Below are 72,089 nucleotides of genomic sequence, written 5' to 3' on the forward strand. Positions count from 1 at the left end.
AGGCCCATTGTGATGTATTTGGGGCCCATGGGTTGAGGCCCATTGTGATGTATTAGGGCTCGTGGGTTGAGGCCCACTGTGATGTATTCGAGGCCCATGGTTGAGGCTCAGTGCAATGTATGTATGGCCCATTAAGTTATGTATGAATTCCTTGTATGGGCCACTTCTTGGGAGCAATGTTGGTTAAATGGCCACATTGTTGAGCAATGATGGTTTAATGTTCACATTGTGACCTTCCCTTAGGCCTTGTTCGGCCAATTCTGATTGTCGAGGCCAATTATCAGTGCCGGTTATCAATACCAATTATCGATACCGATTATGAGTATGTGACAGCATAGCATCATGATACCTACACCTTGCAGCCACCTTGTGTATATATTGGGCCCATAAGAAAGTCTAGTTTATTGCATGATAGAGAGGGTAAGGAAGCCCACTTATTGCATTTAAACTCAGATCTGCCCTTGGTGGGAGATATTGTGACGCTCCATCACTGTGATCATATGTGGGCGGGCGCACGTGGGCGGACACTGATGTAGGCGGGGCCTGAGGAGCCTGGCCGAGCTACCAATGATTGGCAGGCTATTGTGCATACAGTGAAGGTAGAACTTTGTCCCACATTGGTTATATCATCCGATGTTGTGGTGGCTATAAGTTGGATTATTTTCTTAACTATCGTGACGCGTTTTAAATCAGTGAGCTTATCTTAATATTTGGACTAGATCCGCCATCCTTCTGTGGACTCCCATCATTCATATGCATGTTGTGATGGATGATTGATTAAAGCAGATGTCATTGGGTTGAGATGTTTATGGGACTCCTTATGAGACGGAGTTATCCCCACATGATCGCACGATATGTGAAGTTTTAATGTATGGCCTAGATGAGGTTGATGGTATTCGTGGCTCGTCAGGATTTGCATATTGCATGGCATCCTCGGCATCTGTTATTATCTTACTATGTTGTGCATTACATAACCTTGATATGGCCGTTAACATTATTCATGCCTTGCATCGCATAGCCTTGGTACGGCTAATAACACTCATGGACTTACCAGTATATTTCCGCTTACTCTGATATCATACGATTCATGATCTTGTTAGTATTTCTACTTATTCTGATATTGTATGATTTATGGCGTTGTATTTGTGTGCTTGGCACTTATCTTACGCACACACTTTCACCACCCTCTAAGCTTTTTATAAGCTTATGCATGATAGATGTGTGCAGGTGATGTTAGGATGTAGCCGATTTGAGGCAGGAGTGTGCGGTGGAGCTTTTGGAGTTTTCTTTAATATCTTCATATTGTATTTCCATTTCAGCACTGTATTCAAATGTTAATATTAGTGGATATGTGATGATGATGTTGCCTTTATGATTTAGGTATAGTGGTGGTTATGCTTCTTATGAGACAAATGTACGTTGGAAAATCCTCCTTGTAGGATCCCAGGATCAAAACCTGGCGTTTGGATGCTGGGAGCCAAGAATGGGGTACTACAGAGGCTGTTGGCTGTGGACTTGGCGATCGAGAATTTTGTGAGCCCGTTTTCTGAGTTTGGGGCATGACGAAGGGGAACCAAGGCCCAAAGCCAAGTCTCATTGGCCACAAGACCCATACATTTAGGTGAACTTAAGGGGCAGCTCATGGGCACAAATACATGGCCCAAAAATTAGTCTAAGTTAGGTGGAATGGGCTCCTTTACATCATCCCCAAAACTAACACATTTAAGTGGGCAACCAAAGGCCCAAAACCACCTTTATCTTACCCACAAGTCCATCTAAATGGTGGAAATCAGCCCAACATATGGTTGGGCCAAGGTGGGATGTTCTAGCCCACTCTAGGCCCACTAGGAAGTCCTAAAAATCTGGTCATACTTGGGTCCACAAGAACCATAAAAAGGGGTAGCCAAACTATGCACTAATCAAGCTCAAAAAGGGCACTAATCAAGGCCAAAATATTACCAAAATAGGTGTGCATCATGCACCCCAGCTTTCTCAATAAGGTGGGCCCCACATCTCATACAATTAAGTCCAAAACAATATTCATTTGGGCCCTTATTGAATTTTCAGTCCATCAACAATTTGGGCCTACTGAAGCCCAGATACTTGTAAAAACATGTGAAAAATATTTCCATAAGGGCTAGTAATATTTACAAGGGTGGTACACATAAAACAGGTAGGCCTGCTGCTGGGCTGCAGGCCAAGGCACAACCCATGGCTTGGGCATCCCAAAGCCTGGGTGTCCTAGCCCATACACACATCAAAGTGGGCTCCACACATCCCTGAGGTGGCCCCACAAGGGACGTCCACCTGGGGTGGTCCCACACTCCACGTGGGCCACCACAGAGGGGGGAAATGGCGTAGACACAAAACATACATCATGGTGGGCCAGCCCATGGACGGTCCACCATGCTGGACGTCTAGTAAGGGATGCTAGTCCAGCTGGTTAGCCCCACATATATGGTCCACATGGACCTCAAATACATCAGAGGTGGGCCCTAGTAAACATATACAAGTCCAGCTGGGCTGGGGCCCAAAATTAGCTACAACTCAAGAGGACAGCAAGGTAGTAGAGAATTCCAGCAATGTATGTTGTTATACCAACTTTGGGCACTCCAATGGAGTGGGTCTAGGGCCTCTAAAAATATGAAAATTTAGGGCCAAGGTCCCTCATCATTTATACAACAAGAGAAAGTCCATAAAGATGGCCCACCATCAGATAAAATATTTTTAAATTATGGCTTTATGTGAGACAATGTTGCTGAAATTTACAGCAAAAAAAATCCAGCAACATACCCATATTGGCCCACTCTTTTGGAGACCCAAATGAGATCAGTTGAGGATGAAATTTGGCATGCTTATAAGTGGGACATACACCTTCAAAAGTCATATATTACTTGGTACAAAACTTGAAAAGGCCGAGCTACAAGTCCTAAAGGGGGAGGGGGGGGGGGGTGAATAGTACTATGCCAAATTAAAAATTAAATGCAGAATTTAAACCAATATAAATAAAGATAGCACATAAACAATCCCACAATGCAGAAATGTAAAACAACCTCAAATGTACAAGTATTGAGAGGTTGATACAAATGTTGTTCTAAGGACAACCTTACACCAAAAACCAATGGCTTATGGTAGGACAACCTGATTCCTAGAACGGTCTATGTATCAAAATCTTAAACCGATATAGAGGAATAAAGAAAAGAATAGCAAAGAAAGTAACTAAGTTATTACAACATTTTCACACTTGCATAAAAAGAATTATAACTTTCTCCACAATTACACAAAGGGAAATTACAACATCCACATAATGAAATAATCAATCAATCACCATAAGACCAGAAATTATAGTTGTTCGCTTGTGTGTACACAACTGTTTAGAAAAATAGCCACACAACTACTCCTCTCCTAATATCCTCACACAGTGGATATTAGCGTTCACTATGAAATAGGTTTTTCAAGGTTTACCTAAAACCCTCACAATTGTGTCTTTCAAGTGGGCTTACACAATTCAAAAACCCCACACTCTGAGTTTTCTAGATCACCTCAGACAAACCGAAAGAAAGATTTTTTTGGCACAATCTCAAAGAAACTAAAAGAATAGATTTACAAAACTGTAAAATACTTATCTAGATATCCTCCTTTATTGTAGCCTAGTAGAACCAATTCGGAGTAGAAGTTCAACGTAGATGTTCAATGTTCACACTCAATTATGAAATGGTTCTAAGTTCTAAATTAATTTTAGATTAAATCACTTTGGGCCAGCTTGATTTGATTTTGATTCCAAGAAATAGAAAACTTCAATCCCTTCTTCAAATAAGATTAGAATGTAGAATACCAAATCAAATATAAAAAGTTAATTAAAGAGAATATAAAATGAGCACTAAATAGCTTAAGAATATCACTAACTTATCTCTTAGAGCGGTGTCTTGATTTTGCTTGAATTGGATATCAAACTCTAAAAAGTGTGCTCTATTTATAAGTGCAAAAATTGTTCCTTTGACTGGCCCAAAAGATAGCTTGACTAGTCGAAGGACCAATAAACTTTTAAAAATTTGGGCGCAATAAGATCAGGCCATTCCACGATTGGTCGAAGGGCGTGCTAGACCGGTCGAGTGGCCTCTACGACTAGTCAAGTCCTATTCACGACTGGTCGTGTGGAACCCAATTTAGTTGCTGGACTTTGAGTCAAGCCTGCTGGACTGGTCGAGCACTGTTAACTCGACTAGATCAGCAGTCTCCAAGACTGGTCGAGGCTATAACAAAAAATTCCAAAAATTAGTAACAAACTTAGGACTGATCGAGGAATTTCTTGGAGTGGTCGAGCCAATACTAGGACTAGTCGAACATAGTCTAAGACTAGTCAAAAAATAGACTATGCACTTATAAAATGACCTAATTAAATTATGTATTCAAAATGACCTATCCTATGGTCAATATAGGGTCATTTATACCTTATAAGCGATATATGAACATTGAATCTTCTTTTGCTTCAGTTGATAGTTGTTCTTTGAAGTTCACGAAGCTTGAGATCTTGACATATGATGAAGCTTAAACTTTAGACATTTTGAAGCTCGAATTTGAAATACATTGAAGCTTGAGCTTGAGGTACTTGAGTTGTACTTCACCTTGAGCTTTGAGTACCAAAGTAAAGACACTTGTCTTGCCTTAGATGAAGCTTTAAAACCTTGAACTTTGAAGCTTGAAGGAGTAAACTATCCCATGGTATTATACTTGAGCATGTATATCTCTTGATCTTGCATTTGAAATTCTTGAGGTGAAGACCTTTGTTCTTGTACATGAGATGCACAGTCTTGAATATGTAGATGAGCTACACAAGACAGATTCCAAGGAGTTTTGGCACTACAAAATTTGATAATCATAGGAGCTAGAAGACATAGCACTTACAAAACTTCCCACCAAAAGCTCCAAAATTTGGCCTCAAGTTGACCCAAAAATCTGTCTAGATAGTTCTGGACAGCAACATATAACTAAAAAGAATTAAATATAAACATTATTTGAAATGAGATTTAATCCCAGAAAATCATAGGATGGACCACCCCAGTGGGCCCCACAAACATCCAGACTTTCCCCAAAAATAAAAACCCCTTACATATGCCCCATGTAGGTGGATTTTTGGGGCCACATGTCCAAGGTGGACTATCATGAATGTCCAACCTCCATGGACGATTTGGATTTTGTTGGTCCACAAGGTAGGCTACACACACATGATCAGAGGTTATCTACAAGGGAAAAACAAAGATCCGGCCACAAGAGAAGGGTCTCTACCACATTGAGGCCCTTCCCTTCATCACATATGCATATACATTCCATTATACAAGATACACAAGATATAAATGGATCATATGATTCCTACTTAGGATCTATGGTGGAGATCCAATCTCCATTAAGGATCAAGGGTCTAGATGACCCAAGAATCCTTGATCAAAGGAAGAAAATACCATGAAGGGGTCCATGAAGAATGGCCCCTTGCACGTAACATACATGCAATGTATGATGGGCTTCAAGCCACATCCATGGAGTCTTGGGACCACCACCATCTCTTGATGGGTCCCACATTCTCCAATCATGAAAAGAAAAGATGGGGAATATCCAAAATACAAAGAAATCTAAAATTAAAAAATACATGCACCCACCTCTAAAGATCCAATCTCTAAATCTACATCAACATGATCTCCATGCTCCAAGGAAGGGGTTCCTAAGGTTGAGATGAGTTGTTGAAGGCTAGATTAGAGGGGATTTGAGGAGAGGGGGCTGGAGAAATGGAGAGGGTGGGAACGTCCATGGGTTTGCTAGGAGGAGAGAAGAGATAGTGAAAGAGAAAATGAGAGGGAAAGGAGGGCTTGCTAGAAAAGAGAGAGAAATGATTACTTCTCTCTCCTTGGATAGACAAAACCATGATGAGGCTATGGTGATACCAACAATGTTGTAGGCTCATAGGTTTTCTAGGTGTAGGGTGTAGGCTTGCTAGAGAGCCTAAGCCTAGGGATGACATCATCACATGGGGAAGTGTGTGGTGCTAGGGTGGGGTCCACCATCACACACAATCAACAGTCCAAATCGAGTGTGGCCCATAACTTGCGATATACACGTCAGTTTCACGCATGAGACACGGTGTTAGAGCCGCGGCACCAATGCGAATACAATGACATAGGTTTCGGGCCGATCCGAGTTGGCTCAACGAGACCGGACTTAAGGATTACTGCAAACACTATCCATAAGTCACGGGTCGCCGGAATTCAACCAGTAGGACCGCATGACCTAAAGAAATGGTGTGCACACTTGGGTTAGTGTCTTACATGGGTTATAGAAAAATATGGGTGATTTACCTACTTCTAGAGTGGCGATTTTGACTCTTGACCGAATTTGAAATAATTCTTGCCTCAGTGAGTCGAGGTTCAGTTTATAAGTCCAATTTGCTCACGTCCTCCCTATCTGGTTTCCTCTCTCTCAAGATGTTCACGTTATGGGTGATCTCCTCACTGATCCTAGCATTTTATATAACACTTGCAAGGCACAAGCGTCTCACAATCATTCAGACTTTGAGTTGCATCGTGTAACAATGTGGGAAGACACCTTCTTATGCAGTTCCTAGTTGGCTTGCAATTCCAACTCTCTATCATTTAGCTAATATGCGTCATATGATCACAGTTAGAATTTGGTAATAACTCATCAGTTGTGTGGCCCTTCTAACGGTTATATTAGGTCACATGATCAAGGTCTATCCAATGGGTTCTTTTAGCCAGTTAATCAGAGAAGATTGCCCAGCCTTTAATGGTAGATTCACTCTCAGTGGATTTTTCTTCAAGTTGTTTCTTCTAGATGGTCTAGATTGACCAAATGATGCTCCAGGGGGCCATAATTTTAAAGGTTCTGATCACTTTACTAGGTGGTTCGCACAGGAGAAGTTTCGGTTTGCGAGGAGAGAGTTTCCGCATAGTGTGGCTTAGTTTCGGGAAAAATGATAAAGGCACCATGTTTATCCCATTTTTCTAGACTCTATTATCATTTAGAGGAGTTGAAATCCTCCCAGGATTATTTAGAAGGCTGTGATTTGTCGTAAAGGTGTTGTCTTTGTGTGGAGGTTTCAGATTATGTTGCTGCTTACGGACGTGGAAGGCACAGTTTTCAATGTCGTGTGTTGCATGGTTTGTAGTGGATGGAGGGTACCCAGAGGGACAACTTTGATCATCTTATTATAGGTCTAAATGGATGGATTTCATTAAAAATTTCAAGTTCGTTTCGGTTGAAAGAGTGGAAATCAGATATTTCTCATTTGAACACGTTGTTATCGCGTGCGGAAGACTTTAGCTTTCGGTTAGATTGTGAAGGATAGGTGGGGTCCACTAGGTTGAGTTATGGGCTAATCTACTCCCTTCATCATCTTTGGTACATTGTGTTGGCCTATGGGGCCAAAACTGGGGTCAATCAGAGTATTAGATTAGCATATCTCGAAGCTCTCCTAAGGGTTACCAAAAATGGACTTGATCTAGATTAATAGTTCACACTCAATGATTAGGTCCCAATTTTGGAGGAAGTGTGTAGTTAGGATAGGCAAACAGTTAGACAAAAGTTAGTGGTTGATCAATTGTGGAAAAAGTTTATATCTAAAATTTTGCCGTTCGCATTAAAAGTAAGGAATTGACTTCCACATTAAACAGTGTAAGATCATAGATGGGGGCCTAATTTTTGTATGATATGATAGTCATATGAGACCAAGGTGTGGTCCCAATTTGATTTGCGATAGACGGAAGGGAGTGGTTAAATCTGAAGATATAGGTTTATACAGAGTTAGTAAGCCCTAAAAAGATAACTTCGCGAATAAGTAAAAGCCTATAAAAGTGGGTGTAAGACCCAGCCCATTCCATACGACTTTCTATGCTTATGTACCCGATGATCGATGCCCTTGGCTAAACCTAGACTAGCTGAGCATAGTGCACACCCGACTAACCAGAACCTCAAGACCTCGAAACTTATTTCATATCGACCGCCCCGTCGCTGCGAACGCGTAGGTACCACCCGTGCATTTGTGTGATACTCCGTTAGTGAGATACGCCCTGAAGAATCATTAGTGTATCATATGCGTAAGGCGCCATGTATTCCATTCCACCATGTGCACAACACATGCCATGCACACATGTACATGCCACACATGGGTGAGAGAATCTCTACCCATGTGTGTGATGTCACACACCCATACCTCCCCTCTCTCATGTGCTTCCCAAAGTCAACTTCTCTCCATTTCATACCCTATGTATGACATCATCACACCATGCCATCCCATGCTCCTTTAATCCACCATTAATTACAAATCATGAATTAATTGCCATAATCTTAGTCTAAGCTAACCAAGATCACAGTAATTGAATCTAATTATATTTTAACAATTTCTCTACAAATAGTCCTTCATCCCTTAGCATTTGACCATTTTCTACACAGGAGAGAGAGAGAGAGAGAGAGAGAGAGAGAGAGAGGAGTGATCTTGGTGGGCCATCAACTCCATCAATCCCATCCCTTCCATCCATCTCAACCATCCATCTAGTCCATTAAGGTGAGTACACCCTCTCCACTCTCATGGTTTGTTCTCTTTTTGATTATTTGGATGATTAATGGTGGTGATGACTTGATGATAATGATGTGATCAACGGTGTGGATGTATAGGAGAATTCATATAAAAAGATGATTAATAGTTGTGATGATATGATGATAATGATGTGATTAATGGTGTGGATGCATAAGAGGATTCATACAAAAAAATAATAGAATAATAATTCATTATAGACTTTATGTGGGACCCATTGATAGTGGGCCCCACCAGAACCTTTATATGCCATCCAAACCATCCAAAGTGTGGCCCATTGGGCTGGCCAAACACACACACTCACACCCATGCACACATGCACACCACATCATAATATATATATATATATATAAACAAAGAGAACTGGACGCTGTAGCTGCCAGCGTCCAAAGGACGCTGCTTGCTGCTGCTTAAAAGAAAAGAAGGAAGAGGTGTGGGTCCATAACAGGCCCCACCCATGATGTATATGTTTAATCCATGCCGTCCATCTGATTCCCCAACTCATTTTAGGCGTTGAGCCGAAAAATGAAGCTAATCCAAATCTCTGGTAGGCCACACCATCAAAAAAACTATTTTAATAGTGATAAACTATTAGGGCCCACTGTGATGTTTCTATACATTAAAAAAATGCTGAATATTAGGCTTGTTAGATCCATATCGGACCATAGAATCTAACAGATGGGGTGGATCATCCTGATGTGCGCCCCACCTATGAAAAACCACACTAAAACCAAAAACCAAAAAAACCAAAAACATGTATGGGCCAGGGGCATTAGCCCCTTGCTGTTGCTGACGTCTAGCGTCCTCTGGACGCTGCAGCGTTTGTTGCTTATGGTAGGCAGGGACAGTGGGTCCCAGCCATAGGCCCCACCATGATGTATGACGAACATCAACACTGTGTATTTGATGGGTCCCCTTTACATGATGGGATCCCCCAAAAATCGGCCATACACTGTGAAAAATGGAAAAAAAGGATGGATTTTGAGACGGTTCTGGACCGTCTCTAAAATTGCTTGGTTTAAAGACGCTTTAGAGACGGTCACAAACGATCTTTAAAATTTTAGATGGCTCCTGACCGTCCTTAATATTGTCTTAAAAATTTGAACGTCCATAAATCGTTTAGGACGGTCGTTGATCGTCTTATATGCGGTCATTTGAGACGGTCATTGGCCATCCGTATTAGAGACGGTCTTTAACCGTCTTATATGTGATCATCTGAGACGGTCATTGGCCGTCTGAATTAGAGACAGTCATTGGCCATCCGTATTAGAGACGGTCTTTAACCGTCTTATATGTGATCATCTGAGACGGTCATTGGCCGTCTGAATTAGAGACAGTCATTGGCCGTCCTGTACTTGTAATCTAAGATTGTCAAAGACCGTCTCTATTAGAGATGGTCCTTAGCCGTCTCATAGTCCTACCAAAGACCGTCTTTATTAGAGACTGTCAATAACTATCTCTATTAGAGACGGTTTAGGACTGTCTCTATTACAGACCGTCAATGACCGTCTCTATTAGAGACGGTCTAGCTAATAGAGATGGTCTTAAACCGTCTTTATTAGAGACTGTCGAAGACCGTCTCTATTAGAGACGGCCCTAAACCGTCTTATATCCCTGCCATGGACAATGCTAATGTCAAAAATTAAGAAACTCAAAAAATTTATGAATTACGAAAAAAAAAAAGTTGAGAAGCTTAGAAAAATAATTAACAATGTTTATGAAAAATTTTAATTTGGAAAAAAGAAAACTGTAATTTTATAAAAATCTAGATTTTGAAAAACAAAATTAAGAACTTTGAATAATGTTGATAATTTTGAAAAAAAAAAATTTGATAAAAAATGATATTTTGAAAAAGAAAATTTAAAAAATTAAACAAAATTGTGAAAAAATTGACAAATTGTAAAAAATATATTTTTTAAAAAAGAAAAGTAGATTTTGTTTTTTGACAAGAAAAATTAAAAAGTTCTATAACAAAAGTGAGATTTAAAAAATGATATTTTGAAAAAGAAAATTTAAAAAATTAAACAAATTTGTGAAAAAAATTGACAAATTGTAAAAAAATATATTTTTTAAAAAAGAAAACTAGATTTTGTATTTTGACAAGAAAAATTAAAAAGTTATATAACAAAAGTGAGATTAAAAAATGATATTTTGAAAAAAAAAAATTTAATTAAACAAAATTGTGAAAAAATTGACAAATTGTAAAAAAATATATATTTTAAAAAAGAGAACTAAATTTTGTAAAAAAAAATGTTAAATTTATTTATAATAAAAATGATATTTAGTTAAAAGAGTAAAAAAAATATACATTTTGAAAAAAAAATGTTAAATTTATTTGTGAAAAATAAAATTACTAAATTATTAGGCACATCCACTAATTGAACCTTTAATTGTTTTTGGACAATCTAATCAGTTCAGATTGAAGAGTAAATAACTTCAGATGTTTAAATCAAATTTCACTGAAATTGTTGATCAATCTTGTATGCTCAATATCTTTCTCATATGTAGCCTGATTGAGGCGAGTAACTAGTCAAATTGAGAGTATTGATCAGTAAAATAGAGTGAATGGACCAGACATGTAAAATGGGCCAAATATTCTGGTCAAAATTGTGATCCAACTTACTGACCTCGTGAGAACCTAAGAATTGATGTTAGTAAGTTTTGTGGGCCCCATCATGATGTGTGTCGAACATCAACACTGTGGATTTGATGTGTCCCCTTTAGGTTATGAGATATCTCAAAAATCATCTGTATACGAAACTCAAGTGGGCCAACCATCTAAAACTATGTGAAGACATCTTAAAAATATAAAAACACTTGGTGGGGCCCACATGAGTTTTGGATGTGGTTGAAACTTGGTCTGACCCCTCATCCAAGTGGGACACACATAATGAGTGGGATGGATATGTGAATCACATTTAGGTAGGCCCAATATATGATTATGAATGTTTTAAGGAAACCCTTCTCTACTACATTTATGTGAGTTACTTGTTGCCCTTACCAGAGTAAACTCTGTGGGGTCCACTATTATTTATTTATTTTATCCACTCCATTGATCCATGTTAACAGATAATTTGAGGTCTAAAGAACAAAAAGGAAGCATATCCAAAGCTCAAGTGGACCACACCACAGGAAATAGTGTGATTGAACCTATACATGAAACTCAAGTGGGCCATACCATCTAAAACTATGTGAAGACAACCAAACAAAATTTAAAAGTATGAGTTTTGGATGCGGCTGAAAATTGGTCTGACCCCTCATCCAAGTGGGACACACATAATGAGTCGGTTGGATATGTGAATCACATTTAGGCAGACCCAATATATGATTATGAATGTTTTAAGGAAACCCCTCTCCATTACATTATGTGGTGTGGCCCACCCAAGTCATAGATTGACTTTACTTTTAAGCTCTTGCACCTAAGTCATGGATTGACTTTCTCCATACCGTTCAATGCTTTTCTCAGATCATTTTAAGATATTAACCAAAAAATGGGGCAGGTCCAAAGCTTAAGTGGACTACAAAGTAGGGACTAAACGTCCACCATTAAAAATAACATGTTTTTTGTCCATCTGGATTTGGGTGTTTGAGTATCACATTCCTTTTTTTTTTCCCAGCTTTGATGTTAAAATCCCTTTTATAATTCGGATTTCTCCCTTTGTTTGTGAAATTTTAAGGAATCCTGTTCCTATAAAAATAAATAAATAAATAAAAATAGAAATATTTACTCATTCTTCATGGTTATGAAGTATCTGCCCTTATTGTAGCAATAGTTGAACTTGTTGAACATTGTCTCTTGAAGAAGAATTATAGTCTCCATGTAAAAAAAAAAAAAAAAAAAAACAGTACAGTTGGCCTTACGACGATTTAAATGATGGATAACCAATCACTATTGTTTTCATGTGGTGTGGTCCACCTGATATTTGAATATGATTCATTTTTGGGCTCATATCCTATAATGAGTTGGCAAAACAAATGGATCATATGGATATACAATATATAAATCAAAGTGGGCCCACATCTACCCCATCAATTAGATGCACCATTCCATGGTGGACCTAGGGCTTAAAAATCAAGTCAATCCGTGACTTTTTTAGGCCACACCACATGCAAAAGTTGAGAGGGGTTACCCTCCATTAAAATATTCATAATCATTTTTTAGGCCCACCGAGATGTCGTTCACAAATCTAGCCTATCCATTATGTGTGTCCCACTTGGATGAGGAGTCAAACCAAGTTTCAAATGCATAAAAATTTCAGGTGGGGCCCACCAAGTGCTTTTATATGTTTTAGGCATTTCTTCACATGATTTTAGATGGTATGGCCCACCTAAGTTCTGTATATGGCTGATTTTTGGGATATCCCATAATTTAAAGGGGACCCATCAAATGCACGGTGTTGATGTTTGACACATGTCATGGTGGGGCCCACATAGATTGACCTTTGTGTTTAATCCATGCTGTCCCCATGAGGTCAATCTGTGTGGGCCCCACCATGATATGTGTCAAACATCAACACTGTGCATTTGATGGGTCCCCTTTAAATTATGGGATATCCCAAAAATTAGCCGTATACGGAACTCCGATGGGCCATACCATCTAAAATCATGTGAAGACATGCCTAAAACATATAAAAGCACTTGGTGGGCCCCACCTGAAATTTGGATGTGTCTGAAACTTGGTATGACCCCTCATCTAAGTGGCGCACACATAATGGATGGGTTGGATTTGTGGACCACATCTCAGTGGGCCCAAAAAATAATTATGAATGTTTTAATGGAGGGTAACCCCTCTCAACTTTTATATGTGGTGTGGCTCACAAAAGTCATAAATTGATTTAATTTTTAAACCCTGGGCCCACTATGGGATGGTGCATCTGACTGATGGGTTAGATGTTTGACACGCATCATGGTGGGGCCCATAAAGCCATACCAGACCCAACCTAAATTTGGGCGCACGCTCAAAAACAGAGCCACGCCCAAAAAACCCCAATTCCCAAATCTCTCTCTCTCGCTCTCGCTCTCTCCCTTCGTTCCCTAACCCAGATCTGGTCTGTCTTCTCCTCCTCTCAACAGCTGTTAGAATCCATGGTAGGTTTAGTAGTTGGTTCTTCGTGCAACGATGAAGGCACTCATTCTCTCTCTCGCGGGGCTTTCAAGAGAGAAGCTTAGATCCGAAAAACTGTAAGAAATTCTTCCTCCTTTCAATTTCTCAACGCAAAAGAGCTTCGAGATCGAATCATTTTGCGGTATTTTCACACAAATCTGTTGAAAATCACGTTAATCCATGTTCTTTCTTTGACTGAGTTGATTTCAAATTGAGAGGTTGATGTTAGGGTTTTGTTTTGTAGTGAGATTGATTGCTTGTTTGTATTGGAGACTGTAAATCTTTGATTTAATCTCTTGCGTTTTGGTTTTATTAAGAGAAAATGAAAATGTTTTTGTTTTTGTTTTTTATTTTTTAATTTTAAAGAAATTGAGGATATTTTTTGGCATATTAGTGAAATTTTTGACGTTCGAAACTTTAGATCCTTGAATAATCCATCTTTCTTTCCTTCTTTTTTTTTTTTTTTTTGAAAAAGAGGCTTTGTGATGGTAATTTTAAAAAACTGGAGGATATTAGTGAATTTCAGTGGGTTTTGATGTTTAGAACTATAAATCTATGGGATTTCAGTGGATTTCGATGCTTGAAACTATAACCCATTTTTAAAGTGGATGGTGAAAGAGGACGTTGGAAGATTATTTTTTTTTTAGCATTTTATCACACACACACACACACACACACACACACACACACACACACACACACACACACACACACACACACACACACACACACACACACACACACACATATATATATATATATTTCAAATTAGAGGAATTAAGTGAATTGTAATTTTTGGGATGTTTAATTTACAACAAATTCCTCTTCCTTTTTTTTTTGGTCGTCACTGATCAAATAGAAAGATACGGAATTTGTTTTTCCTATTTTTTTCCCATGTCTTCTTGTCTGTCTGTCTCTATTTTTTTTCTTTTATGTGTGTGTGTGTGTGCGTGTAACTGAGCAAGTAAGAGGCGCTAATGCAATTTCTGCATGGGCAAATTGAAGAAGCAAGCAATTCGTGGCACATGCCAACCTGGCACTGTTGGAGATCACTGCCATTCATCAAATGGGGCCTAGCATTGTTATGTTCTGGCCTAAAAATCAGGCCAGTATTGCCCACCTACATGTCCACATCTGGTTGAGTAAAAAGGGTGCTTAGAAAAAAAAAAGATCGACATTTAATGTAATATGTGCACGTGTTGCCTTCCTGATTAGTGGATCAACTTGATTTTTATGCTAGGGCATGTTAATAGTGGGACCCACCTGGTAAAAGATTAGGGAATGTTCACGTATTTGCCAGTAGACACGTGGACTGCAAATTGTTTCGACGGTCTTACCTTGTGTGCATTGTCGTAGCATTCCTCTCAGCATATTATAGGGCGTCAATGAATTTAGCAGATTATCTGAAGTAGCAGTGCCGATACATTGTTGATGCAATTTTTTTTCTTCTTCATGTTTTGTTTTGAAGAAGCTTACTCTTTTTTTTTTTGGTCTCCAATATGTTTTTACACTTGTTTGTTGGATGGATGGTCAACTGAAGTGGAATATCCAAATTTGGGTTGGTCACATGTGTTATTGGTTAAGTCACTAATGAATAAAATCTTTGGATCTAGGAGATATGGAGAAAACAATGGGTCTGGAGTGGGGTTAGACTTGAATTTTAGTTGAACCTTCAATGCCCGACAAGCCCAAAAATTGGATTTTAGGTTCTGCTCAAGTTTCAAAGGAAGTTGCTCAAACCTAGGTAAGTGAAAACTTGATTAGATATGGGAAAACGTGCTAAGCTTCTCTAGTAATCAATCAATTTGTTTTTCGAAGCTTTTAAATAGGTGAGTTACACCCGTACTCAACCCAAACCTCGAACAGACCTATTCAATGCAATATCTAAATTATTTCAAATCTCTATTACCTGGTTAATTAGGAACGAGGGTACTGGTATCTTATCATTGCAGAAAGACTAAAAGCAGAGCATCAGAACTAAAATGCTTCCTTTTTTACTAAATTGCTAAAAACTGAAGTACATCATCTTTTTTTAATAGATAACACAATAAAGAGAAAACACAACCTAATTTTATTTATTTTTTTATTTTATTTTAAATTTTTAAATCAATGCTTTTGAGTCAACTACAATGTCATATATTCAGTTGTACATGACAACACATTATTATAATATTTATCAATTGTATTTGTTAGTGTAGACTCTTTCTTAACAAAATTTCTGAGCCAGTTTTGACGACGAGGAAATATGGATGAGAAATTAATCAGTTGCCCTCAAAGTTGTTAACAAGTACTTTATATGGTATGTATTTTAGAACCAACATTCTTGCAATTGAAGTAATAGGGATGGGAATTGCACATGCTTCAAGGTGTCTGGATAGGGGTGCGGTTGGGAATTCATGATATTTTATAGGGCTATGTATGATTTAGTGGTGTGACTGAGGATGAGATAACACATGATTCAGTTAATATTAGTTTTAATTACATGCCATGATACAAATGAGTTTTAAAAAGTCAGGGTCTGTTTGGTTTCCAGTAATGAATGAGTTGATTTCGCTTCAAATCTTTCATATATTTCCATTTTTTTTCTCATTTTGGCTATTATTCGCTTCAAATTGTCATAAGCGAGTTAAGTCTTCTTGTTGGTTCATCCACACTTATATGTTTTCCCTAGTATTTCTTATTATTTTCTAATAATAAGTTTCGTTCATGTTGTATAATGTTAGGTAAGGGAGGGAATGCCAATAGATTGCCTAGAAGCATGGCGGCTTTTTGTGTTGGCAGGCTCAGTAGAACTGCACCAATGATACAGGACAGAATCTTGATTAAGGTAATATGAGAGAATCTTGAGAATGTCTTATGTATTCGCTCGAAATTAATGGAGCAGACCCAGATGTGCGTCGGAGCTATCCGGATGAGCGGGGGTCCCTGGAAGGTGGGAACTGCTGTTATGACCATGATGAAGCTATCCATTTCCTATGGACAACATTGGAGGGGCCTGGTCATTTGGACAGGCCATGTTTATGTATTTGCTCGAAATTAATGGAGCAGACCCGGATGTGCGTTGGAGCTATCCGGATGATCGGGGGACCTTGTAAGGTGAGAACCGCTGTTATAACCATGATGAAGCTGTCCATTTCCTATGGACAGCATTGGAGGGCCCTAGCCATTTGGACAGGCCGTGTTTATGTATTTACTCGAAATTAATGGAGCAGACCCGGATGTGCGTCGGAGCTATCCGGATGAGCGGGGGTCTCTGAAAGATGGGAATCATTGTTATAACCATGATGAAGCTGTCCATTTCCTATGGACAACATTGGAAGGGCCTAGCCAATTGGAGCAGGCCGTGTTTATATCTGTATTTGCAGGGACCACACCCTTAACCTAAACCACACCCTAAACCTCTAACCTAAACCTATTCTCAAATCCCAAAACCTATACTTATAGCCGAAACCTAAACCTATAACCTAAACCTATTCTCAAATCCAAAAAGCTATACTTAAAACATAAACCTTAACCTTAACCCATAACCTAAACCTATACTTATAACCTTAACCTAAACTTATTACCTTAACCTAAACCTATTCTCAAATCCCAAAACCTATACTTATAACCTAAACCTAAACCTTAACCTATAACCTAAACCTATACTTATAACCTTAACCTAAACTTATAACCTTAACCTAAACCTATTCTCAAATCCCAAAAGCTATACTTAACCTAAACCTAAACCTTAACCTATAACCTAAACCTATACTTATAACCTTAACCTAAACCTATTGTCAAATACCAAAACCTATATAACCTAAACCTAAACCTTAACCTATAACCTTAACCTAAACTTATAACCTTAACCTAAACCTATTCTCAAATACCAAAACCTATACTTATAACCTATAACTTAAACCTATACTTATAACCTAAACCTATACTTATAACCTTAACCTAAACCTATTCTCAAATCCCAAAACCTATACTTATAACCTAAACCTAAACCTTAACCTATAACCTAAACCTAAACCTTAACCTATAACCTAAACATATACTTATAACCTTAACCTAAAGTTATAATCTTAACCTAAACCTATTCTCAAATCCCAAAAGCTATACTTATAATCTAAACCTAAACCTTAACCTAAACCTATAACCTATACTTACAACCTTAACCTAAACTTATAACCTTAACCTAAACCTATTCTCAAATCCCAAAATCTATACTTATAACCTAAACCTTAACCTTAACCTATAACCTAAACCTATACTTATAACCGTAACCTAAACCTATTCTCAAATCCCAAAACCTATACTTATAACCTAAACGTAAACCTAAACCTATACTTATAACCTTGACCTAAATTTATAGCCTTAACCTAAACTTATTCTCAAATCCCAAAAGCTATACATATAACCTAAACCTAAACCTAAACCTTAACCTATAACCTAAACCTATACTTATAACCTTAACCTAAACTTATAACCTTAACCTAAACCTATTCTCAAATCCCAAAAGCTATACTTATAACCTAAACCTAAACCTTAACCTAAACCTATAACCTATACTTACAACCTTAACCTAAACTTATAATCTTAACCTAAACTTATTCTCAAATCCCAAAACCTATACTAAAAACCTAAACCTAAACCTAAACCTAAACCTATAACCTTAACCTAAACGAAAACCTATGACCTAACCTATAACCTATAACCTAAACTTATAACCCATAACCTAAACCTAAAACGTATAACCTAAACCTTAACCTATAACCCAAAACCTAAACCTAAAACTAAAACCTAAATGTATTCTCAAATCCCTAAACCTAAACCTAAACCTACACCTAATCCTAATCTTAACTCCCTAACCGAAACTTAAACCTAAACTTGAAAACCCAAACCTAAACCCGATCCCGAACCCGAACCCGATTTCCTAAACCTAAACAATAACATATTCTCAATTCCCTAAACCTATAGCTTATAACCTAAACCTAAACCTAAAACCTAAATATATTCTCAAATCCCTAAACCTAAACCTACACCTAATCCTAATCTCAACTTCCTAACCTAAACCTAAACCTAAACTTGAAAACCCAAACCTAAACCCGATCCCGAACCCAGACCCGATTTCCTAAACCTAAACCTTAACCTTAACCTATTCTCAATTCCCTAAAGCTATAACCCATATACTATAACCTATAACTAAAACCTAAACCTTAACCTAAACCTATAACCTAAACCTAAACCTTAACCTAAACCAAAACCAAAACCTATAACCTAAACCTTAACCTATAACCTATAACCTAAACTTATTACCTAAACCTAAACCTAAACCTAAACCTAAACCTAAAACCTAAACCTAAACCTAAACCTAAAACCTAAATGTATTCTCAAATCCCTAAACCTAAACCTACACCTAATCCTAATCTTAACTCCCTAACCTAAACCTAAACCTAAACTTGAAAACCCAAACCTAAACCCGATCCCGAACTCGAACCCGATTTCCTAAACCTAAACCTTAACCTATTCTCAATTCCCTAAACCTTAACTTATAACCTAAACATAAACCTAAAACCTTAATGTCTTCTCAAATCCCTAAACCTAAACCTATACCTAATCCTAATCTCAACTCCCTAACCTAAGCCTAAACCTAAACTTGAAAACTTAAACCTAAACCCGATCCCCAACCCGAACCTGATTTCCTAAACCTAAACATTAACCTATAACCTAACCTAAACCTATATTTATAACATAAACCTATTCTCAAATCTCAAAACCTATAACTATAACCTAAACCTTAACCAAAAACCTATAACCTAACCTAAACCTAAACCTATAACCTTAACTTAAACCTAAACCTATAACCTTAGTGTTAACATATAACCTTAACCTAAACCTAAACCTAAACCTAAACCTATAACCTAAACCTATTCTCAAATGCCTAAACCTAAACCTAAACCAATAACCTATAACCTAAACCTAACCCTAAAACCTAAATGTATTCTCAAATCCCTAAACCTAAACCTACACCTAATCCTAATCTCAACTCCCTAACCTAAACCTAAACGTAAACTTGAAAACCCAAACCTAAACCCGAACCCGATTTCCTAAACCTAAACCTTAACCTATTCTCAATTCCCTAAACCTTAACCTATAACCTAAATATAAACCTAAAACCTAAATGTATTCTTAAATCCCTAAACCTAAACCTACACCTAATCCTAATCTCAACTCCCTAACCTAAACCTAAACCTAAACTTGAAAACCCAAACCTAAACCCGATCCCCAACCCGAACCCGATTTCCTAAACCTAAACATTAACCTATAACCTAACCTAAACCTATACTTATAACATAAACCTATTCTCAAATCCCAAAACCTATAACTATAACCTAAACCTTAACCAAAAACCTATAACCTAACCTAAACCTAAACCTATAACCTTAACCTTAACCTAAACCTATAACCTTAACCTTAACATATAACCTTAACCTAAACCTAAACCTAAACCTATAACCTATAACCTAAACCTAACCCTAAAACCTAAATGTATTCTCAAATCCCTAAACCTAAACCTACACCTAATCCTAATCTTAACTCCCTAACCTAAACCTAAACCTAAACTTGAAAACCCAAACCTAAACCTGATCCCGAACTCGAACCCGATTTCCTAAATCAAAACCTTAACCTATTCTCAATTCCCTAAACCTTGACCTATAACCTAACCTAAACATAAACCTATAACCTAAACCTAAGCCCAAAACCTAAACCTAAACCTAAAACTGAAATGTATTCTCAAATCCTTAAACCTAAACATACACCTAATCCTAATCTCAACTCCCTAACCTAAACTTAAATCTAAATTGAATACCCAAAACTAAACCCGATCCCGAACCTGGACCCGATTTCCTAAATCAAAACCTTAACCTTAACTTATTCTCAATTCCCTAAAGCTATAACCTATATACTATAACCTATAACTAAAACCTAAACCTTAACCTAAACCTATAACCTAAACCTAAACCTAAACCTTAACCTATAACTTATAACCTAAACTTATAACCTATAACCTAACCTTAACCTTAAACTAAACCTAAAACCTAAACATAATCTTAAACTTAAACCTAAACCTAAAACCTAAAACCTAAACCTAAATCTAAACCTAAAACCTAAATGTATTCTCAAATCCCTAAATGTAGACCTACACCTAATCCTAATCTCAACTCCCTAACCTAAACCTAAACCAAAACTTGAAAACCCAAACCTAAACTCGATCTCAAACCCGAAACTTATAACCTATAACCTAAACCTTAACCTTAACCTATTCTCAATTCCCTAAAGCTATAACCTATAACTAAAACCTAAACCTAAAACCTAAACCTAAACCTTAACATAAACCTAAACCAAAACCTATAACCTATAACCTAAACTTTTAACCTATAGCCTAACATTAACCTTAACCTAAACCTAAACCTAAAACCTAAAACCTAAACCTAAATCTAAACCTAAAACCTAAATATATTCTCAAATCCCTAAACCTAGACCTAATCCTAATCTCAACTCCCTAACCTAAACCTAAACCTAAACTTGAAAACCCAAACCTAAACCCGATCCCGAACCTGAACCCGATTTCCTAAACCTAAACCTTAACCTATTATCAATTCCCAAAACCAATATCTTATAACCTAAACCTATAACCTATAACCTAAACCTAAACCTAAAACCTAAATGTATTCTCAAATCCCTAAACCTAAACCTACACCTAATCCTAATCTCAACACCCTAACCTAAACCTAAACCTAAACTTGAAAACCCAAACCTAAACCCGATCCCGAACCCGAACTCGATTTCCTAAACCTAAACCTTAACCTATTCTCAATTCCCTAAACCTATAGCTTAAAACCTAAACCTAAACCTATAACCTGTAACGTAAACCTAAACGTAAAACCTAAATGTATTCTCAAATCCCTAAACCTAAACCTACACCTAATCCTAATATTAAGTCCCTAACATATACCTAAACCTAAACTTGAAAACCCAAACCTAAACACAATCTCAAACCCGAACCCGATTTCCTAAACCTAAACCTTAACCTATTCTCAATTCCCTAAACCTATAGTTTATAACCTAAACCTAAACCTAAACCTAAACCTATAACCTAAACCTAAACCTAAAACCTAAGTGAATTCTTAAATCCCTAAACCTAAACCTACACCTAATCCTAATCTCAACTCCCTAACCTAAACCTAAACCTAAACTTGAAAACCCAAACCTAAACCCGATCCTGAACCCGAACCCGAACCCGATTTCCTAAACCTAAACCTTAACCTATAACCTAACCTAAACCTATACTTATAACCTAAACCTATTCTCAAATCCCAAAACCTATAACTATAACCTAAACCTTAACCAAAAACCTATAACCTAACCTAAACCTAAACCTATAACCATAACCTAAACCTAAACCTATAACCTTAACCTTAACATATAACCTTAACCTAAACCTAAACCTATTCTCAAATCCCTAAACCTAAACCTAAACCTATAACCTAAACCTATTCTCAAATCCCTAAACCTAAAGCTAAACCTATAACCTAAACCTATTCTCAATTCCCTAAACCTAAACCTAAACCTTAATGTATTCTCAAATCCCTAAACCTAAACTTATACCTAATCCTAATCTCAACTACTTAACCTAAACCTAAACCCAAACTTGAAAACCAAAACCTAAACCCGATCCCAAACTCGAACCCGATTTCCTAAACCTAAACCTTAACCTATTCTCAATTCCCTAAACCTATAGCTTATAACCTAAACCGAAACCTAAACCTATACCTTAACTTAAACCTATACCTATAACCTATAACCTAAAACCTAAATATATTCACAAATCCCTAAACCTAAGCCTACACCTAATCCTAATCTCAACTCCCTAACCTAAACCTAAACCTAAACTTGAAAACCCAAACCTAAACCCGATCCTAAACCCGATTTCCTAAACCTAAACCTTAACCTATAACCTAACCTAAACCTATACTTATAACCTAAACCTATTTTCAAAACCTATAACTATAACCTAAACCTAAACCAAAAACCTATAACCTAACCTAAACCTAAACCTATAACCTTAACCTTAACCTTAACCTAAACCTAAACCTAAACCTAAACCTATTCTCAAATCCCTAAACCTAAACCTAAACCTATTCTCAAATCCCTACACCTAAACCTAAACCTAAACCTTAATGTATTCTCAAATCCCTAAACTTAAACCTACACCTAATCCTAATCTCAACTCCCTAACCTAAACCTAAACCCAAACCCAAACTTGAAAACCCAAGCCAAACCGGATCCCAAACCCAAACCCGATTTCCTAAACCTAAACCTTAACCTATTATCAATTCCCTAAACCTATAGCTTATAACCTAAACCTATACCTTAACCAAACCCTAAACACTAAACCTATAACTTATAACCTAAACCTAAACCTAAAACCTAAATGTATTCTCAAATCCCTAAACCTAAACCTACACCTAATCCTAATCTCAACTCCCTAACCTAAACCTAAACCTAAACTTGAAAACCCAAACCTAAACCCGATCCTAAACCCGAACCCGATTTCCTAAACCTAAACCTTAACCTATTCTCATTTCCCTAAACCTTAACATATAACCTAAATATAAACCTAAAACCTAAATGTATTCTCAAATCCCTAAACCTTAACCTACACCTAATCCCAATCTCAACTCCCTAACCTAAACCTAAACCTAAACTAGTAAACCCAAACCTAAACCCGATCCTGAACCCGAAACCGATTTCCTAAATCTAAACCTTAACCTATAACCTAACCTAAACCTATACTTATAACCTAAACCTATTCTCAAATCCCAAAACCTATAACTATAACCTAAACCTTAACCAAAAACTTATAACCTAACCTAAACCTAAACCTATAACCTTAACCTTAACCTTAACATATAACCTTAACCTAAACCTAAACCTAAACCTAAACCTAAACCTTTAACCTAAACCTATTCTCAAATCCCTAAACCTAAACTTAACCTTAATGTATTCTCAAATCCCGAAACCTAAACCTACACCTAATCCTAATCTCAACTCCCTAACCTAAACCTAAACCCGATCCCGAACTCGAACCCGATTTCCTAAACCTAAACCTTAACCTATTCTCAATTCCCTAAACCTATAGCTTATAACCTAAACCGAAACCTAAACCTATACCTTAACCTAAACCTAAACCTATAACCTATAACCTAAACCTAAATGTATTCTAAAATCCCTAAACCTAAACCTACACCTAATCCTAATCTCAACTCCCTAACCTAAACCTAAACCCAAACTTGAAAACCAAAACCTAAACCCAATCCCGAACCCGAACCCGATTTCCTAAACCTAAACCTTAACCTCATTTAACCAACATTCTCCCAATGAGTGGTCCACATAAACATCATTACATATATTATAGTGAAATCACGCATTACATCAGTGCACATTCATCGCATTGGGCCTCACTCAACGGCCACATATACACCACATCAGGCCTAGCCATACGGACCACAAATACATCTCAATGGGCCTTATCAACTGGGCCAAAAATACATCACAACGGGCCTTATCAACTAGGCCACAAATACAACATAATGGGCCTCTCGCACGGGCCAAAATAGATCACAATAGGCCACACCAATGGGCCTTATATACATCAAGTGGGCCACATCAATGAGTTGTACCAATGGGCCGAAATACATCACAATGGGTTGCACCCATGGGCCTTAGATACATTGCAATGGGCCTCATATGCAACAAGTGGGCCGCACTAATGGGCCTCAAATTCAGAATAGGTGGACCTGCACCTTCAAAATGGGCCCACCAAATGATCGGCATGGATGAACAACACCTATAACAGTGGGCTACACGTCCAGTGGACTGGACGACGTGGTTATAAAACATACATCACGATCGGCCCAACCCCAAAATAGATGGATGGTGTAGTTCAAAATATACATCATGGTGGTCCGCAGCACCGTCACATGGTATCCACCACTGCCCAAACTGTCCAGCACCATCCAGCACATCTAGACGGTGTGATGAAACAAATACATCATTGTAGGATCCACACGTGTGGCCCACCAGTCCAGCAAATGAATGGACGGTGTGAATACAACACATCGTTAAGGTAGGGCCCACCATAATGCTTATTTTCCATCCAATCTGTCCATACGGTCACAAGGACCTAACAAGGAGGAAAAATGAATATTATATTGATTCAAAACTTCTGTAATCCCAAAAGGATTTCCAATGGTAGACGTTCAAACCCACTGTTGTTGTGGTGTGGCCCACTTGATAACTAGATCTGTCTTATTTTTACTCTCAAGCCTTGAGACAGACTTGTTAAATGGATGGGCGATTTTAGGTGAATCACATACATCAGGGTAGGGTCCACATACGTGGTCCGTCCAGCCCTTAAAATGAGATCGTCAAATGGGTGGACGGTTTGGATGGAGCGCATCCATTAGGGTGGGGTCCACCCATTCAGTGTGCTGGATGGTGTGGATGGCACCCTTACTTCACAGTGGGGTCCCCACAGCTCATCTAGATGGACGGCTGGGCATAGATACATCAAGGTGGGCTCCCACATGGTGTGGCCCCACCAAGATATATATATATATATATATATATTATATATTATATAAAATACATATCTCAGGTGGTTCCCACATGGGGCCACCATAATATAATATAATATAATATAATTATATATTATATCATGATATATATAAAATTATATATAATATTATATTTTAAAAAAAGGCTTCCAGCGTCTAGAGACTATCTAGACGCTGGATGGTTGGTTGGATCCTCACATCCAGTAGGGTGGGGCTACATGGTGTGGCCCACCAGATATGATTAGAATCATTTTTTTTTTGTTTTACTATGGTACATACACAACAGGAACAAATGGTGGGGTCCGCACCAGTGAGCCACTCCACCGATCAAGCTGATGTGTGTATTTTTCCTTAATCTAAGGCAGGGAGTTAGGCCCAACAAATGAATGGTCTAGATCAAGTGGGCCGCAAACCATCACCAAAAGAGAGAAAAAAGATAGAGAGAGTAAGAGATAAAGAGAGATAGGAGTAGCGGAGGGACCCCGCCATTATGGGGCCCTCATACAAATCATACATCAAGATGGGTCCCACCATATGTGGGCCCTCAATTCATCAAAACCACACAAATCAACTCTAGAAAACACCCACCTTTGATCTTCTCCTCCTTCCGCCAAAGCATCCTAGAGCTCCAAAGGACGAACTTCAACGGTTGAGATTGGTTTTGGAGGGTGGGGATGGGAGATAGGAAGTGGGCCACACAAAGCTCTCTCATGGAGCTTACTTGGACGTGGGTTACTTGGGAGGAAATAAGAGAGAGAAAGAGAGAGAGAGAGAGAGATAAGAGAGAGAGGTATAAGAGAGACAGGGATGGGTGAGTGAGTGATGGATGTGTACTTGTGTAAGAGAGAGTGTTGACTTTTAAGGAGGGTGGTTGTACTTGGGGATGGGATGGTGTAACGCCCTGAAAATCGGGGGTCGAACCAGTCCCCAACTCCCGAGTTTCAACACATTACTTATGCAACATATATAATGATGATTTAATGTTATCCATGTTACTGCATAAAACATTAATGAGATTAAGCTAAATCAACAAATCATACTCCAGGGACAGTTGAATTTATACAAGCGGAAGACTGTGATAAGTGTATAAAATGTATAAACCATTGTAGGTCCCCAAAGTATGAATGCATTGTCAGGTCAAATAATTGCAAGTATTCTTTCAAAATACAAAATGTCTAAAAAGTGATGGTCCACTATAATTATAAGCCCTGAAGCCCCGTCAATCAGAACGATCTATAGAAACCTGCCTGAATACTCCATATATGAGAACGCCTCCTTATCGTCCTCGAAGTCCAACTCCACCTCGCAGGCATCACCATCACCTGCAGCTATGACAGGGACTAGTTGGTGTTTAAAACACTGTCCTATAATGTGGGAGTGAGTGATCAACTCAGTGGAACAATAAAGCAAAGGTTAACATACTGTCAATTCAGTCAAGCAGTAATGATAAAGTAATACAATCAAACATCCCTAAGTACTGTGATTAATGTAAAAATGGTATGTAATAATGATGCATGCCCTCGCTTGCACTCCCTCTGCGATCTTCATCTCACGGTCGGGGCATGTCAGTCACTTCCGTGCTCTATCCAACGCCAAACAGCACATGCAATGCGATGCATGAGCGTGATTACCAAGTGCTTATTAGGCTTTTTCATATAGTAGGATTAGAAAACTATACCTCCCTTATATCATTTCTCAAACGATGATCCATTCTAGGGTCGTCAGTCCTAGCCAGTCTCATATGATGTTGCGGTTACAGGTCGCTACAAAGGGCTCTCACCTCGATGCATGCCTAGTTTATACTCTTATTTACTACAGCGAGGCACGTCACCTCAGCGCAGTCTTAGATTATGCTTGAGGTCACTACGAATGGCTCGTCACCTAGACGTAAGTCGACAGCTCGAATACAGTGTCCCATACCATGGTATTCGGCTCACGAGTTTAGGTTACTCACTGGTCACTACGGCGAGGCTCATCACCCCAGCGTAGGCCGACAGCTCGACCACGGTGTCTCATACCACCATGCCCAGCTCATGAGTCTTAGCGGATCGAGGTACTAAGGTTCACTGGTGAGTTTGGTACCTTAGGTTCAAGCAGTAATGTCCATAGATGGTGAACATACATCGGGTCAATCAGGTTACTTGACGAGCTCGACTGGTGTGAGCACATGTCGAGCCGATTGACATAGAGCACGAAAGTACTTCGCGTGGCCTAACCACTGTCGACAACCCAAGTACGACTCAAATTCATCGAACATGTCTGGTGTGGCGAAACAACCTCAGCCACCAACTCAGGACCTATTACCGATTGCCTGGACTATACCATAGTCCCAAACATACTCCAAACAATTCATTTCACATATGATAGTCGAGAACAGCATGTGATAATCAATCCACATAAAAATCTTATTTGAGCATTTTAACAAACACATAGTGTACATGCCAACACACATAGGCATTTCATCACAGATCACGTACTAGTAGATAGGTTACATAAGGAAACTATAAGTATAGATAAGGGAGTTGAGGATCCTGTCTCAATGCCCTTATGTCATACCATTAAACAAGCATTTACTCATTCAGTCAATTTGTCAAACACTTAGAATACACATATTACATACATGTAATAACTTAATTAAAACACATGTTATAGCAAATCCTTTCACAAGGAGATGCCACGTATACAACGATCATGCATTTACAATTAATAATCATGGCAAACACGAATCATAATTTCATATTCATTCAAGCATATCAACAAACACATGGATTTCACTATATTCAACATAGTTCATATATGTGTGTAAAGTGTGGGAAACATCGCATCTAAGCATGTGATAGCATTCAAGTTAGTCATAAATCATTAACTGACATTGAAAACCTTGAAAACCATAACCTAAACATTTATAGTCCGCACCTTTCGCCGGTAAACAAGTATCGAACTCAGTTTGTATACCGAGTTTTTGTCTACGGCACAACGGCAACCTACAGTATGAAATAGGTTAGTTATTTCATCACTTATACGATTTGAAATCCTAAAACAGGTTAGGGTTAGGTTTTTCTTACCTAAGAACGGCGTCGAAATCGTTGGAATAGCGATACAAAAATCATGGTTAAGCACATGGAGCATTAGGGAAAGATCCCGGCAACTAACTCCCACTCTCACTCATTTCTCCTCCCTTTCTCCTTCTCTTTTCTCTCTCTTTTCTTCCTAGGATTTGGAAATTCATATGTGGTGAGAGAGAAGTGGGTTTAGGCCTTTATATAGGCCCAGGTCTGATGGAAATGGCCGCAGGGTCAAGGTATACTTAGGTTATATCCAAAGGGCATCTGTTTTAGTCCAACGAAGCACTTTTAGTGACTCTTCTTCTGCATACGATCGGACTTAAGCTCCCTGACATTGGATCTAGGTCAGGCTAAGTTTTCAGTCCAATCAGATTTACAGATCGACCGTGGCGGACTAGTTTCAGTTCAACGGTCAGCGACGCTCGATCAGGGCCACTAGTGTATTGACATGTGTTGAAAATTTTTTCTGATATAAGGGTGTAATTGGGTCATATTTTGACGGTCTGAATCCTTATATTTAGACCTACAACTGAACGACTCAGTTTACTTAAGCTTGAGTTTATTTCTTAAAGGTATTTTCGTTTCTCACATACTTCGCTCCGAGCTCAAGTTGTCCATTTCTGGATACTATTAGGACTTGATTTCTGTGATGGTTGTCAAGTCCAATAAGATGGTCATATTCATATAGTTTCGTAATTATCAGATTTTTGACGTGCGGTCTAGGTCCAATACGGAGTTCGATGTGCTCCCGAGAGCAACTGGGACTTGAGATTGATCCTAAGTTTTAAGGTAATGTAGCGGTAATGATTCTGCATGATTTGGGTCTTGTAGATCATACTTAAAGTGATTAGTGCTAATTTCATATAGATAAGCTAGTTTAACACTAGTTAATTCTCGCCTAATTTCTAAAGGATTTGGCCCTATGTGATTTCTGCCTGAGGTGGTACTCGGGCCTCTGTACGGATTTTTTCTAGACGTTACAATCTACCCCCCTTAAGAAAAAATTTTATCCTCGAAATTAGTACATTTTCGTACTCCTCGAGAATCTAAGGGTAGTTCTTTTGAACCTCAGCTTCTATCTCTCAAGTAGCCTCTTTTTCAGTGTGGTGTGTCCACAGCACTTTCACAAGTGGGATAACCTTGCTACGCAGCACCTGTTCCTTCCTGTCCAAGACACTCGTCAGTCGCAGTACATAAGTAGCGTTTTCACTCAACTATACCTGCTCCCATCTGATAATATGAGAAGGATCGGGAACGTATTTCTTCAGCATAGATACATGAAATACGTTGTGAACGCCCATAAGTGGTGTGGGCAAGGCAAGGCGGTATGCCACCACACCCACTCGATCAAGTATCTGAAACGGGCCGATAAATCACGGCGTAAGCTTCCCCTTCTTGCCAAATCGAAGGACTCCCTTCATGGGGGAATCTTTAAGGAATACATGGTCCCTAATCTCGAACTCTAGCTGCCGCTACCTCATATCAGCGTAGCTCTTCTGTCTGCTCCGTGCTGCCAGAAGTCGGTGCCTGATAATGTCGATCTTATCTAAAGTCACCTGAACTAACTCTGGGCCAATCAAGCTCTTCTCGCCAACCTTTGCCCAGTAATGCGGTGCTCTGCAGGGGCGCCTATACAGGGCCCCATAGGGAGTGAAGCCAATACTCGCCTGGAAACTGTTGTTATAAGCAAACTCTGCATATGGGAGATAGTCATCCCAACTGTCCTTGAAATCAAGCACACAAGCTCGCAACATATCTTTCAAAATCTGATTTACCCGTTCCGTCTGCCCGTCAGTCTGTGGGTGGAACGCGGTACTGAACTTCAGTTTCACACCCATTGCTTCCTGAATGCGAGTCCAAAAGATAGATGTGAATCGGGTGTCTTGGTCTGACACGATCTCTAAGGGAACTCCATGTAGACGCACAATCTCCCTGATATACAGTCTAGCCAACTCGTTTGCTGAGTTCGAAACTTTAATCAGGAGGAAGTGAGCCAATTTCGTCAACCGATCCACGATCACCCATATGAAATCCCACTTCCATTCAGCTATGAGCATGGGCTGAAGAAGTCCAGGAGGTTGGTAATGCTCGGCCTTGACCTGCTGGTATGTAAGACAACGGGACACGTAATCTGCTATGTGGGCCTTCATGTTGTCCTACCAGTACAATCTCTTCATATCGCGATACATCTTCGTACTTCCAGGGTGCATCGCCATCTTCGAATTATGCGCAGCCTCGAGAACTTCCTGCCTCAGATCGTGAAGATTTGGAACGCATAGGCGGCCATTGTAACGTAAGCCCCCATCCATACCAACTCTCCACTCGGCATCCTTATCGTCGCTAGCCTGCTCTCGAAGCTCAAACAATCGTCCATCACCCTTCCAGGCCTCAATGATCCTATCATCAATAAGTGGCCGCACATGAACATGCATGACGCTCTCGAACGGCTCCTCCATGGTGAGCTTTTGCTTGAAGTCTCGCACGAACTCTACCATACCCCATTCTGCCACCATTAGCGGAGCCGCAAATTCTATGGTCTTCTTGCAGCTCAACGCGTCAGCCACAAGGTTAGCCTTGCCCGAATGGTAGGAAACCTCGAACTTGAAGTCCTTCAAGGTTTCCATCCATCGCCGCTACCTCATATTCAAGTCCTGCTGAGTGAATATGTACCTGAGGCTCTTGTGGTCACAAAAGAGCTCGAACTCCTCTCCGTAGAGGTAATGTCTCCAGATCTTTAAAGCAAAGATGATGGCCGCTAACTCCAGGTCGTGCGTAGGGTAGTTTTCCTCGTGTTTCCTCAACTGTAGCGATAGGTAGGCAATAAGCCTATCCTTCTGCATCAAAACACCACCCAAACCGACGCAAGACGCATCCATGTATATTGTATACTTGACCCCTTGCTCTGGCAATACTAGTACAGGAGTGGACGTCAACTTGTCTTTCAACTCCTGAAAAGCTGCCTCTACCTTTTCATTCCAAGCGAACTTAAGATCCTTCTGAGTCAACTGAGACAAAGGTCTGATATCTTAGAGAAGTCCCGAATGAATTGTCGATAATAACCTGCTAACCCAAGAAAACTTCTCACTTCAGTAACCGAACCAGGCTGCTCCAATCCTGAAATATGGCTACCTTAGCAAGGTCTATGTCTATCCCTTCCTTGGACACCACATGTCCCAGGAACTTGACTTCCTCTTTTCAGAAGTCGCACTTCTTGTACTGTGCGAACAACTGGTTCTTCTTCAGAGTATCCAAGACTGCTCGTAGGTGTTCCTCGTGCTCTTCTTGACTCTTAGAGTATATCAAGATGTCATTAATAAACACGATGATGAATCGGAATAGAAACGGCCGAAACACCATGTTCATCAGGTCCATGAACACGGCCGGTGCATTCGTAAGGCCGAACGACATCATGAGAAACTCATAATGTCCAAAACTAGTCTTGAAGGCCGTCTTCTGCACATCCTCATCCCTGACGCGCAACTGGTGATACCCTGACTGCAAGTCAATCTTCGAGAAATACTTTGCCCCCTTCAACTGATCAAATAGGTCATCTATCCTAGGTAAAGGGTACTTGTTCTTCACCGTCACTTGGTTCAATCTGCGATAACCAATATATAATCGCAGAGATCCATCCTTCTTCTTTATGAACAACACGGGTACTCCCCATGGAGGCATGCTGGGTCGTATAAAGCCTGCATCCAACAGATCATCGATCTGTTTCCTCAGCTCCTCCATCTCACACGGGGCCATGCGATAGGTCGGAAGAGATATAGGTGTGGTACTAGGCACTAGATCGATGATAAAACTAATTTCGCGCTGAGAGGGTAGTCCAGGTATCTTCCTGAACACATCTGAGAACTCTTGAACCACATGAGTGTCCTCAAGTGTTGGACCATGAACATCCTCCAGTATGGAAGCGTAACAACCAATGCGATAGTGCCGACTGACCTGCAGTAGGAATGTAAAGGCCGTGCCCTCTGGTCCACAAGTCGTTACCACTCTAGTATCACAGTCAATCTATGCCTTCATCTCTGTGAGCCAATCCATACCAAGAATTATGTGATAATGATGTAATGGGGTGACAATCAAGTCGATGAGCACTGTCCCGCTCCCTACATCTATCGAACACCCCTTACAGATCCTGGTAGCATCCGAGAAAGTCCCTGTGGTGGTAAGGATTCTCACCCCAACCATAGGACTAGTTTCCAACCCCAACCGCTTGACTGCTGCACATGATATGATAGAGATAGTGGACCGGTGTCCACTAATAAGAAGACTGGAATACCTTGGATATATGTCATAACGTCAAAAGCCATAGGTGTTGTAGGTGCTATCTTTAATGCCTCAGCTGTAAGTGAGTGCATACGAGCCTACTAAGAACGGTTCGGTTGTTGTGCCATAGGCCGTTGAGGCAGCCTGAATTGAGGTGTAGGCGGCCGAAAGGATGGATGTGTTGGTGCTGACCGTAGAGGTGGTGCTGATATGGCCTGAGGAAACTGGCGGTTGATCCTCTGAGGTGGCGAAAACCCACTGTCCCTCATCCTGGTGAAGCAATTCAGCTCAGTGTGGCCTAGCCTCTTGCAGTAGGTACACCACACATCTGGTCGCCTCATCGAGGCCAGTGAAGCCATAAACCTAAGCGGTGAATCTGCACGCGGCCTCTTACCGAGGAATGGTCTACTTGAAAGGTCTGGTCGTGACCTAGGAACCATAGGTACTCGCATAAGGGACTGCCTGTCCCCATCCTGCTTAGCTCGCATAGACATGCTCACCAGCTCAGCATAGTCGGGTATACTAGCGTAGCACATCTTCAAGCGGATCTCTGGTCACAGTCCCTCAGAAAATCGCCACATATGCATCGACTCGTTGGCCAATATCAATGAACAATACCTGCCCAGCCCCGTGAATCTGTTTTCATACTCTGCCACTGTCATCCCTCCCTGTCAGAGGCGGAGGAACTCACTCTCCTTCTCATGGCGATGTGTAAGGGGATAGTACTTCTCATGAAAGCGGGTCTCAAAGGCTGACCATGTCCACACATAATCGACCACAATAATGCGGAGAATACTGTCCCACCATAAGCTGGCCTCCTTCTCAAACATGAAGGTGACTAGCTCAACCTGCTCCGCCTCAGTATAGTACAGCGGCTTCAACATCTTAAAGATGCGGTCAAGCTAATATTTAGCCTCCTCGGGTCTATGAGTACCCGAGAAAGTAGGAGGCCGCAAGCGCTGGAATCGCTCGAATGTGCCGCTGGCACTCGTGTTCCCCGCAAGGTGCATAGGTGATGAAGGTGAAGCCACGCCCATACTCTGGGCAACGATACCAGTCATGGAGGTCAAGAGCTGTTGCTACTGCTGCTGATGCTGTTGCTGCTACATCAAGAGCATCATCTGCTCTAATCTATCAGTAGGAGTAGACTGGGGCATGCATGGCATCGAAGTCGATGCATAGTTCTGCTCTGGAACCGATGGTGCAGCAGATGCAGGCCCATTAGTGGGGCCAGTGGCCGGCTGAGGATCCGACATAGTAGCGTGAGTCGGGCCCAAACTAAGGTCTGTTTAGCTATCGCTCAGGGGAGGTGCCCTGTCAGTCGAATCACCAAAAGTGAGATGTGCCGTACTTCGTGCAACCTTAGGTGGCATTCCCTATATATAAAATAGGGTGCAACCCAGGTCAGATTCATCATACCCACAAACTCAACTACACAACATTCACAAACAGCTGAAAGAACACTCCATGCATTTCATTTACCAAAATGGTCACAATACATGAGTTGCAGTACATGAATCATGACAGAAAATACATGAGAGCTAACTCAAACCAGATTTGAAAGATTAAAACACACAACTAACCCTACCATATAGCTAAGCCTACCAAGGCTATACGGAGTAACAAGAAAAGAAATAAAACAAACTACAAGGCAATTGAAAAGACGACTACATGCACGCCTAGTCGTCAGAATCTGGCGATGGAGGAGGGGCGCCTTTATCCTATAGACAACACAGGATAGCCCTCAAGGTGCGAGAGACCTTGCTAAACTTACGTTTCACAAAGGCCCGGGTCTCACCAACCTCTTGTCGCAGGGCAGCCTAGCCCTCCTCAAGTTGAGCCAAGCAGGCTTCTATAGCCGCCCAATCACTAGAGCGCTCCTGTGTACCAGGAGGAGAGTCCTCATCAGTGTCCTGGGCCTCCTCTTCTCCCTCAGCCTGCTCTTATTCTATCTCATCTCTGTCTTCCTCATCACTATCCTCCTCTTCACTCTCCATCTCATCCTCACTCTCGTCGAGTCGGGCTTGACGCTGTCGTGGTCCAATCTCCATATTATTGAGGGTGGTGTCGTTGATGAAATGGATCAGCACAGGAAATTCTGCGCCAAGTCTGTAGGTGAACTCACACGCAAGCTTACATATGAGTCAGCCGAATGGAAGTGAAATGGCCTTCCTAGTAGAGCGTGCAGTCAGAACTATCTGTAGTAGCACATATGTAGCACGCGCAGCTTCTCTCCCTGCCCAGCTCGGTACAAAAAGTCCACCATCAGGCGAGTGCACTCGTTGCGATTACTCCATCTGGGATACACATTATACGTGAAGATGTGATGGAGCAAGCAGAAGTTGTCAGTCATATAAGTCGCTAGGAGGCTATTGTTTGAATTCTAGTGGGCCAGTTGTCCACAAAGGAATCGCATGCGACGATCTCTTTCACGCGCGGTCTTAAGGCTCTTCTCACTAGCATGGACCTCGCTAAGCGGCACTCCCATAACTCAGGCTATCAAGCCTGCATTGACTGTGAGATCGCGCCCTCCCACGGGAAATTTGAACTGCAAAGGCTCCAACATTAGCTCCCGAATGTATGCGTAGAAGGCTCGGATAGTGCTTACATTGGCCTTTGTCGTACCCTCAAATACGGGACCCCACCTGGCCCCGTCCAGGCGGTCCATCAACAGATATTCTCCAAAGAGCTTCTCGTCCATGTGGGCTTCAAAAAGAACTCTATGGCCCTGGAATCTTCCATGAGACAGATTCGCCAGTAGGGCCCTCTCGAGGGGAGCCTGGGGATCGAGATCCCGCTTCGTCCTTATCTCATGATCGACGCTTGTACTTGTGGTGGCGCCTCTCTGTCTCCTTACACGAGTAAGGCGACTAGGCCCGGCTTCTTCCATAGGAGCTCTCTTCTTCCCCATGAGGGAAAGAAGCCTGGAATGGAGAAAATGGTCGTCACAAGCTCGAAAAGAGACATGAAAGTGGAATGATATGGGGAAATAGAATGGGTTGTTGGACCTGGAGATATATGAGACAAAAATGGAAGATTTGTGCACTCAAATCAAAGGAAATGAGAGAGATAGGAGGTGGGTTTTGATGAAAATGGTAGAGGGGTGTATGTCTTGAAGGAAAATGAGAAAATGAGAGAATGGAGGGGAGATTTGAGAGAGGAGGAAGGGTTTTTGGATAGAAAGGAAAATGTGGAGGGGAGGGAGATGAAGAGGGGAAGCAAATGAAATGGAAGATTCCATTTCAACTCATTTTTGTGGGCCACACAGCAGCTCACATGCGCTGGCCCGCGCCAGCCCGACAAGCCCTGTCCGGGGAATCGGCGAGGCCTCGCCGATCCGGCGATGCCATTGTTAGTCCCTGGACATTTCGGTGAGGGCTCACCCTTTGGTCGATGGCATCCCCTCCTCGGGATGCTAGAATGACACTTTGGATCCCCCCGGATTGCACGGTTTGGCCCCCGACTTCGTTTCAAGTCATTTTAAGTTCCAGCTGGCACACATTCACGTATTTTCGGTTTGTTGAGTGTGGGAGCAATTAGATTTTCATCTAAACCCATCAATTGACGGTCTAGAAGGGTGTTAGGATTATTTCACGCGATCGAGAAAGCCTACGGGGTCAATTTCTATGGTCGATTTTCAGTTGATTTCAATCAATTTCACCGTTCAAGGAAATTGGCGATCTTAAGTCTATTTCTAAGTTTTCTTGCACCCTCCTATGTTGAAATGCGTCAGCGTACATCATGTGAACATAATCCAAGTCCAGTTTAATCCAAAACATGCTCTGATACCAACTTATAATGCCCTGAAAATCGGGTGTCGAGCAGGTACCCAACTCCCGAGTTTCAACGCATCACTTATGCAGCATAGATAATGATGATTTAATGTTGTCCATGTTACTACATAAAACATTAATGAGATTAAGCTAAATCAGCAAATCATACTCCAGCGACAATTGAATTTACGCAAGCGGAAGACTGTGATAAGTGTATAAAATGTATAAACCATTGTGAGTCTCCAAAGTATAAATGCATTGTCAGGTCAAATAGTTACAAATATTGTTTCAAAATACAAAAATGTTCAAAAAGTGATGGTCCACTATAAGTATAAGCCCTGAAACCCCGTCGATCAGAACGGTCTATAGAAACCCGCCTGAATACTGCATATATGAGAACACCTCCTCATCGTCCTCGAAGTCCGGCTCCGCCTCGCAGGCATCACCATCACCTGCAGCTATGACAAGGACTGGTTGGTGTTTAAAACACCGTCCCATAACGTGGGAGTGAGTGATCAACTCAGTGGAATAATAAAGTAAAGGTTAACATGCTGTCAATTCAGTCAAGCAGTAATGATAAAGCCATACAATTAAACATCCCTAAGTATTATGATTAATGCAAGAATGGTATGTAATAATGATGCATGTCCTCGCCTGCACTCCCTCTGTGATCTTCATCTCACGATCACGGCATGTCAGTCACTTTCTCAGTGCTCTATCCAACGCCAAACGGCACATGCAATGCGGTGCATGAGCGTGATTACCAAGTTCTTATTAGGCCTTTTCATACAGTAGGATTGGGAAACTAAGGTACCTCCCTTATATCATTTCCCAAATGATAATTCATTCTAGGGTCATCAGTCCTAGCCAGTCTCATATGATGTTGCGGTTACAGGTCACTACAAAGGGCTCGTCACCTCGATGCATGCCTGGTTTATACTCTTATTTACTACGGCGAGGCTCGTCACCTCAGCGCAGTCTTAGAGTATGCTCGAGGTCACTACAAATGGCTCGTCACCTAGACATAGGCCGATAGCTTCAATACAGTGTCCCATACCACTATATTCGGCTCACGAGTTTGGGTTGCTCACTGGTCACTACGGGAAGGCTCGTCACCCCATCGTAGGCCGACAGCTCGACCACGGTGTCCCATACCACCATGCCCAGCTCATGAGTCTTAGCGGATCGAGGTACCAAGGTTAACGGGATTTTGACTGGTGAGTTTGGTACCTTAGGTTCAAGCAGTAGCGTCCATACATGGTGAATATATATCGGGTCAATCGGGTTACTTGACGAGCTTGACTGGTACAAGCGCACATCGAGCCAATCGACATAGAGTGCAAAAGCACTCCGCATGGCCTAACCACTGTCGACAACCCAAGTACGACTTGGATTCATCGAACACGTCCGATGTGGCGAAACAACCTCAGCCACCAACCCAGGACCTATTACCGATTGCCTGGAGTATACCATAGTCCCAAACACACTCTAAACAATTTATTTCACATGTGATAGTCGAGAACAGCTTGTGATAATCAATCCAAATAGAAATCTTATTTGAGCATTTTAATAAACACATAATGTACATGCCAACACACATAGGCATTTCATCACAGATCACGTAATAGTAGATAGGTTACATAAGAAAACCATAAGTATAGATAAAGGGGTTGAGGATCCTGTCTCAGCGCCCTTATGTTATACCATTAAACAAGCATTTACTCATTCAGTCATTTTGTCAAACACTTAGAATACACATATTACATACATGTAATAACTTAATTAAAACACATGTTATAGCAAATCCTTTCACAAGGAGATACCACGTATACAACGATCATGTATTTATAATTAATAATCATGGCAAGCAAGAATCATAATTCCATATTCATTCAAGCATATCGACAAACACATGGATTTTACTATATTCAACATAGTTCTTATATGTGTGTAAAGTGCAGGAAACATCGCATCTAAGCATGTGATAGCATTCAAGTCAGTCACAAATCATTAACTGACATTGAAAACCTTGAAAACCATAACCTAAACATTTATAGTCCACACCATTCACTGGTAAACAAGTATCGAACTCAGTTTGTATACCGAGCTTTTGTCTATGGCACAACGGCAACCAAAAGTATGAAATAGGTTAGATATTTCATCACTTGCACGATTTAAAACCCTAAAACAGGTTAGGGTTAGGTTTTTCTTACCTAAGAACGGCGTCGGAATCGCTGGAATAGCTATACAGAAATCATGGTTAAGCACGTGGAGTGTCAGGGAAAGATCCCGGCAACTAACTCCCACTCTCACTCATTTCTCCTCCTTTTCTCCTTCTCTTTTCTCTCTCTTTTCTCCCTAGGGTTTGAAAATTCATATGTGGTAAGAAAGAAGTGGGTTTAGGCCTTTATATAGGCCCAGGTCTGATGAAAATGGCCCGAGGGCCAAGGTATACTTAGGTTATATCCAAAGGGCGCCTGTTTCAGTCCAACGGAGCACTTCTGGTGGCCCTTCTTCTGCGTGCGATCGGACTTAAGTTCCTTGACATTGGATCTAGGTTAGGCTAAGTTTTCAGTCCAATCGGATTTACAGATCGATCGTGGTGGACCAGTTTCAGTTCAATGGTCACCGACGCTCGATCAGGGCCACTAATGTACTGACATGTGTTGAAAATTTTTCCTGATCTGAGGGTGTAATTGGGTCAGATTCTGACGGTCTGAATCCTTATATTTAGACCTACAATTGAACAACTCAGTTTACTTAAGTTTGGGTTTATTTCTTAAAGGTATTCGCATTTCTCACACACTTCACTTCGAGCTCAAGTTGTGCATTTCTGGATACTATTAGGACTTAATTTTCGGGATGGTTGTCAAGTCCAATGAGGCGGTCATATTTGTATAGTTTCATAGTTATCAGACTTTCGACGTGCGGTCCAGGTCTGATACAGAGTTTCGATGTGCTCCCAAGAGTAACTGGGACTTGAGATTGATCCTAAGTTTTAAGGTAATGTAGCGGTAATGATTCTTCACGATTTAGGTCTTGCAGACCATATTTAAAATGATTAGTGTTCATTTCACAGATAAGCTAGTTTAGCACTGGTTAATTCTAGCCTAATTTTTAAAGGATTTAGCCCTGTGTGATTTCTGCTTGAGGTGGTACTCGGGCCTCTGTACAAATTTTTCTAAGAGGTTACAGATGGAGTGATGGGTTATACTTTGATTGATTGATGAATTGATGTGACATTTCATAGAGATTCTCTCAGAATTGCAACGTGCAGTATTTTCTTCGAGCTGAACATAGGTCTACATCTCCTGGCATGGGTATTGCATCGTCGCCCGAGACACGGCGATGATGTGGTTGTAAAGGTATAAGTCTTGGGTCGAGCAAACTCCGATATACGGGACATGAGTTAGGATCACGCACAAACACCGATAACAGATCGCGGGCCACCGAAATTCGACCGGGAGGATCGCAGAGGCCTATGGAACAGTATAGGCTAGGATACAGGTCTTATAGATGGGGGATTAGGTAAACCAATCAGTGTTTTTAGTTTTAAGCAAAATTTGAAAAAAAATTCAATGTTTCAAGTTGAAATCTACTTGGAAAGCGATGAATTGTGTACTTAAGAATGCTTTGAGTATGATAAGATAGAGAATTTTAGATTGTTAGAGTTTGATCATCTAAGTAATCTATCACCTAAGCTCTTACGCTTAATTGATTAAGAGGTAGTTTGAGTATCATGTTAATCTAAATCACAAGATAGATTCAATTTGTCTTCTGTAAGATATGTTAGAATTTTCGATTGTTAGTATGTGAATCATTGATAAATGGTGAGAATTAAGTCTGGAGAATTTTATTTACCTTAAAAGAATAAAAGAACTAGTTATAAAAAAAATAATAATAAATAATAGGAGATTGACAAAGAGGTCATGAAAAAGAATGAAAGGAATGAAAATTTTGGAAAGGAATGCAAAAATAAAAAGAATCAAAAATTGGAAAAAGAAGGAGAAGAGGATAAGTTCGGAGTCAGTACTTGAATTTCAAACCAACCTTAAAGTGATGAGCATGACTAACATGATGAATTGATAGTATTTGTATAAGAAGTAAGTTGATTTTCACTTAACACATTGAAAAACTTGATATGCAAGCTATGCTTTGATTAATGGACAAAGAATTTACTTGATTGGTTACTTATGTAATTCGAATTTAAGTTTTCAAAATCTCATTTGCGTATCTCATTTCTACCCATTCATACTTGAGTGAATAAAAGATTGTTTTTCTAAAGAGGATTGGACATTGAGCATTGAGATCTATTTCATGCATACTTTGTTCGGGACTAATAAAATGCTAGTTGGGGATTGTGTTGAGGGTCAAATATTACATATTATCCCCAATTTATTACTTGGTTTTATGAACATGATAATGCTTAATGTTTTATTTTAATCATGTTTGTGTTGCAAGGTGAATTTAAGAGCTTGGATTGAAAAGGATGTTAAAAGCATGGATTTAATGATCAAGAATCACCAAAGTCAAGGATGTATCTTGTGATACCAAGAATGAAGAATTCACATGCTAAGGATCCAAGAAAACCGAGAAATGAAGAGAATCGAAGATTTGAAGTAAATTTGCATGATCTTTGACTAGTCCAAGCTCTGCCTTGACTCATCTAAGCTCTTCTTCGACTCGTCTAAGCTCCTCAACTAGTCGAGGAAACTTCGAATTGAACTCTAGCAACTTCAGATTCTAAATTAGTGCGATCTTTGACCAGTCGAAGGTAACCCTTGACCAGTCGAGGGTTAAGCAGATTTTGTACGGATTGCGTGAATTTGAAGCGGTTTCCAAATTTTTCTAAGTTGGTTCGCAATGAGGTGATGCACAACTATAAATAGGAGTTCCTAAGATGTTCTTAGGTATCATCTAAGGTTTGAGGAGTACAGCAAAAGGGTGGAGCCGTCGTCCGAGAGTTCTTCTTCTTCTTCTTTAGCTTGTTTTTATGCTTTTCTTAAGAGACTTTAGTTCAATCATGTCTATGGTTAGCTAAACCTCTTAACTAGGGCTAAGAGGTGAAGCTTGTAGCATGATGGGATGTTTCTTTTACTTTAATTCATATTTATGTTGAACCTTCTTCGTTCTAGTTTGATTTTAAAGGAATACTTTCAGTTCTTAATGGTTTATTGTGACTCAAGTTACAGTAGATTTGTAATAGCTTTGAGTATCTTCTTTTCCTGATTTTGAGATTGTGGGATTGGTAAATCCTGTTGTTAGCTATCGTCCCATGGGCATGGTTTTGTGATGGAATCTCTTCCAATTATTACAATTCTCCTCCATTGAGAATTAGGTTAAGGAAAGTTCAGATTGATCTTAATTGTATATCTTCCAATTGGATAGGATAGAACTCCAATTCCAACCATGTGACTTGAATCAAGTAAAAGGGCTCTCTGATCTTTATAAGTGGATCCTTGGAAACCCTAGTTCCCACCTTTAAATTCTTAAGTTTTAATTACTGTATTCGCAAGTACTCTCTCAACTACTTCATAAATAGATTCACATATTCTTCTAGTTCTAATTCTAGTTACTTTCAAAATACACATAAGAATAGTCTCTGTGGATTCAACCTCGATCTCACAAAGATTATTACTACATCGTGACCCTACACTTGGGGTTGTGAACATACACTCTTGCTGGAGGCTCCCACAAGTGACTTTATTTGGTTTTTCCTAAGCTAACCAAAAACCTTGGTCATAATCTGAGGACATACATTTTCTCCCATCGGAGGCTCCCATGAAGACTAACACATACACACTCATATCTGATGGCCTACAGAAGGACTTGATTTAGGCCCTACACAAGCACTTAGATTTAGGCTTTATACAAAAGCTAAGGTCCTACACAAGAACCTGAATTTAGACCATATACAAGAGCCTAGGTCCTACATAAAAACCTAGTAGAGTTTGGGTCACAAATTCATACCCCTAATCCTACACATGGAGAGAGTATAGAGACTCTTATAATTGATAACTTACTCGTCGGATTAATTCACATTTTGTAGTACCTTCTTATGTAGCTTGATCGATGCTCTCCCGTGCTTCAAGCATCTTTCCTTTTGCTCCCCCAATCGTGATGCCAATGCTTTGCTACATGTTTCAGCTCAAAGATCATACACATTGCATGTAGTGCTCTTTTGAGGTGACTAAGGTGATGGAAAGTTGCTTAAATCTCTTACAACTAATGAGAAGTTGTAATTTCTAGGGGATTCACCTAAATGGGTCTTCTAAAGGATTTAGAGGTTAAGTTTAATCTCTAAAATATGAAGAATTTCAAGCACATCTTCATGGTGGAGGTTAGAATCCTTATTTAAAATGTTAATCTTAAGGAAGATGACTTAGAACTCATTAATTTAGAGGCTTGGGATGAGGTATATAATCATAGAATCACATAATCTTCTATTACCTCCAAAAACTCATCTAAATACCAAAAAATAAATGTCCTTTATAGGGAGTTGAAGCTCAAATAATAAAAAAGGGCAGATAACAACTCTTTCGATGGGATCGAGCATGGTTTTAATGAAATCATGAAGTGCTTTGATGGCATCGAGAAAATTGGATAATATGAATCGTTGCTTGACAATTTACACATTGTCATCCGATGCCATCGAATGGTCTTTAATGTCATCGAAGGTTCCTCAATGTCATAAAGAAACTCAGATAACTTTGTTGGACATATCTGAGTAGGTAACTCAGATATGTCTGACAAATTTATATGAGTTACCTACTCGATTCCATCGAGTAATCTTCGATGCCATCGAAGAACCTTCGAGGTCTACTTAATGAGATAGAGCAACACTCAAAATTTATTGTTTTAGGAGTATGATTTAACAGTAGCTTTGCACCTCTTTTAACCTTATCATGTTCCAATTAGGTTTATAAGGCTAATGGATGATCAATAATGTTTAACTATTAAGCTACAATCATTTAGAGTTTCAAGGATTGTTTTGGGTCAAGGGTTAGAGTCATCAAGGCACCTCATTTACATGTTCTTTGCTCCTTGATACTCTTGTTCTCTTGTGTCTTCAGTCTTCAGCTTTCAGAGGCTTAACCGACTACATGACACAAGGACTCACATGATTAATAAACAAGATACACAAATCAGTGCACTAACATGTTTATTATCTAATTGCATTAGTTTTCATGCGTTCAAAGTGTTGTTTGTACATGTGAGCTAATGTGGAAAACAAATACGAAATCATTCTTAAGAATGAGAATTAAAGTTCAAAAATTAATCAAGAGAATATTTGGAGATTTGGAAGACATTAATAAATAATTCACATGCCAAAGATCTAAGAAAACCAAGTACAAAAGATGAAGGAAGGACTGAAAAGTCACACAAATCAATAATAGAAATAACAAACTGTTCGATCCCACCTTAGGTTGATTTAGTCCAACTAAATGTGCACATAATAGTCTAGCAACAAACAATGGTTTTCAGAGATAATTCAGCTCGAAACTTAGGTCTGACCAAAGCCGGGTTTAGTGCTACCAAATGAGATTTCGGTGCGACCTAAGGGAAACAGTGACTTCAGAAGAAAATTCATCTGCAACCGAGAAACTAATTTAGTACAACCAAAGTGATATTCAGTGAGATCGAAGGCTACAGTCGGTGTAACTAAAGCATAGCAAAAGTAAGAAAATTGAAGTCGCCTCCAAGTCAGTGTGAATTTTTCCTATTTAAATAGGTGTTCTAAGCCTTCCTAAGTATAAGTTAGGGTAAAAGAAAGTGACTTAGGAGTTGTGGAGTTTCTTCGGAATCATCTTTACTTCTTAATCCTTCGGTTCTAGTTTATTTTCTAGTTTTTCTTTATGTTTAATTTAAGGCGTTAGTCATGCTTAGCTAATCTCTTAGATAAGGTTAAGGGATGAACTTTTTAATGGATATTTGATGTTTAATTCATTTCTTCAATAGAATTATAATTTTTTTTTATGTTAAATTGTGATTGTAAGTGATTGAATTTCTAGATTGGGGAAGGAATCAATTTGTAAAGTTGTTTAATCTAATGTCGACTCCGAGTACATTTGATGCTTTCAATTCCCTACGATGTGATTACATAAATCTTCATGCGAGATCATACCTATCATGATTCTAATATAAGTTTGATGTTTTTTTTAATTAATATTATTGTATTATCTTCTGATTAGAACAAATTGGAATCCAGTTCTAATTGAGTTAACAACTCGATAAGATGAATTAAATTCAAAGTCTATTTGATTAGGGATTCCTGGATCCTTAATCCCTTTTATAATTGTTTCCGCAACTCTTTTATTCCACTGATAAAAAAAACTTAGACCAACTATTTTTCTTAGATTAAATTCTTGGTATATTCTCACCAAAGTTCCCGTAGATCAACCTTGGTCTTACCAAGTTATTACTACATAATAGCCCTATACTTGAGGTTATCAACCCTTGGGTACGATCACTTTGCTTACGATTCATTGAAGAAATGAATTGTGGGCGGCGCATTATGAGGGGTTGACCCTACAGTTGCTGCTTCTTTCATAAGACTAAAAATGTGTCTGAGGCTCATATCGCGCCTCAGTGTATAGCTTCACGCTCTTCGCACATGACTCCACTACCTGAGTTTCTGGACATTCAAGCAGTTTATACGAACTACTTACAATGTTCCTCCATTTCAACACATATCGATAGGGGCATTCTCCTGCGCTAACTTCTCATCTCACCAGTTCTATTAGTGGAACAGCTCTCTTTGGCATAAAGAATCGAAGCAAAAATAAGTCACAAACCTGTTTCCAACTGGTTACCCCCTCCATGGCTTCTGACTCAAGCCATGATCTAGCCTAACCAGTCAAGGACTCACCAAACTGTCTAATTAAGTATTTTTCACTGGAGTTGTGGCGAGCGCTATCTGACATATTGCAGCAGGTGTTCTACATGAAACTGTCCCGAAAAATAGAACTATTTTGGTATTTAATGTCTTTTTAGCCCTGTGATACCTAGAAGGGCGACAAGCCTTGACCCCCAACATTGTTTCTACCCTCCTCTGATGACAACCGTCAGGGACCATGGATATGGTTACACATTATGCAACAATCTCTTCTGGGGATCTTCTATAGGTCCTTCCTTTTCCAAATTCTCATTTCTTTCTTCATGAACTACCAACGACTTTTATAAAAACATTTCCGACATACCCTTAGTCACAAATATCTCCTTGTCTTCAAAGAATTCTTTTTGAAAGAATTCTCCATATGTAACCTTTCCTGGTATCTTCTACTCTGTATGAACCTCCAATCATTTGTTCTTTCTCTTTCCATCACTTGACTTTTCTATATTGAACATTCCATAGCCTTCTTCAAATCATCAACGTGGCAATTCTTCGCACGTTTAACTATTGTCATCGTCCTAATAGTTCTTGTTCCTTTTTCTTTCCGAGTCATTGGCGGTTCTTGGCACGCTCCTTGTGACCGTCACCCAAGGCTCACTCAGCTCCTCACTTCTGAATTAAAAACCTCCTAATGGAGTATGAAAGGCAATGGTTTCGATATTGGGTTGAAAGGTATCTCTACCATACAACATACGCTCTCTATAGACATCACATTCATTACAACTTTCATTCCTTTTTTGTCATCTTTTCCCACCATAATTTCACCTTTATCAATAAGTTTTTAGAGTATACTTTTAGTAGTATAGAAATTTTCAGTCTAATTCCCTAGCATGAGATGATAATGGCAATAATAATTTTTTTTCATTTTCCCCACTTCTTTGGAGTGTTTTGGCTGAGGTAACATGAACGTTCCAGTGGCCAATAGCTGGTTCATCATAGGGAGTATGTCTTCTTAGAAAAATGCATACTTGTGATCCTCATATTGCTTGGTTCTCTTATTGGTCGCCCTACTTGTATAGTTGTTCCTACTTTCTCTTATGTTATCTTTATGTCTACTTCAGGGGTCTCTCATTTTCTTTCCTGTGTCAGCGATGTTTGTTGACATCCTACTAGAGCTTCGGCGTGGAGACTCTGTCCGAAAGGTCGACACTTTCATAAGACAAATGCCACTTCCAATTCCATACAACCCAAGCATAATTTAACTTGTTCTTCTTCTCCTGGAAGTTTTCGACAAAATGCTCTTAGAGTTTTCCATCGATTAATAAAATTTTCAACTGGTTCACCCACTCTTGGGCGAATGGAAGCTAATTCAATCAAGCTGACTTCTCTATAAGAATAGAAAAAGTACACCATAAATGCATCGTATATTTGATCCCAAGTGTGAATAAATTCAAGAGCCAAAGCCAAATACCACCTAAAGGCTTTTCCTATCAAAGACAACCCAAATGGCCACCAGTAATTCTGAGGCAGTGGAAAAATTCTGCATGGTCGTTATAAAGTACATCAGTTGCTCCTCTAGGGAGCTATCTTCGTTAAACTTTTGGAAGTCCAAGTATTTAAGATTGGCAGGAAATGGCATCTCCTCTATTTTGCGAGGATATGGGGTTTGATATCAAAATCTACCCCTTTGATCCCATTCCCTTTATATGTGAACGGCTTTAGCGACCACTTGTCAGATCTCCTCACATGTTACAATTTGAGCAGCAGCAAGCATGGACCCATGAGATCTGACATTTTGCGACAGTGACTCTTCCGTTTGTTGTCAATTATCGTTCATAGTGGCCGTCATTGGAGGAACAAAGGCCTGATTCGCATTGCGGGTTAACGGTGCTAACATATCTCGAAGGTTCCTACATTCTTCCATTAAATGGGCCCCGTGCATGCCATCTCAGTTAAACGCTCATCTATTGAAAGCAGATTAGTCCAACTAGTGCCTTCTATGAAGATTGTCGCTTCCCAACTCCTTGGTTAGCTTAATATTGAAGGAGATAATGAATACACCGTCATTTGTGATGTTAAAGAAAATGAACCACTACTCAAGCAGGAACTAGCGTATTGTTGTCTCAGGGAACTAGCCGACTTGAAATGCAATAATTTTTTTATATGGAAGCTCACACTAAGTTCATTACTTGTGGTATTACAAGTGAAGGCTCGTTTAGAATGATCACCTTCCTTTTCCCTTTCAGGACTTTAATGAGGCTAGCGTGGACTTGTTTCCTTTTGTAATCGGAAGTGCAGGAAAATCCTGTGGAAGGAAGAGAGGTTTAGTCCTTTTTGGGAAGAGTGAAGGTGGAGCCACAACGGGATTGCGCTTAGCGGCATTCCACATGATTGGTCCTTTGTCACTCTCGACGGAATTGAGCTCTTTTCAGGAGGGGATCAGATCTTCCTCCTAGTCGTCACGACCATCCAATTGGTTTTCTTTGCAACGGGTGAAGCATAAATCACCCCAATTAAAACCACTTCTTCATGCTTTAAAATTGTAATTGAATCATTCCAACTTGAAAAAGTAGTTAATGCATAAATCAAAGGAGGTCGAGAGCTAGTAGAAATACTTCATTCAAAGACTTAAAAGCCCTCATTGTGCGGCGGTGCAACAGCTTTTTCTGCAGTTGTGAGAGGGTTATTGTGCGGTCACACAACCATAGTTGCTCAGTCGCGCACCACCTGATAGATGTGTGGTCGCACAACACCCATTGCACAGGTTCGCGACTTAACAGAACTTCAACCTTCTCTTTTTTCAACCCTGGAAACTTTCCCGACCCAAGATGCAACTAAGGCCAGTGCGTGACTCCCAGAAGGACTTGTTGAGCGGGTTTTCTCAATACCTTCAATTGAGCGGACAAGATCTCTGGAGACACTCAGGAATCTTGGATGGTGGGGGTATTTATAGCTATTTACACATGTGAAACCCCTCTTCATAACTCATATCGATGTGGCACAATCACATAACACTTGCTGGTTTGAGCTTGTTGCAGGGGCGCACTACACCTCTTTGTAGCACAGTTGCACAAAGAGTTCCCAATCGTTCTGCCATTGTTTCTCGATCATTCTGCCATTGTGCAGCCACACAATGCCTCTCTGTTGCGCATTTGTGCAACCCGTCTTTAACAAACTTTTATGCCTTAACAACGGCATTTGGGGGCATCTATTAACAAAGAAAATTGAGCACTAAGGCAAATGGGCCCCAATCGCGTCCAATGGCCCTATTATGTCATCCCAAGTCATCACCATTTTGTCTATGCTTAAAGGCGGCTTCAATAATTCTTTGACCGTCAGCAATGCTTCTGTGCTATGCACAGATAATCCCTACATCATAAGTAGACGGTCCTTGTGTCACAACTGTTAAGGCATGCACATAAACTCTGATCGGACGAATTCGCAGCCAATTGGAAAACTAGACTCCACAAACCAATAAATACCCTTGACTCTCATTTCAAGGTGGGATACAAAAAGGACATATAAACAAAAAAGAATCCATGAAGACTTCGAGAACTTTAGAGAGAACAAGCGCTCAAACTACTAGAGGAACTCTAGGCACAAGCGCTCACTAAGGTGAGTCTCACTTGCATGAACAGTCTGCCCTTCCAAGAGGATCCTTGCACCATGAGATTGACCCCCTAGGGATTGTTATGACACCAGCATCAGGCCCTATGTGATAGAGCTTTGTGCCAAGGCATAGACCTATCACAACATCTATGTTAAGGAGCATAGCACATCCTCCACCATGTCCAAGGAATAAGAGCACAACCACCTCAAGACCAACTGTTTTTACGCTGAATCTCTACACGAGGGCACAAAAAAACTACAACATTTGTGCCTGGCACAAAGGTTCCTGTCACTAGATGGCAAGCACTAGGGGGTTGACCTTACACCAACTTTGTTATATAAAGCCCGCGACAATGCTGGACCGATCGTACTTGTGTACGCTAACGCTATCACGATTCTTCCCCAAGCCCGATCAAGGATCCGAACACAATGAAGATGAAGGCCCACATGTTAGGGCTAAAAATTATTATTTTATGGCACGTAGCAGGATAACGCATTCTGCTTTTACCTTTTAATTTAAGGTTTTTTCAGGGATATAATTAAAGAATTATGTCAAACCATAGCCTAAAATGTAACCTGATCCCACATAGTAATGAAAGCTACTCAACACGACATACTCATGGATACATATTCTGCATGGACTTGCAATTAGGGTAATACACTCTTCAATCAAGTGCATAGCTCAGAAGCTCAACACTCCACAAAAGTTCTTTGGACACTAGCTATTTAACGCCTCGCTAGCTACACGACTATCTGGTGGCACTACCTGTATGTCCAAGTCCATGAGCCCTTCTGACTATATGTGATGCTTGACAACCAACAACCACATGAAATGCTATCATGCCCTCAGTTAACCTCCATGAACAAAATACACATTTTATTTAGTGCTCTACTTATCATCAATGACAGTGGGAGTAATCGGATTGTTGTTAATTAGAGCACGTAAGAGCACCTTGTTTGGAGATCCTCAACCTAAACAAGGAGTGAGCAAGAAAAAAATTCACAGAGATTTTTGAAATCAATGGGAATGCTATACTTGCATCTCAGCTGATAAAAGTGAACCCAGTTCCTACGAGGAAGTGCTTGTGTCACCTCTTACTAATAAATAGACAGAAGCTATAGACAAATTTCAACTAGACGATTAAAAAACAAGGTTTGGGAACCAGTTAACCTGCCACTAGAAAAAGAAAAAATATTTGTTAGTAGCAAATAGATCTCGAAAAAAAAATAAAAAATCTAATAGCAGAATTGACAAGTTCAAGGCCGGACTTCTTACTAAGGAAGTTACTCAAATTGATGGCATGAATTATAATGAGACTCTCTCTTGTAGCGAAGTTTACTTTCATTAAGATAATCTTTGTCATTGTCATACATATGGATTCCCGAATTATGACTTATATAAAAATGTATATATATTTCAACCCTTAGGTTATGAGGTAAAGGGTCACGAGAATAAAGTACTTTGATGGAATAAATCGATAAATGGGTTGAAACAGTCATTGTGCTAATGGTACATGAAATTCCATTTGCCAGTGACTATTTTTGGGTTTGTGTCACGAGGAAAATCATTCTATTTATGTCAAGACATTCAGGAAGTTCTTAATCATATCCTTGTATGTGAATGATCTTCTTCTTGGTGGCAATGATTTAGAGATGATAGATGCTACAAAGCATTAGTTATCTCTGAATTTTGAGATGAAAGACATGGATAAAGCAAACTACATATTGGGAGTTAAAATCGAATGGAATCATTCTGAGAAGTTTCTACACTTATCTTGGGAAACTTAGAAAGTATTCTCAGTTGTTTTGGAATGTTGGGCTGAAATCCTATGGCTATGCTGATAGAGAAGGGTCACAAGTCAAATGTGAGTGTGCGTCACGAAAATAATTTGGAAAGAAGAAAATGCATAATTTTTCTTCTGCTAATGCAGTCGCCAATCTCATGTATGCCATGTTGTGAAGCCATCTTGAATTTGTCATGCCATTGGTTTAGTTGGTTCTAGCCAAACCTAGAACGTGCTCATTAGCAAGCCATCAAAAGAACTTTTCGTTATTTATAAGGCATTAGACTTCATATTATGTTATTACGAATGTGATCTAGAAGTATGTGGATTCACTAATGCTAACTACAGAAGAGATAAGGGCAGCAATATGTCTACTAAAAGAAACATCTTGCTAAACAGGGAAGGTATTTCCTACTTGATCAAGAAACAAGCCTCTATTGTTCTCTCGTTTATAGAGTTACAGAGTATATCACCTGCAACAACCAGCCACATTGTCGCACAGGAGGCAATATAGTTGAGGAAATTCTTTATCGGTTTAGAGATTGTTGCTAGAATTATAGAGCCTATACCTTTATACTGCAACAATACTTGAACCCAAAAAATAGTAATACACCAGCAATACAGAGGCGTACCTTGCATTGCAACAATACTTCTCAGCCATAACTCTATTAGATTTTAAATTTCATCCAATGTCAAAACACATCAAGACAGTATTACTTCATTAAAGAGCAGGTCATTGGATATGAGATTACTGTTAGTCATATCTCTACACGAAAGATGTTAGCCAGCCCATTGACTAAGCTACCCAGATGATTCTTTTGTAGCTTATGTCAGGAAATATAGGATTGCAGAGAATGTTACTCTGTTTGCCTTTGGGTCAAGTGAGATAAAGTTGGACTTCATACAAGAGTATGTTTCCATATTTTTGTTGGGTTGGACGTATTTACACCATTTATATATACAAATATTTGTATTGGATCTATAGCCCCTCACTGTTTAGCCACCACACAACGCAAGATGGTCCACCAGACCAACAGTCCCAATCACCACAAACACTATCCACATATGCACGGTTGCATGCCTCACACCATTCCCAAACGAAAAGGTGAAAAAGAACAAAAACCCCAAACAAACAACTGCCATAAATGAAACAAAACACCGTCACAACTAGTAGTTTCATTGAAGAAAAACACACCTCAAAACCGTTTCAAACCTTATTACATGAAAAGAAACACAAACCCAAAAACTCCAAAATATTGTCTAAACTAAAAACATAAAAAGCCCACGGCCTATTCATCCTTCCTCTCTCATCACGAAAACAACGAGAACAAGAGCTTGTTACGATAGAAATATGAAAATTGCAGTACTTGTAGTCCTTAATGAAAATTTCAGTACTTGTAGTCCTTAACATGGAGGCTTTCAGACACCCCTTCTCCCTTTGCGGCGTCCCCCTTGTACGTCCCGAGTGTCGCCTCAGAGTTAGCCTTGCACCTTGCCAGAAATGCAGCCCGTGCCTTCTCGATGTTCTCCTCCTTGCCAGCCCACGTCTTCAGTGTGCTCTGCTGAAGGGCCCTCCCGAATGAGAATGACAGGCTCCACGGTTTCTTCCCCTTGAGTTTGTTCATCGCATTCAAGTTCAGGGTCGCCTCCTCTTCACTCTGCCCACCTGACAGGAACACCACGGCTGGGACTGCTGCTGGGACTGTCCTCTGCAGTGCCCGCACTGTGTATTCTGCCACCACCTCGGGTGCAACCTTCTTTGCATCGGACCCTGGTGTAACCATGTTCGGCTTCAGCAGAGTCCCTTCCAGGAGGACGTGGTGATCGTTCAGTGCCTTGTAGCATGCGGCCAGCACCCGCTCTGTCACATCAGCACACTTGTCGATGCTGTGGGACCCATCAACCAGGATCTCTGGCTCGACAATGGGTACAAGTCCGTTCTCCTGGCAGATGATGGCATAACGGGCCAACCCATTGGCATTCTCATTGATGGCAAGCTGGGACGGCTCAGTGGGGCTGATCTTCAGCACAGCCCGCCACTTAGCAAACCGAGCGCCAGCTGAGTAGTATTGCTGGCAGCGCTGGGCGAGGCCATCAAGGCCTTGGGTGGTCGTCTCACCGTTGGTGCCAGCAAGCTCAACGGTGCCCTTGTCAACCTTGATGCCCGGCAGAACACCACCTTCCTTGAGGACGTCGACGAATGGCTTCCCATCCGCTGTCTTCTGATATAGTGTCTCCTCAAAGAGGATCACGCCACTGAGGTATTGGAGGGCCCCCGGGGTGCAGAACAGAAGTTCACGGAGGGCCCTGCGATTTGACTCGACATTCTCGACATTGATGCTGGCCAGACGCTTCCCGATCGTGCCAGTAGATTCGTCAGCCGCGAGAATTCCCTTGCCAGGGGTGCCAATATATGCTGCATTGGCGATGAGTTCATCTGCAATCAAAGAAGCTTAGAAGGTTCAGCATCCAAAAAGGGCCATGTTTTGCTATTGCTAAAATCAATGGATTGGGCCCACATGCATCCAAAGCCAGATGATCTGGTTAAACAAATGCAGACTCTTGACCATAGTTAGCAAAATCTCACATAAAAAATTGGTACGGGAAATATTCATGTTTAATTCAGCTTTGATCATTAAAGAAAACCAGTAAAAAAAATTCAGCTTCAGTCATATAAATGACCAGTAAAAAAAAAAATCTTCAACGAAATAGAAACACCAAATTTTGGAGGGAAAAAAAAAAAGGTTCCGGTTTAATTTGGTTTTGACTACATAAAAAGCAATAAAATGGTTATACATGCACATATCTTTGTGGAAATATTATATATAGATAAGACTGAAATACAATCTTGACAAATGCTCCAATGCTCTCATAGCACTGAGTTATAGTGCTCCTAGTTGCATTTGGTCACTTGGACTGTCGGATCAATCAATCCTAACCATCTACTACATCCAGAACACATTTTATTAGCTACTATGAAAATTTCACACTGATTGGACGATCCAATCCATCGCTGGTTTGTCCTTAATTTTATAACCATTCATTTTTCCAAGCCATGGATGGATTTGTTAGGATGGCCAAATAAAGTGACTCTTTAGAATCATAAGCATTCTATGGTGGACCCATCGATCAATTCATTTATTGGACTGATTTTTGTGCAAATGACTTTGACCAACCATATGAAAGACGAATGATCACAGGATTACAGCCGTCAGATTGGTGTAATGCTTGCAGCATAGCACATAAAAACTAAGTTAGACCTAATAGATGGTCTAGATCAATCAATTCGATAACTAAGTGTCCTGATGCAACTACGATCAATATAACTTATACAACTCTGAGAAACCTGGAGCATCTCTCAAACTAGAAATAAAATTGGTAGATTCTCACATGCATTAGCAATGATGTATACAGGTAAATATAAATGGTGGATTAATATTGTTTTTTGCTCCTCTCAAATTCTTCATTTTCAAGTAAATCACTACGTAAATGGTCATCTCAGCTAAAAAAAAGTCACCTTCTACTCAATTTTGTTAATTGAAGGCTGCTAGCTATCACCTATATCTTTTTTCTTAGAGTGCACTCAAAAGGTTTTTCTGAATAAAACACACTCAACAGTTTAAATAAAATGCTTTTTTTTTTTTTCCAAAAATAAAAATAAAAATCGCATATTTAATTAGTTAATTATCCATGCCCAAAAAAGGAGTTTGATGATAAGCATAGTCACAACAACAACTTCAAAATGGCAAGTTTTGCTGACCATGCAGTTAACATCATTCATTGGCAGCATTCAAATGAAACCTCATACATTTGATTTTTGGACCAGGGTCATCCTAAGGTGGTGTCGCATCAGATGGGCAGCTTCGGATCACACACAGACCAATAGTTCCTTATGGGCCCATCCATCGACTAAAAATAGAGGATCCTTCACCTTGATTGACACTAAAAGCTACCAGTTGACCCAACATAAGAATTGGGCTGAAAATATGCAATACATAGTTCATCTACACTCATGAGATTAAGAGAGAACACCGTTCAGCTTTTCATTTTGAGGGTCCATTGTTGGGTTTGGGAACTGTTGATGTCATAGGCCACACTGTAAATGGTTAATGCACCAAAACTTTCCCAGATGTGAGGATCCTAAACCGCTCAACACTTGGCCAACAAAGAAACAGTTAAGAAAAGAACTCTGCAACAGTTCTATACAAAAAAATAAAAGGCTAAATATTCTACAGCTAAGATCTTCACATCAGAGCGATTCTTTGTGCATGGCTATCCAAGGCGTGGTCTATCATATCAATGGTTTTAATCAGGGACGCATTGCCAATTTGTACAAACTGAAAGCTTGAATGTTTTGTACACCTTCAGCCTGAGCATTGTAACATACATTTCCTACCACACTGCCGAAGCTTTGGAAAAGCTAAAGACAAGGAAAACAATAAAAAGTAAAAAAAGAGACACGAGACAGTCCCCTAATTCCCATGAGGGGCCCGAGCAGACTGCACTATTATCAACAAAGACAGTTGGATATTCTGGTGGGTGGGCCCATCACGTATGGTCCATATCCCAAAATCTTTTCCGTGATACAATCCCAAGCATGGGATGATTTGTTTTGGAAGTGGATAGACAAGGATATAAATTGGCGAGAATATGCTAACAATCAAGCAATTAAGATCATCACATCGATGTATTTTTGAACAATGGATCACCTCTGATGAGGCATGTAGATGAAAAGTATGGATAGCCAAAAAGGAGGCGCAGGGGTTGTGGCACATGCACTGCACGAGAAGAGAGGACATGATCTTGAATGCATGGGAGGGGCGAAGAAGATGAAATTATTTGTGATTATATCTAGCATGTGTAATGATTGACGGAACCTTGAAATGATACACTACTACACGCCGTTTAAGTTATAAAAAATTAAAATAATAATAATAATTAAAAAAATAAACCACATCAAATATGTTATTTTTCAAAATTTATATTGATTTAATATTCTTAGTACCTTATTAACATGCACTTATTTGCTGATTTTGGTCCATCGACTGTTTTTATTTGGTCATCCATTAACTATCTACTAATCAGTTTTAAAAAAAATCAACATATAATCATGTTCAAGATCCATTTAAATCAAGAGTTTACAGAATTCCACTTGTGAAATTTTTTAACACCTGTGTAGTCTACCACAGTTCCAAAGTTCATCTGCTTTTAAAAAGCGAGAGAGTATCCGTGCAGTTGTTAATTTAAATTACATAAATACCATTCCTCTGGTAAAACCTTCCACATTTCTTGCAATATGGCATAGGTTTAACTACTACTAAAACTAATTCAAGGGTAAAATTATCCCTAGCTAATCGCTTTTCGAGGGTAAAATTTAAGCTGTTTAAAGGCATTTTCGTGTACATTCAACAGCAGCGGCATTTTCTGGTTTCCAAATACCCCTACTGCATTAAAATTTCTTCTCATGTCCTTTGAATATTCAAAGTCATCCACCCAAGGGAAATCAATTGCTGGGGCAAAAATGTTTCCAGCTAGTCGCATTACATACAGTATGAATAGAGATAGATTACTTAATATTTTCTGGTTTCCAGATTTGTTAAGATGTTAAAGAAATCAGAAACAAAAAATAGAAAGATTCGAGGACTGTGCAGATTGGCCCCATGTGATAGGATCCAAGAATAAAACTAAAATAAAAAATCCCAACTGAATAGGGATAGGTGGAATATGGATTAAATTAGATTGGATGATATTTTGTATTAGTTCCTATCTTTGGGATATCCAAATCTCGAATATATCCTATCTTGAGAATATCAAAATCTTGGACAAATATTAGGTTTTTCTTTATGTTGTGTTATCAAATGATAAAAGAGTGTTTCATTCCCATAAACTATTAACTGACTAGGAGGTAGATCTGCCTCGAGGATCAAGCACTTGTCCCCTGCCCATAGCAAGAACCATATCACCATGGTTGGGTGATCTAGATCATGGATCTTATAGCCCTGAAGTGGATGGGGGATTCCCTAGCAATCTCTCAGCCTAGAGGTTTGGAAGGATCACAACCTTTGATCAATGGCTCACGAATATGCACTTAAGAACAAAGAAAAAACTTTTTGTTTTTTTAGGACCATAGGGTTGATAGGGTCATTCCAATCTAGAAGAGTTTTGGGTCAGCCCTCATCTGTGGCAGATCTCAAAAGATCAACAGTTTGGATCAAAGTGTCATGCTACCCACTAGTATGAAAGTGGTACATCAGGACACTATTCACATGCTTACTCTATGATTACTCTCCAGAATATCATACTGTCACAAATACTTGCTGAAGAGGAATTATAGTTCCTCATGTGCTGAATACTGTATGGCCATAGATCGGATGGATAGGGTCACATTTAATATGGAAAATTTTTGGGAAATCTCAAATCAATGGTTTGGTTCTCTGAACACAGGCCCCACTAATATAAAATAGATGCATCAAGGCCTTCTAGTTCCCTGTGTCGCCATACCAATTATCACTATTCTGATGCATCAGTCCATCAAGATTGTTCTGAAGCAGCCACCCATGGTTCATTTATCCACATCATTGATATTATGAGACCCAATGAAGATGTGATAAGACCCAATACTCTTTTAGATTGTAAGATCCTATCCATCAAATCTTCACGCCCTGTTTGGTAGATGCCTAAAAATGGGTTCATATCATCTTAGTTAACAGTAACTATGTAGTTGTGCATGATGAGTACATGCTAAAAGGAGCTACGCATTAGAGATCATTATCTCTAATACATAATTACTATTAACTAGGATAAGATAAACTCATTTATAGGCTTCTACACAACAACAACAAAAAAAAAAAAAAAAAAAAAAAAATCCTTTTTCAAGACTTGCTGCATGATATCTACACTGTCTATTCCTGGGACACTGATCAATAGGTTATGAACCACCACCATGGATATTTTTTAGCAAATGACTCATCCAGGCTAAGGCCCATAAGAGAAACGATCTGGATAACACCCATTCGAGCAACAGGCCCACGACTAAAGAATGGGGCACCAGGGCACAAATTCCTTCCTTGTTTGGGATCAGGAAATGAGATTATAGATTTGATAAATCCATGAACTTGTCAAATTAATGTATTTGCAGTTGATTTGAATTTAGTAAATCCTGAAGTCCACTGTTTGGAAATCAAGCTACAAATCCTTAGATTTGGAAGTATTTATGGCCATGTCACAGCATGTCCTGCAATGGATTTTCTTTTAAGCAAGCCTCTCATTTTGGGGATTTGAATTTGCCCCAAACCCATGGATTTATGGGGGTGTTGGATTTAGGAAATCCATTAATTTGAAATATCCTCAAGTAAAAAAACAAACAGGGAAGATTTGAAATCCATGGATGCAAAGAATCCCTGACCCAAATCCCCACACCCCCAAACAACTCCTAGGGGAATAAGGCAGGAAATAATAATAATAATAAATACCCCCCGCAAAAGGATCTGATGTTTAATAAAGAGAATTGAAAAAATAAAAAAAGAAAAGAGATATTTATCATATTCTCAAAAGTTCCAATATAAGATCTAAAAACATATTCCTCCCTTAGCTATGATTTTTCATAAATGCTAGATCTACCGGACAGAAACCCAAATCAAATCCAATTCCGAAACCAAAAACACATCGGGAAAATCAAGATCCTCCCAACATAGAATCCAATGTCACAAGGAGAGAAAGAGGGAGAGAGGGAGAGAGATTACCATGGTATTTTCCAATGAAGGCAGACATCTTGCTGTGTAGAGAGAAAGAAGGGGGGAGACTGTTGTAGAAGACAGAGGAGATGTGCTATTAAAGAAGAAAAGACGCGACAAAAAACACCTTTCCTCACTCCACGCGCGTGTGGAGATTCTCAATCCACGCGCAACATCACGTGCTAATATGTAAAACTGGATGAGATACAAGATTTTCCTACATTTTATAGGTTTTCTGGCTCAACGATAGGCCACATCACACATCAGTTAAGCTACAGGAAACGAATGAACGGTTAGAAATTTTTATTTTATTAGTCAGTTTACTTTGTAATTTGTGGCCCATCTGAGAAATGAAACTGCCTGAATTTTAATAAGAAATATCCAAGCATAATTCCGAACCAGATGGAAAGCTCAGATCAGCTCAGATCTTACACATGTGTCTTATATAGATACCTACTCCCGCGTGCGAATGGGTGCAGATCTGCTACGCGCGTGTGGGATCTGGAAAATCCGGAGGGAGCGGTGCAGCATCGAGGTTTTCGTTAGGAGGAAGAGACAAAGGCGGTTTGGTTGGCGAAACCGCCTCAGGTGCTGGACTTCATTTGTGGGCACACAGGATTAAAGCCCGTTATTTTGCATCGGCCCATTATGATTGCAAAAGCCACCCTTGGCTGTTGAGTTTGCACACGTGTGACCCAAGTTTCAGTAATCCAAGCAGTTCATAAGATGGGCCCCACCGTCGTTGATACACCCAATCCTCTGGCCTTGTTCTGGTTAATATGCCGGCTGTTTGTTTAATTTCTTTGGCCCCACAGGATAATGATGATTAAGACCGTCCATCAGGTGGATTTCCCTATGGATGGCCCACCAATAAAAAACAATCATCTACGACGATGGGCAGCAGAATAGGTGCGTGGTGTGGGCCACCTTGAATTTTGAATCCATCCGTTTCATCGTATCATTTTAGGGTATTATCAAAATCTTACACCATGTCATATCAGAGGAAACAGTGGTGATCACAAAAGTTTTGGACCAGCTAATATTTATTTCACTCTTCGTTCAAGTTTTTATTGAAGTTGGCCTTAGGAAGTTTTTAATGTGGCTTTCAATAACCATTGTTTCCTTTAGCATGGTCCACGTAAGTTGTGGATCTGCCTTTCTTCTATGGCATGTCTTAATTTTATTTTTTATTTTTAAATAGAAAAATAGATGGACAGCGTTAAGGTGGAAACGGATTGGCTACTCTCCCTCAACTAGACCTGCGGCTGGTGGTCGTGTTCCATGGACCCCACCATGATGTATATGTTTCATTTATTTTTATAGATCTTTTTAGTGCTTGAGCCCAACAATCAGAGGGATATAAATCTTAGGTTGACCACCACATAGGAAAATTACAGTGATTGGATATCCACCATTAAAATCATCGTAAGGCTCATTGTACTGTTCAATTGACATCCAATTTGTTGATTAGGTCATACAGACCTAGATGAAGGGAGGAAAAAAAAAAAAAACAAAGATCACCTTGATCCAAAACTTTTATTGGCCCCCAGAAGTTTTAAATGGTCAACATTCATCCAACAATGTTTCCTATAATGTGTTCCACTTGATATTGGGATATACCTAATTTTTTATCTCATACTTTAAAATGATATGAAAAAATAGATGGACCGCGTGGATGAAACACATACATCATGGTGGAACCGACGGAGCACTGACCATCATCAGTGGCAGGGGAGCAGCCAATCTGTTTCCCATTAGGTATGACATACGGTAAGTTCTCGATTATACCTATTATGAGTAGAAAAATCTTATTTTCATACATTGTGATTGGCCCGGATTACTGATGTCATCACAACCACAAATTTGCTGCATGACGCGACCACAAATCTTATTTTCATCCATCGTGATGATTGCTTGATGATGTGGCCTAATTAGAGGGCGATAAACAGGATTTTCCTGCTTGCAGGATCTGGATTCTCTTGGTGAGGCTGGGGCGGCACGAAATCCGCTGACATGATGATGAGTTGTGTGCCAACCGAAAAATCATGTTGAAAGATCTGAGACGTTCATCAGTCACTCAGCAACCGAGTCACATAATCAGATAGGCCTGGTTATCCTACGTGGATGCACATGTACGTTTAATGAACATGGGCAAGCTTTCTACGCTTTTCTAACCGTCCATTCCTTTGTAACCGTGTCACCGAACCGGCTAATTGATTCCGAACGTTCATTGCAGTATCCACCCAATACACGACACAGACATCATACACGTGAGCCACGTCAGCATGCAAGTGCTTATCTTGGTGTGTTCGGGAGTAGAGCCAGAGGGTTAAAATAATCTGGGATGGGCCTGGAGTGGGTCAGGATCTGGGCCAGGGCCCAATAGGCTACCTGGTGCTACTGCACGTTGGAAAATGCAAAACCTAGCCCACATATTTTCAACTTTCAACTGCAAAGAAATCCATCTTCACAAAGTTCTCACAAATTCCACTCGCGTTTGAAGTTCTGCCCAACAAAAGAGATTACGTGTTCTTATATAGAACGTTTACAAAAGATCTGATCCGTTCATTTGTTTTAAAAAATCATTAAATATTATATCTCAAATATGATCAAATTTTTTCTTCAAACAGGTCCATTACATACATTCGGTCAAAACAAATTTCCTAGCCGTCCATTCTTGTCTTCAGTGGCCCACCTTAGGTATGAAACGGCATGATTTCAGGCCAGAAGATCTACATAATCTACTCCACCTGGTGGAATGATCACGTATTTCACAAGTGTCTTATTTGGGACAGAGCCCCCAACGCGTGTGGACCTCAAGAGATTCAGCTCACCTTTCTATGCGTGAAGCTAGAGGAAGGCAAGAAGACCAGCCACGAGTTTTTAAAACCACCTAACCAACCCGTGACCCGTTCGGTAGTTGAATGACGAAGAGATAAAACTTCAATGCTTTGACAGGTTATCGTTATTCATGCACATGCAACATCTGTATGTATCTTTAGAATATATTTCATTCAAATTGAACCGTCCAAATTGTGGATCCTACATTTTCTGATTAACATACTAAATTTCATAGAAAAAGACATTTTCATTCTCAGATAATTCAAATCCACTGAAAGGTTGAAATGAAAAGTAACCAACAGTCCAGATTCTTCAAATAGATGTATATTAATCATAAATAAAAATGGTCAAATCATTTTTATATGTTTTGATTAATTATATATAGTGTGGTATACATGTTGGATGGTTCAAGTTGCGTTTACGTTATGCCAAGTCTGTAGTTCCGGCTGCGCGTGTATGGATCCTCGTACTATTCCAGGGTACCATATAACTCGAAGAGCCCGGACCATGGTTTTAGTTAGGTATCGGCATCTCACTCACATTCACGCGTGTGGCATGATGCATGAATATCTTACTTGCTTTTTCTTTTTTCGTTTTCTCATTTTCCCATTCTGTCCTTCTTCAAATGGACAAATGGCCTTGTTCTCTCTTAAATGTTATAAATTGTGAATTAAAATCTTAAAGTAAATTTTACCTGATAGCACATCATTAGTATGATATTTACATGTCAGTATCTTTTTAATTAATTTTTTTTATTAAACTACCTCATTAATCAAGTTGTTGTCAAACGTGCACCTAGTGCTAGTTTTCTTTAATGTCCAATGTGTTGTGGCTTAAAGAATGATTTTTCCTAAAATAATGTAAATGGCCACCAATTAAGGAAGTTGCTTAATAATAATTAAATAGGACCTAAATGTGATGTATTATTATAATAATAATAATCTTTTAAAAAATGGAGAAAATTCTCAGCATGGGAGTTGCATAGCATGCAAGGTAACTAATAAAATGCTTAAGTCTATTGAACATAGTATACAAGGTAACTAACAAAATGCGACAACAACTTAATGTATCAACAACTCAATTTAAAATCTGGATCCTTGCTACTCTTGCTCTGGTGTTAGACTCTCAGGAGTTTCAACACTCGATCGAGGGTTCCAGTAATATCCATAGGTGGTGAAATCCCACTACAGCATGAGTGTGTGGGGGTGTGTGAAGGTGTGAAGGTGTATCCTTATACTAGGAAAATTGAAAATATTAAGAAAGATTATATTCGTCTTTTGTATATCTGAAAAATAATAGATATTAGCTTATTATATTATGAAGCCTATCATTTTTTTACTAGTGTATTAGGTATTTATCTACCGTGGACTTATCTTTTTACTACTTTTAAATAATTTTTCTCATTTTATTAATCATGTAATTTATAATTTTAGTTTGCTAAATGTTCAATAATTCAACTATCTGACTTATATTTGACTACTTTGGATAATATTTGCATTCAACTTACATCATACTTCTATGGATAATATCTAAATGGGCTTCCTTATTTGATATCCAAGATGGATATATTTGGAGATCACATATAACCCAACTTTTAAAGTATTCTCCATGCACGTTGGGTGTTACGGAAAATGATTATATATATATATATAGGGATGCTCACCTCCGCGCCTTCTTACGTGAGCACTTGTGTGCACCTTTGCACATGTGTCTTAGGCACAGAATTTGAATGGTCCACATGATACGGCACCCCTTGAAACCTCACTAGCCCAATGTTCAACCTGATCTATAACTCTGGTAGGTCATGGCAAAAGGAAATAGTTTTCTCCTTTGATTTGCATTTCTCTTTGATATGGCTGACTAGAGTTTTGGATCAGGCTAAATTTTAGGACCATAGAGTTTCAAGGGGTGCCGCATCATGTGGACCGTTCAAATTATGTGCCTAAGACACGTGTGCAAAGGTGTGTACGGGTATTCACATAAGAAGGTACGTAGGAAAACATTCTTATATATATATATATATATAGAGAGAGAGAGAGAGAGAGAGAGAGAGAGAGGAACACTCAGCTACGCACCAGTTTGCACGTTATTACGTGCGAACCTTGCTATCAACCGTCGGATAAGACAAACCGTCTGGATGAAGGCACTCTTAGCGTGAGTTTGAAAGAGTGAGTTTCCTTCTCTCGCATGTCTTTTCACTCTCTCTTGAAGGATGCGGCGAAACCCTTTTCACATAAAATTCTTTACCTGGGAGGTGGGTCCCACCACGATGTTAGTGATAAATCCGTGCCATCCATACATTTTTAAAAATAAATTTATAGGGTGAACCCAAAACTAATGTAGATCAAAATCTCAAGTGGGCCACACAGTGTTGGTTAAACTCTCACCATTAAAAACTTCCTGGAGCTACCAAAATTTTGGATCAAGCTGATATTTGTTTTTTTTTTTTTTTTCCATCATTTAGGTCTGTATGACCTAATATATAGTTTGGATGTGAAATAAATATCATGGTGGGCCTTAAAAAATATTTAACGATGAGAATCATTATCACCGCTGCTTCCTGTGGTGTGGTCCACTTGAGATTTGGATCTGCCTCAGTTTTTGGGATAATGCACTGAAATGATAAGGAAAAACGGACGGACGGTATGGATAAAACCTATACATCACATGACCACTCAAAGATCCTGCCCATTCATAGCCGAAGACGGGTGGCGGTAGGACGCCATTAGCGTCCTCTCTTTGTCACGCCAAATGGTTAGCTGCGCGCTAGTTAGACTCGTAGTAACTTTTTTAAAAAGTCATCATATGTGATGTGACTCCAAAATTTGAACGGTCCATGTGAAGCAACACTTCATAAAACCTCTTGGGCCCAAGTATTACTTTGATCCAAAACTTAAGTGGGCCATTAAAAATGGAAATGGTATATTTCCTTGATTTACATTTCCCTTTTAGATGGCACACCAGAATTTTTGATCAGGTTTACAATTTGTGCCTTGAGGCGTCATAGGATTCCACATTAGATGGACCGTTAGGATTAGACATCCATAATACATGTGCAAAGTGACTTCGGAAGCAGATTACCTGGACGCGGATTAGATATTGAGAGGTTGAGTAGTGGGACTCGCTACAGAAGTGACGTCACCAAGTTCTGTGATCCCCATTATGATGTATGTGTTGTATCCACAGTGTACGTTCATTTGAATATCATTTTAAGGCATTAGCCAAAGAATGAGACAGATCCAAACCTTTAGCAGACCCCACCATAGAAAACAATGGTAAGATTGATGCCCACCATTGAAACTTTCCTAAGGCCTACTATGATGTTTTTTTCGAAATCCAACCTGTTAAAAAGTTAACAAAAACATTAGAGACGGAAAACACAAATATCAACTTGATTGAAAACTTTTATGGCCTTTAGAAGTTTTTAATGGTGGTGTCAGTCTCGCCACTGTTTTTTGTGGTGGATTCCACTGGAGTTTTCGATGTGATTCATTTTTTGGGATCTTACCCTAAAATGATCTCTCCATATGGATGGACGGCATGGATACAAAACTTACATCATGGTGGGGCCCACAAAACTTGGTGACGTGACTTTTGTAGCATTCTCACTACTCAACAGGTTAGTGACCAATCCGCGTTCGGATTACCCACGGATAGGTTGAGTAGCCAGACTCCCTACCGAAGTGACATCATCAGCTTATGTGGGGCCCACCATGATGTTTTTGAGAAATCTACCCCGTCCATCCATTTTTCCTTATCATTTTAGTGCATTATCTTAAAACTGAGGCAGATCCAAATCTCAAGTGGACCACACCACAAGAAGCAACAGTGATAATGATTCTCATCATTCAATATTTTTTAGGGCCCACCGTGATATTTATTTGACATCCAATCTATAGATTAGGTCATACAAACCTGAATGATAGAAAAAAAAACAAATATCAGATTGATCCAAACATTTGGTAGCCCCATGAAGTTTTTAATGGTGAGAGTTCAATCAATACTATGTGGCCCACTTGAGATTTTGATCTACATCAGTTTTGGGTTCACATCATAAAATTATTTTTAAAAATATATGGCCGGCACAGATTTATCACTAACATCGTGGTGGGACCCACCTAGCAACCCAGGTGAAGAATTTTATGTGAAAAGGCTTTCCCTGCATCTCGCGAGAGAGGGTGAAAAGACGTGCGAGAGAAGGAAACTCGCTCTTTCAAACTCACGCTAAGAGAGCCTTCATCCAAACCGTCTGCCTTATCCGACGGTTGATAGTAAGGTTCGCACGTAATAACGTGCGAACTAGTGCGTAGCTGAGTGTTTCTCTCTCTATCTCTCTCTCTTTATATATATATATATATATATATATATATATATATATATATATATATATATATAGACTGAGTCAGGCCGGGTCGGGCCGAGTCGGGCCAGGTCAGGTCGAGTCGAACTGGGACAAATAAGTGGCCAGTTTCTCACCAGCAATAAAAAATGCTCTATTACAATAATGACCATGGACCAAAATGTGTAGGTAGCCTTGCTTATATAAACAAAGCTTGGCTAGTTTATTTTAATCATCGCAAACAATTTTACTCATTCTCTCATATGAACCGGTAAGCTCCAAGTGTTCACTGATTAATCCATTAGGTTCAGTATGAACCTAAGCTCAACAAATCCACAAGAACCAAACCAATATAGTGATTTAATCCAGTAAAGCTAATTTTTTACTTTCTATTCGAAAACTTTCTTTTTATTTTCATTTGTTAGAAAAAGTATATTTATAGAGTTCCATAAGTGGTTCTTTCATGCTTGTTGAACGTAGAACCACACAGAGGCTCATCATATCCTAGAAGTTATTTGCATACAACTTGTCAGTAATTTTAATTATTTTGAAAAGGGGGGAATAACACTTTAAGTACAACATGATCACAATTGCTTCAACCTGTCCTTAACATTATAATTTTTTTGTTTCCTACTTATTTTTATTTTACAACAATTATAAATCTGTAATTTGAGATTATTAAATCGCAACAGGGTGTCCATGAGTTGAACCTCCCTATGCTGTATTTCTATGGGTACAATGTGGCATTAAGATCCAAAATGCTTGTTGAGAAAGAGAGAAGCATGTGTTTGGCCACCTTGGATGGTGTTAAGGATATTTGTTCATGTAAATATCCTGCCTTTCTTTATTCTCTTTAATAAATAAATAATGGAAAAAGTTATTTTGGATGATCTTAAGGATATTTTGGTCATGTAAATGTCTTATATATTTTCTATTCTCTCTAATAATAAAGAATAGAAAGATATAGTGAGGCGTGCCTTCAATAACAAATCTCTAATGCCCTACTTTAATAAGGAAAATTGTTTATGCTCTCCATGCTTGCTTGTATCCCAGTCACTAGTTTCTAATGCCACTTAAATTTATTCTTGTTATATATATTCTACCTACCATCACAGGCATCTTGATTGGTCAACTTGCATGAAATGCGCAATGCCACGGATAAATCTCCTGAGTGAGCCTTTCATGCAACGCAAGGCATAGATCCCAAGCTTCCCAAAAAAGAATACCAAATCCAATGTTAATACGGAGAACTTGTCCAAGTTACTTCATGTGCATGAATTAGATACTTTAAGGGGAGTTGTTTGATACTCTGACTATGGCGCTTGATACGCAGGCACTTAAAAATGGTACACGTGGCATATGTTAACTCAAATTGTGGAAACCGCTGCCGTTAAGTTACAATTCTAAAGTCAGACTTATTGAACAATCCTTGCTTGTAGAAAGAGACGGTTGTATATTTTTCATTATTAACCGTCCAATGAATGTCCACCAATCTGATAGATGTATCTAGGGCTGTCAACGGCCAGCAGCTCAGATTTTGAATTAATTATATGGTGTATGGAAATCATCACACTGTGCCATAGTATCAAGGTTTTCCTCGAACTAGGAAGAGTAAAACATTAACCATTCATCTATACTCACGCACACAGCCAAGACGTGGTTTATATTTACACACACGCACACATACCCCACACACTCACTCCCTGAAATTTCACCACCAATGGGTACTAGAACCCTTGTAAGATTGTTGAAACTCCTAAGAGTCTACCACCGGAGCAAAAGTAAGGGCATGACCTAGACGTGGTATATATGGTACCTTAATCCAAACCGTTGAAAAATTGTGGACTCCAATGTACGGTAGGCCAGAATCCAAAAATTACTTTGAAGGTGATCCTAACAGGAATATTGTTGACATATAATGGACGATTGAATGAAACTAGTCAACGGTTCAGAATTCAACAAAGAAATGTAACGATCGGAGGCTAGGATCATCCAATCGACCTCATTTTAGGGCCATCATCCATCAAAAGTGGTCCCAATATTTGAATAGTCTGTACTCTAGTTACATGTACGCTAAGTGTATGACGGTTGAGTGCATACACAGGGTTCCGCCTCTCTGGTAAAAAATCACATGATTCATTAGATTGGGATCGGATCGAGTGTTACCCGGGTACTACCGTTTTCCTGACCTTGGGGCCTACATTGATGTAAGTGCTGTATATCCACGCGGTCCATTAATATATCCAGCTCATTTTTTGTGTGTGATCCCAAAAGTGAAGCAGATCCAAATCTCAAGTGGACCACACCACAGGCAACAGTGGTCATTGAATGCCCACCTTAAAATCTTCTTAGGGACCACCATAATGTTTATTTGCCATCCAATCTATGGATAAGGCCATATAGACCTAAGTGAAGGAGAAACACAAATATCAGTTTGAACCAGAACTTTTTTGACCCACAAAAAGTCTTTACTGGTTAATGAACACTGTTTCCTGTTGTGCGGTCCACTTAAGATTTGGATCTGATTCCCTTTTAGGACCAACTGATATGAGTTGAAAAAACTGATGGATGGTGTAGATACATGACACATACATCAAGGTGGGCCCTGCGGTCAAAGAAACGCTCACTGCGGTGTTACCCGGGTTACACCTCATCCGCTCCCCTATAGATTGAATTAGGGGTGTTAATGGGCTGGGCTCGGGCCTACAAATCTGATTTTGAATAAAATCAGCCTGGTGGCCCAGCCCAAAACAGTTCAAAATGCAGGCCGAAACCTACCCCAGCCCAGCACAATGACATCGCTAGATTGAATGCCGATTGAATGATCACGTGCTTGCACAATATAAGTAGGGCTGTACACGAACCGAGTTAGCTCGGCTAGCTCACTCCACTCGACTCGAAATAGCTTGATTCGGCTTGGTTTGAAATTGAATTCGAGCCAAGTCAAGCTGATTTTTTGAACTCGAAAAAATTTCAAACCGAGTTTGAGCTTGCCTGAGCTTGACTCGACTCAGATTAAACCCAACTCGAATTGAACTCAAATAGAACTAGTTCGGTGACTCGGTTACTTTGATGTTGATATTGCTCACCAAGTGTTTGATGAAATGACTCAATTAAGTGTGGCTGGTGGCAAGGAAGGTATGTATATAAAACAATTACTTTTTTTTTTTTCTTGATTTTTATATTGCTTAAAAGATGTTTGATGAAATATGCATAAAACCACAACTCCTATTTTACATACAATTAGATTTTGAAGGTGTAATTCATGTGTTTACAAAAATGCTGCATTGGTGAACTCGGCCGAGCTGCTTACCAAATCGAGCCGAGCTAGCCAATCAGGCTCGGGGACCAAGCTGAGCCAAGTTCGAGCTGTGGCCAGCAAGTGGCCGAGCCAAGTTGAGCTGTGCCCAGCTCAACTCAGTTGGACTCGTGTACACCTCTAAATATAAGCACGGAGTGTGAGAACAAACGCACATGCATACATGTGGCATGTATATCATCATTGTCCTTGTCATAGCCTCGTTTATCATAAACTGTCTAAATCGTGAGCCTTGATATTGATAGGTTGTACGCTCAATAGTTGATCGACGGGAAGATTCTAAACTATAATATTTCAAAATAAAAATAAATTTGAACGTGAGTATGCAGACGTGTGTTTTCTATGGTAGGTAAACATATGTTATTTAGCAAGTAAAAGATTTTCTTTAAAAAATGCTTAGATATACATGCATGTTTACCGTCATGTACTCTCATATTCACACTATGATTAACTTTAGATTTTCATACGTATTCTAATGCACTCTATTGTTCATTAAACTAATCGTCCAAACAACTCATCATTACTAATTAGGCGATCATCCGCTTTGACTTTGAACCACTAATCATGCAAAATTAACGACGAGATTTTTATATACACTTGTATACGCTTCAATGGAAATTTTGATCCGTTCAAATTATTTGTCACGCCTGTATAGGCTTAACCCACCGTTTATATCCAATTCTAGCAGTTAATTACGTAACAGCCTAAAATATTCCTATGGTGTATACACCTTACATGGTATGATGTCCACATCTCAACTTGGCCTCCAATTCACAAAAATAATTGTACATCTATTCTCTTATGCTTATTCTTGGAAGAATCCATGGACCACTTGTTTAAAGTTCCTATTACCATCCGACCATTGTTTTTGGAATCCATTCATTCCAACAATTGAAAATCGAAAACAATTAATGTGAACCACTCTTTCAGTTGATTGTTAAAATGACTCACTTAAGGCCTACTTGTTAACACTAAATTTTTGCACTTAACACCGAATTTGGAAAATATTCCATGTTTAGTATTATTTGTTAACGTGGAAGAAGGAAAGCGCTCCACCATTTTATACTAAAAATTTTCCATGATAGGAGTCTAGCTTAACGGGGAATCAAGAATGTGCTCCATGATTATTTTTATTTTTTTAATCCAAAATTATCCTTTCTGACAAAGATTTTCTCCCTTGGGTTATACACATCCCGACTGTTAACATAGGGCACTTCTCTAGCCCACCATGATTTATGTATTAGATTCACTTCGTTTATCAACTTTTTTATATCATTCTAAAGCATGATCCGAAAATAAATATACATCGAAAGCTCAAGTCAACCACACTACATAAAGTAATGAGATAGGAATGATTACCGTCAAAACCTTCCTTATGTCCACCGTGAAGCTTATTTGCCATAAAACCTTCCTGATGTCCATCATGAAGCTTATTTGCCATCAAATCTCTTTATAAGGTCACACAGACCTGGATGAAGCTAAAACACAAAAATCAACTTGATCAGAGCCTTATGTGGCCCCAAGAAGTTTTTAATGATAAGCACTCAATTCCCACAGTTCCTTGTAGTGTGACCCACTTAAGCCTTATATTTGCCTTTTTTTTTTAAATCTTAATTTCTAAAAAATGAATGGATGGTGTAGATAAAACATATATATCATGGTAGGCCCCATAAAACCCTTAATTGTCCATATTTAGGTAGATCTTGGTGGGGTAGTACGCAATCCCCTCCCAGATTTGGGGTGCACTAAAGTAAAAGGTGGGTAGGAAAATTTCTATCGTTGAAACCTCCCTGAGGTCAACAGTGATGTTTACATGCCATCAATTCGGTTCATAATGTCATTCCTAGTCAGATGAACTCAAAACACATATATTAGCATGATTGAAAACTTCTATAGCCCCACGAATATTTTAATTATGGGTGTCCAATCCTCATATTTTTGGCCCATTTGAGTATTGGATGCGACTCATTTTTAACATTATGTGTCACGCCCCAAACTCAGAGACCGGGCTCACAAAATTTTCGGTCGCCGAATCTGGTGCCGATAGCCTCCGTAGTACCCCATTCTCGGCTCCCAGTGCCCATTCGCTAGGTTCCGATCCTAGGATGTCACGAGAAGGATTTTCAACATCAGTTTGATTCGTAATAAGTATAACCAAAGGCATAACCCACAAACAACAACCAAAAACTCCATCACATTTCCATTATGTTCAAAATTTACAAGTACAAAGCGCATAAAGAGAAATACAATGATAATAGACATAAGCTCTAAAATGATCTGCACGTGCTCTAGCCTCAGCGCTGCTACGATCCAACATCACCTGCACGCAACGGTCGTGCATAAGCTTATGAAAAACTTAGAGGGTGGTGAAAGTGTGTGCGTAAGGTAGTAATACAATTATGCAGTATCCGAGTAATGCGGAATATACTAATGAATCCATGAATACCATTAGCCGTACCAAGGCTATGTGATGCAAGTCATGAATGATGTCGGCCATACCAAGGCCATGCGATGCAAGATGTCGGCCATACCAAGGCCATGCGATGCAAGATGTAACTCAGGCATACAAATCCTCATTTGAGTCCACATATCAATACAGTTCAACTCTAGAATATAGCCGGGGTCTAGTACACTCTAACTAGATTGTCACCTCATTGCGCGCAATAAGGTGAGTGGAAGAGACCTTACTATCCACCTGCTAATATCGGGCTCGACTCGTCGATAGCGGACCCATTCCTCAAGCTGATTAGACTCAGCCTAGCTTTGCCCCCTCCTCTCGAGCGAGTAAGGCCGTACCCCCTTCCAACAGACTATGACACAGTGGAAAGCGCGGCCTTTTGGTAATCGGCACTCGGCGCTCATGCACCCATTCGGTTTAGACGTTGGAGTAACCTCCTGGTACCATAAGGGTTTAGGGACTTTCACCCAGGGATATCTATAGCACCCCATGTAAAATAAGATTTTCGGTATCCAATCCTTCCAACCACAATAAGCCTGTGGATGCTATGGCCCTGATGTCGCTAGGGCGTATAGTATACATGTCTCATAATGCGAAATGCATGAATCACATAATCCAGTTATACAACAAACATGTGTGTACCGCGTGCTCCTACGGGCAACTTCCCTTACCACGGAGTCCATAACAATTT

General features: G+C 39.6%; 1 protein-coding gene across 1 annotated transcript; it reads right to left on the reverse strand.

Annotated features, from left to right (window-relative positions):
- Nucleotides 1–51,854: 51,854 nt before the first annotated feature.
- On the reverse strand, nt 51,855–58,610 carry LOC131235593 (fructose-bisphosphate aldolase 1, cytoplasmic). Its single transcript, XM_058232819.1, has 2 exons — nt 58,451–58,610; nt 51,855–53,145 (listed from the first exon to the last, which is right to left on the reverse strand). Exons 1-2 carry the CDS (start codon nt 58,476–58,478, stop codon nt 52,097–52,099), a joined length of 1,077 nt encoding a protein of 358 aa, XP_058088802.1. The 5' UTR covers nt 58,479–58,610; the 3' UTR covers nt 51,855–52,096.
- Between the last annotated feature and the right edge of the window lie 13,479 nt (nt 58,611–72,089).

The sequence above is a fragment of the Magnolia sinica genome, chromosome 19, assembly GCF_029962835.1.
Source record: "Magnolia sinica isolate HGM2019 chromosome 19, MsV1, whole genome shotgun sequence".
Lineage (NCBI taxonomy): Eukaryota > Viridiplantae > Streptophyta > Magnoliopsida > Magnoliales > Magnoliaceae > Magnolia > Magnolia sinica.

What these genes read in the sequence shown, in the direction of transcription:
- LOC131235593 (XM_058232819.1), bottom strand. Translation starts at nt 58,478, where the DNA reads ATGTCTGCCTTCATTGGAAAATACCATG. An exon ending in CTTCATTGGAAAATACCATG is followed by an intron (nt 53,146 to 58,450) that starts GTAATCTCTCTC and finishes CTTTGATTGCAG; the next exon opens with ATGAACTCATCGCCAATGCA.